Source organism: Lynx canadensis, chromosome B1, assembly GCF_007474595.2.
Source record: "Lynx canadensis isolate LIC74 chromosome B1, mLynCan4.pri.v2, whole genome shotgun sequence".
Taxonomy (NCBI): Eukaryota; Metazoa; Chordata; class Mammalia; order Carnivora; family Felidae; genus Lynx; species Lynx canadensis.
Window position 1 is genome coordinate 73,139,812 of NC_044306.2, and position 71,899 is coordinate 73,211,710.

Genomic DNA, 71,899 nt, shown 5'->3' on the forward strand with positions numbered 1-71,899 from the left:
TACACAATTTATTTTCCTAAATTTTTCTCAAAGTAGCATAGGATATTGAGATAAACGGTGACTGGAGAGCAGTGGTCCAGAAGGGATCTATCTTCTGTTTGTCATCAGAGGCCATTGCTATTATTTTTGTGGTTATTACTAACATTGTAATTTGCATTATGATTGCCCATCATTGAAGTTAAAGGAGACTACTGTGCAGAAATTTTCTAAGGTGCATGAGGGAAAAAAGTGGTCAAATAGTTTGTCTATCCTTCTTTATTTCAAAGAAAGATACAATAGTCTGTGTATTATAGATGGTTTTCTATAATTTCTGAATATGTATAAGCAACCCTGTGAGAAACCACAAAAACAGCTTTTTTACTTCCCTCAGACTCTTTCCAAAACTATGTAAACAGAAACATGAAGAAGAAAGAGAAAGTGTCTGTTATTTTATGTAAGATAATGCTCCAGATACTTTTCCTATGTAAGTTATAGACTGAAGTCCACAAATAGATCCTCAGTAGATCTACAGTGAAAAGGAATAGCTTCCACCTGTGTGAATTGCTAGGCAGAACCTTTCCTTCCCTAGGAATATTCTGTCCTAAAAAAACATCAGGCAGTCTTCCTATTAACCAGGCTCAACACTCACGTAGGCTGTTATCTGCTGCCCTTTATGCAGAAGGTAAAAATCAGGATGACCACTTACCATGATACAGCTTATCGATAAGCACTCTGTTATTTTCTTTTCCAAAAAGCTTAGAACTCTAATACACCTCAATTCGGTAACATAATTTTATATTTCTTCCAAGAATGAAGCCATTTATCAGGAAGTACTTCTGGAGACCACAAAGTATTTTGTAATGAAAATACAAAATTACTCCTCTGAGGGGAATATTCTGTTACCTTATTCTTCTGCTTATAGATTTTTGCAGGAAATATATAATTCAAATAACCAAAAGATCAATAACCTGAAACTGAAGGTAGCCCAGCTTGAAGCAAAGTGTCAGGAACCATGCAAAGACACAGTACAAATACATGATACAACTGGGAAAGGTATGTGAAAGGTTTATATTGGGATTATTTTTATCACAGCAAATACATAAAGCAAGGAGAATGTATAGGAATGTATACTTTGGAAAGTGTTTAGAATAATTTGCAAAGTGTTTATAGGAATGAATAGGAATAACACGGAAAGTGTTTAGCCATTAAATCTAAGGTGTCCAATTGCTTAGACCTTTCTTGAGTAGTTGAAAAGAGTTTGAAAGGAATGATGATGAGAGAAGAAAATGCTTCTTGGGACATGAATCATTTGCAGCATGTTAAAAGCTCACTATGAAGGCTGGAACAGTCTAACAGGGATTTCAAACCACAGTAAAACCTTCTTCTGCTCCTTCTCCTCCTTCAGACTGTCAAGACATTGCTAATAAGGGAGCCAAAGAGAGTGGGCTTTACTTTATCAAACCTCTGAAAGCTAAGCAGCAGTTCTTAGTCTACTGTGAAATTGATGGATCTGGAAATGGATGGACTGTGTTGCAGAAGGTATTTTTTCCCTCACCCTGTATATTTAATGAACGCCCAGATAAACATCCTCCATATGCCAGAAACTTTTGCAAGCGCTTGCTGAACATTAACTCAATTAGTCCCCACAATTTCCCTATGAGGTAGGTACAATCATTATCTCTATAGAGGAGGAAACTTAGGCACAAGAGGTTAAGTAACTTGTCCAAGGTCACATAATAAGTAACACATAATAGGTCACATAATAAGTAAAAGAGTCAGGATTTGAACCCAGGCAGTCTGGCTTCAGAGTCTGTGCTTTGACTCTACACTATGTTGGCACTGCTGTTATAGATTCACTATAGCATATAACCACTATCGAATGACAAAGAACTAGAAGAGACCTCTTTCATGAGGCAGCACAAGATGTAAGGCTGCCCATCACAAAGAGAGAAAGTCTCCCAGAGGATACGGTTGGGTTATTCCAAGACAAGCCCATCTGGTATCTCTGGCACTCATTGCCCATTCTTTTACTTTTTGCTTATCTTTGATCACTGTTACAACTAATCTGCAGGGGGCGCTCAGAGTGAGTGATGGAAGCGCTCGTTGGTAGATACAGATTGAGCAATTGGCTTGACCTTTCTACCATCAGTATAAAAATCAGCAATATCAAGTTGGGGTTCTGAAGTCCTCTAGGTGCACCAGACACTCTTTTTAAAAAGTATTTCTCTTAATCCTCTGGTGTAATCCTGCAGCAACCCTACGAAACAGGCATCATTATTCCATTATTCCACCCTACAAAACTAAGGCAGCTTGCCCAAGTTCACTTAGTAAATGGTGGAATAATACTGTCCATATTTTCAACAAGATGTTTGTAGCATTTTCTTTGTGTGCACTGATAATCCACTCTCCCCTTTTGTCCATGCAATTGTGTAATTAGAGGCTTGATGGCAGTTTGGATTTCAAGAAAAATTGGATTCAATATAAAGAAGGATTTGGACATCTGTCTCCTACTGGAACCACAGAATTTTGGCTGGGAAATGAGAAGATTCATTTGATAAGCACCCAGTCTGCCATACCATATGCATTAAGAATACAGTTGGAGGACTGGAATGGCAGAACCAGGTACTGTTTAGAAAGGACTTCTATTTCTTGGTGTAGAGACTGTCTGGAATGTGCACTTTCCAACTATCAATAGACCAACATCAAAGACAGCCTGACAAATGCAAAGAGCACATCCAACCATTTTCCTCAGAAGTCAGTTTGGTTCTTGGGCAGTTCAAAGACATAGGTCCTATCCAGGATGGGTAGTGTTTTGGTACAATCTACTTACCCTGGAACCGTACAGAATAATAGCTAATATTTGCTGAGCATTTAATATGTACTAGACATCAAGTGTGAAATTATAATTTAATCTAGTCCAAATAACTATTTCATGAGGAAGGTACTATTATTAATCTCATTTTACAGATTAACTTTCCCAAGGTCACATTGCTGGTGTATGGTAAAGATTGGATTTGAACTCAGGTAGTTTGACTCTATAGCTTATCCTCCTAATGACTATTTTGGTTGAAAACTGAATCCAGGCTTTTCAAATTTCCTGGCAGTTCAACGACAATTCAGTCAAATCCATGAGCTACCTTAAAATTAAATCTTCTAGTTCCTTTGGTAACATAAAGTCCTCTCTATGCCCAGAGCTATCAGGGACCTTTGAGCATAGTATTCCTAGTTAAAATTCACAAAAATATTTCATACTTTTGTTGCGTCTACAAAATAATGAAATATATTGTCTCCAAACTTGTATTTTTAATTTTTTTCATCAGAAACTACCACAGTCAGCAGATCTTCTCTTAGGAGAACACCTCCCATTTCCCAAGCACTGGAGATTAGGAAAGAGGCTAAATATTTTCTGAAATTTTCTATTCATGCACCAAGGCCCATTCTTTCCTGCAGTCCATAGAATTCTGGCCCTTATTCACAATTCCCTACCCCCCCCCCCACCCTGGGGAAGATTCTGATCATACAGCTTATGTTTTGTGGGCCACACAGGGACCATTTCATTCATGTGATGCTCTAGGAAGCCCTCCTTCTTGCCACTACAAGACTGCCTTGGGAAAGAAAAATCCCTTTAGGACCTCATCCTTCAGATGACATTAGTGACTAATAGAGGTGTAGTTCCTTCAAGATCATTAAATTAATGATCACTCAGTGTCATTTGCTATGGTTTATAACTCCATGTGCAATGCTAAACACTTAGATAAAGGTGGAAAACATGAAATTAGATTCATCCAAACACCTGAGTTTGATATTAGGACTCTATAGGCAAAAAGCATTAAAATGGCTGATGTTTTTAGTTTACATTGGGATGCCTTGAAGGCTTCTAGACCCATCCTGGGTGGTGTTGACGAGTTCTGAACTGATTCACACATCCATTGCCTCTTGCCAGATTTGCAGAAAATTTGACTCAATGAGCGGATTTCAGGCTTACGAAGCGAAGTTAAACATTCTAGACAATTTTCTTATGGAAAAGGGAACTTCTGAGGTCCCTTGGTCCTAATGAGGGTCAAGATATGATGTCTCTATTCCCTTCTTTATAGTACTGCAGACTATGCCATGTTCAAGGTGGGACCTGAAGCTGACAAATACCGCCTGACATATGCCTACTTTATTGGTGGAGATGCTGGAGATGCCTTTGACGGCTATGATTTTGGCGATGATCCTAGTGATAAATTTTTCACATCCCACAATGGCATGCAGTTCAGTACCTGGGACAATGACAATGATAAGTATGAAGGAAATTGTGCTGAACAGGATGGATCTGGTTGGTGGATGAACAAGTGTCATGCTGGCCACCTCAATGGAGTTTATTACCAAGGTATAGATTTCTTCCTTAGATATATGAATTAGTGTATAGTCTATATTTTTATAAAAGGTAAAAAAACAGGGGCGCCTGGGTGGCGCAGTCGGTTAAGCGTCTGACTTCAGCCAGGTCACGATCTCGCGGTCCGTGAGTTCGAGCCCCGCGTCGGGCTCTGGGCTGATGGCTCGGAGCCTGGAGCCTGTTTCTGATTCTGTGTCTCCCTCTCTCTCTGCCCCTCCCCCGTTCATGCTCTGTCTCTCTCTGTCCCAAAAATAAATAAACGTTGAAAAAAAAAATTAAAAAAAAAAAAAGGTAAAAAACAGATATAAGAAAATAAGAAATAGTTAGTAAAGATGTTGGGGGGCTTATTATATAGCTCTTTATTTTAAACCAGAATTGGATAATACTAAACTTATACCTCAAATTGGCCCCACTACAAGAAATCCACCCGGTTGATATTTCTTCTAGACTTACCATATGTATGATCTGGATGGGCTAACATTATCATATTTATGCTTGTTAACATATTAGCCTGGTGCGGCTTCCCATGAGCTGTGTGACAGATATAACCAGTGAGCAGTGAGCAGGTGTCCAAAGGAATGGAGTAAAGATCAGGGAAATAATGGTAAGGGCACAGTTCCATGAAAGCTTGAGAGGAAAGTACAGCCTGAGAAGTGCAGGCACTTATTTTAGACCGGGGGTAGCAAGCTGTAGTTTGCTCGAAGGCTGGAACACTTCTGAACAGTGGACTTACTGATAAACTATTGTTACTACTCAACAACTATGTATTGGGGAGGCCCTACTAATTCCAAAAGCTCTATTAAAATAAGCAATCTTACCTCCTCTGGGCACTGTGCTAGCCAATAGATGATTTGTAGTCCTCTTAAAAGCTATTTTATCTTTTGATTTTCACAACGTTCTCCCCCCCCCCCACTCCCCACTTTTAAACGTATCTTTGCACCTACAAACCATGCAATTAGAAGACACTCTCAGGGAAGGTGTTTGATCCACATGACTCAGACTAGCCATGTTGATAGCTTGTGGTATACTCCAGCATTGGACTCAGACAATCCTTTACAAAATCACATGGGATCTAGTGCCCAAGGACAAGGAGAAGGCAAATCAATGTAGTCTCCACTGTGTAATGGAGAAAAAAATAACTTTCCAAAACTGTTTTCTAAAGTACTTTCCAGTGAAATTGTGTTTTTAGATGACTCAAGGTCATCTCATCAGGAATTGTGACTGCTGCCATTCTAACCTGCTTGTGGAAAGATGATCAGTAATAGCTGATTCCAGGATGGCTAAGCTTGGGAAGAGAGGCAGATTGGGGAAATTTGGGATTCTTGCTCTGTTAATAAGGGAATACATTTATGTATGGATGTGATCAAGAAGTAGAATACAGATATAAGGGGTTGATTCATAATAGAGTGTATTTTAATTGTAAATCAGGATTTATGATTTTTTACGGATTTTTCTGATAGTAGATAACACTATAAATTTGATGTAAGTGACAATGTATTTTGTAATAAACCATTCTTTATAGACTTTCTGAGATAAGGATAATCAAGAGTAATTATATGTACATCTACAATTTATTTTAGGTGGCAGTTACTCAAAAACATCTACTCCTAATGGTTATGATAATGGCATTATTTGGGCCACCTGGCAATCTCGGTGGTATTCCATGAAGAAAACCACCATGAAGATAATCCCATTCAACAGATTATCTATTGGAGAAGGACAGCAGCACCATCTTGGGGGAGCCAAACAGGTTGGACCAGAACACCATGTTAAATAGAATATGACTAAATCATTTTACCCTGAGAATTAACTGTTAATTTCTATTAGTTTCAGAAACTTTTCTGAAAGTTTCATTTTTCTTACCCTATTTATTAATTTTAAGTCTTTTATTAAGAGTATTTAGCCTTAAATGGAAATTAACACTCACTTGGGATTATATTCCCAAATTACTGAGCTCAGAGTTGTTTAAAATGTGTTTAAGAAGATAACATTTTAGCTTATTTCCTAAATCTATAATAATAAAATTATTGCCAAATTTTGAATTTTAATGATAACATGTCATTTTGTCTTGATTTTTTGTTTTTATTATTTCTTAAATATTTTAGTATATATGAATAAAATCAGAGTAAATTCTAGCATTTCAAAGGCCTAAGTATCTTTTCCATGTTTATTAACCCCAAATCATCCATCTTTAATTCTTCTTTTTAAATGGACAGAATTATATCTTTTTAATATATTTTTGTTTTGGTCTTAGGCTGGAGACATTTAAAAGACCATTTCAAAAGTGATTTGCTTTCTTAAAAGGACTTTATCTGAACAGAGAAATAAAATATTTTTCCTATGGGACAATGGACTTGCAAAGCCTCACTTCATTGTAAGAGTAAGGAAGAACCCATGTTGAGAACTCCACTAACAGTTTTATGCTGATGATAATTTATCTACATGTCATTTCAATAAACATTTTGTTTCCTAAGACTAGATACATGGTATCTTTTATTGATCATGAAAAACCATCACTTTCCTTCAATTCAGTAATTCCAGTTGGGCAATCATCAGTAGTTGCTGAGTTCTTAGTTTATGCTGAACCTTATCTTGACTCTTAGGTAGTTATGAAGAAAATAGAAATCATGGCTTTTGTCCTCCAGGGGATATAAGACAATTATAGGAGAATACAGTAAGCCTAAGTGACAAAATTTGGTATAAGAACATAAACACAAGTCACCATCACATAACTAAAGTTCATGGTACCCAAAGTACAACTGGACATATAAGGCTGTTTGGGAATTATCCCAGAAAAAACGTTTACTTGCAGACCCTGCAGCTAGATGTGGGCACCCTGAGAGGACTGCATGTGACTCAGAACAGAGAGCTTTAGGGCATGCTCTGCTCTGTCCCTCCCTAGTAACTGATGAGGTGAGTGGAATGGAGCCATGACTTCATGCTGAATCCTGGGATGTTGAGGTTTTAGCAGCCAGAGATAGGAACTGGCAACTTTCTGTAAGGAATAGCAAAGTCTATATAAGTTGGCATAAAGTTGACCACGGAAAGTAACTGATTTTATGAGAGGAAGATCCAGTTGTTCTGTAGTCCTCAGCTTTGGCTTTGGATTCTCTTCCTTTCCACAATTTCTTTCCCAATTCTCTCACTTCCTTGTTTTCATGAGTTCTGATTTTTGTTTTTATTTATTTATATTTTTTTTAACATTTATTTATTATTGAGAGACAGAGAGACACTGAGTGTGAGCAGGGGAGGGGTAGAGAGAGGGGAAGACACAGAATCTGAAGTAGGCTCCAGGCTCTGAGCTGTCAGCACAGAGCCCGACACGGGGCTCGAAATCACGAACTGTGAGATCATGACCTGAGCAGAAGTCAGTTGCCTAACCAACTGAGCCACCCAGGTGCCGCATGAGTCCTGATTTTTAAATATCCTAATGAGAAGTTAAAAACAGTAAGTCAACTTCTAGGTATACAACCAAATACCTGTGAGGCTTTGGGATAAGAAAATTGATTCATTGTTTGCAACACTCATTCATTTATGTATGCCTGAAGCATTCATTCAATTAACATTTACTGAATGCCTTCTCTGTACTAGCCACGGTTCTGGATAGTGGGGATACTGCACATAGTGGTATTTTTCTTCCTCCCAAACCTGTTCTATTCCATCCAGTTCTCAAGTTCCAAAAAACCCAGCGACTCATCTTCCAGTCTTCCTTGTTCTTCCTCCCTCATACCATCAAGTCTGCCAAATCCACCTGCTAAATATTTGTTATTTTCATTTCCTTCTCTATATCCCCTGCCACCATGTTAGTTGGGACATACAACATCTCCTGTCTGCATAATGGCAATCATCTCCTTCCTCTCCTGCATCTTGCCTTCAACCTTGCCTGCTCCCACCTCGTCATGCTTCAAACTACTTTTACACTCAGAATGCATACAAGACTGCATTCCCTTTGTGAATCTATAAAATTCTCTAGGTGAGCAATTTGGTCATAGATAAGAAGAGTTGATTAATACCGTAAGTTTTGTTGTAATAATATCACTTCAGTGATTTATCCCAAAAAATTATTTTTGAAGAATAGCCATGTAGAGAAATATAGCCATATAGCTAATAAGTGAAACATTTAGAAAATATTTCACAGTGGAAGAATGAACAAGATGATTTATTAGTACAATAGGATCAAATGCAATGATTACATAATAAGTATAATATCTCTGTATAAACATGGAAACATTTACAAAGTAAGTGAAATTTTAAGATGAAAAAAATTCTAGAATAATTATGTAAAAAGTATCTATGCATACATTTTGAACAAAATGTAATCTTGACATGTATATATTCTTTGTACATATTTATTCTCCCCAACCAATCTAATGTAAAATTTAATAAACATACTAGAACACAAAATACATATAAGGAAGTCCAAAATCTTTTCTGATTTTTCAAATGATCACTTACTCAGTGCTTCTTCTAAAATATCAATTATAACATTCTTTCAAAAACATTTCAGAGCTCCCTGTTTTGGGGAGTGTCCCAAATATGTATTGGTCTGCATGTTGGATAAACTGGCAATGGTTGTTAGAGGGGGGCTGACTGATTGGTAGAGAAGGGATTCTAACTTTCTCTGTATATATCTCTGTGTTGTTTGATTTGCTATCATGAGTACATATTAAATTCAAAGTTAATTTTAAAACCCAATGAGATCGAGACAAACAGATGAACTACAAAATCCTATTTGTTTAGTTACTAATATTCGATGGTAATTATCAAAGGGCTACAGTTTCAGAAATAAAGCATTAAAAATACTTCCAGACTCAGTTGGATGATGTCTCCACAAATAAATAGAAATAGAAAGGATTATTTTGACAAACCTTAAAAAGTCTACTTTTAAGTGAAACGAAGAGTTTGAGGCTTCACAGACAAAGATTATTTTTCTTCACAGCTCAAATCATTAGGTGACTTACTCAACCCTTTCCCAGACATGCAAAAACTCGGGTCAATGCAAAATAGGCAGGCTAAGTGCAAAGCAAACATGCATGGTCCCACCATTTGAAAACCCTGCAGAGGGAAGCTTCCAAAAAGGAAGGTCTTGTACAGGTGTGCTGATACCATGACTTCGTTCCTGAAACTACAAGGCAGAGTTCTTTCATCGACAGGCTGGAATAACCATTTATGAACAAATATCAAGATTTTCAAATCTCTCTCTGAAGTGCTGTAGCTTTTTTTTTTTTTCAATTCTCTTTATGCTTAGTAGTTGTAAAGATTATGTTTCAGATTTGTAGGTGGGTTGAAAATGAATGAGAAAGGAAGAATATTAAGTATAGACAACATACTAGGGAACTTGACCAGATCTAAACTTTTTGACTCTGGACTCTAACCAGTATAAACTAGCCAAAGTATTTATGGTAGAGAGCTTTGGTTATTCAGCTGATAAGAGTGAAAAACAAAGTACACATGTAACCCTGTGGAAAATATAGGTCCTTGATGTCTTTTTATCAGTTTGATGTAGCTCCAAAAGAGTGTTTGGGGAAGGGGAAAGAATTAAAAATAGTAAGAGGAGATAAAGTAGAAGGATAATAATAAGTTGGTGATAAAGAGACCAAGAATATGGAAAAGATTGTTTCAGGTATCTTTTGGGGGGGCGTGTATATCCCTCAGAGGCAGAGACTGAGTTAATCATAATCTTGGTACACTATTCTCATTCATCTGTGCTGGGTCATTCTTTTGTTTGATTCCTTTATTCAAACTTCCTTTTCTTCCATTTGTCTCCTTAATAGACAATTATGGGGGCGCCTGGGTGGCGCAGTCGGTTAAGCGTCCGACTTCAGCCAGGTCACGATCTCGCGGTCCGTGAGTTCGAGCCCCGCGTCGGGCTCTGGGCTGATGGCTCAGAGCCTGGAGCCTGTTCCCGATTCTGTGTCTCCCTCTCTCTCTGCCCCTCCCCCGTTCATGCTCTGTCTCTCTCTGTCCCAAAAATAAATAAACGTTGAAAAAAAAATTAAAAAAAAAATAGACAATTATTTCAATACATTTGATGTGTTTATTTGCATACATTCTTATAAATCATGAATTATTCTTTTGTGTTATATATTTTTAAATTATATAAAAGGCACTGTGTTATAAATTAGTATTCTCTGGCTGGTCCCCAAATTCTTTGTGACTGGTCCATGTTAAGATAGGTAGAAAAATTAAGGATTTTCTAATGTAGAAACATTTTTTCCTATATTATCTTTGCTCTGATTGTAGTCACTGAAATGTAATTTTATATCTTTGGAATCTAATAATAGAAATTTGGGCCTATATTTTATACATCCTTTTTTAAATTTCATTTTTCTAGTAATTATTTTTATTTCATTTTATAATCTAATAGGTCTATGATTGTTTAGATATTTAATAAAATGGTCCTTTGGCTCAGTTGGCTAAGTGTCCAGCTCTTGATTTTGGCTCAGGACATGATCTCACAGTTTTTGAGTTCAAGACCCACATCAGGGTCTATGCTGACAACACAGAGCCTACTTGGGATTCTCTCTCTCTCTCTCTCTGTTCCTCCCCTGCTCGTGTTCTCTCTCTCTCTCAAAATAAATAAATGAATAATTAAAAAAAAAAAGTACAAAAAAAAGAGAGAAACATTGCTAAGGAGAAAAAGAGAAACACTGCTTCACTGTATTTATTATTTTTTTCATTCAACTCTATGTTAAGATCTACCCACAATCTGAGTATTTTGTAATTTCCCTTAATTTTCTTTTGAACCCAAGGGTTATAAGGTGAATATTACTTGGTTTTTAAAAATTATCTATTTTTAATTAATATATAAATTTATTGCATTATGGTCAGAGAACATAGTCTTGATATTAGTTCTCGGTTGTTTTTTTTTTTTTTTTTTGAGATTTTATTTTTAAGTAATCTATACACCCAATGTGGGGTTTGAACTCATAACCCCAAGATCAAGTGTTGCAAGCTCTTCAGACTGAGCCAGCCAGGTGCTCCTTGATATTGGTTCTTCAGAGAGTCACTAATTATTCTGGGACAGAGGAAATTATCAGAGAATTAATTGATCCCATAAGAGTGTACATAAATCATAGTCATTCTCCAACAATGGTCTACACACCAGAAGAGTATTAATATTTTTTCTCTTAAGGAGAAAAACAAACAAACTAAAGACATACAATCATCAGCCTCATAAACATAAGCCTTGATCCCAATGGCCCGATAGCCATGGCCAACTATGAGTACTCATACTAGGTTTGACCATTGACTTGTAGAACACTCCTTTGTGTCAGGTTTGAAAGACTTTGGAAAGGCTGTCTGGCACAATTTCAAGCTCTTGCTTATTTCAGTTTAATTGGGAAATATCTGAAGGTACAAACTGAGATAAATTCTGGATCATGATATTTAATCAGGTTTACAACTAGGTCAAAAATGAGTTTCCCAAATCCAAAATCCAGTACTCTTGGCCCTCACTCTCACTTCCCAGGTCCTCTCACGGGTTTTCTTTTACTGGTAACTTTGAAAGCACAAAATGACCTGCGGTGGATGGGAAACCTCCCTAAATAAATCTAAGTGTTGACTTCCCCTCAATAAACACAGCAGGGCAGATTCCACTCTGTGATGAAAGTGGCTCTTTCAAATCCTCAGGGGCAAATAGTTAAAGTGTGACTTTAAAAAAAATTTGACCTAACGTTTAAGAGACCTTGGACTGGCAATGTTTTCCTTCCTAACTTGCTCTCCTTACATCACAAAGCTATGGTAAAGGTCAAATGAGAGAACATATGAAATTGCTTCAGAAATAAAAACAAAAACAATTTTTTTATTTTGTTTTGTTTCGTTTTCTTGCTGCTAAGATTGGTATTGCTGCATGGGATTTGAATCCAACGTCATTTAAGTCTGGAAATATAATTTTAAAATTTTAATGTTTTTTGCTGTTATTTTTAGCAATGTTTTTCTTTTTTAATAACTTTTATAAATTTTATAATTTTATTTTGTATTTTTTTTTGCAGGAAAGTTACAAAGATACTACAGACAGTCCCCTGTACCTGTCACCCAGTTTCCTCTAACGCTAACATCGGACATTACCATGATTCATTTGTCAAAACTAAGAAACCAACTCTAGTAGTTCTTATTCCCTACCTGTCACACGCTATTTATTCTGTTCCACCAGTTTTTTTACAAATTTCTTTTATGTTTATTTTTATAAACATTGAGAGACAGAGACAGAGTGCAAGGCAGAGAGAGAGGGAGACACAGAATCTGCAGCAGGCTCCGGGCTCTGAGCTGTCAGCACAGAGCCTGACCAGGGGCTCAAGCTCATAGACCAGGAGATCATGACCTGAGCTGAAGTCAGACACTTAACTCACTGAGCCACCCAGGTGCCCCTCTGTTCCACCAGTTTTTACACTAACGTCTTTATTTCTGTTCCAGGATCCTAGCTAGGATACAACATTACATTTAGTTGCCACTTTTTAGTCAACTTTTGTAACCATTTCTTAGTTTGTCCTTGTTTTTCATGACATCGACTGTTTAGAGGAGTATATTCTGGTATACTGGTAGTATTTTGTAAACTGTTCTCCACCTCGAGTTTCTCTGCTGTTATTCTCAGTAATTTTTTGTTTAATTTTATCTAAGCAAAAATTTACCCAAATGCATTCTTCAAATTGCCTTGGTTTTACTGTAGAAAAGACCCATTTAAAATAGGTTCCAATAGGAATCACCAAGAATTAAATTGATCTTGATAATTAAATTTACTCATACTTTTCATATAATTTCTTGCTATGGAACATCTAAGTTCCTTACAAATGCTATTTCCCCAGATCTCAATAGATCATTATTAAATCAGTACCAACTGATACATCTTGTTTGCTAATCTCTAACAGAACCACAGTGAAATCGGCAGAGAAGTGTGCCAAATTTAATGGATTTAAGGTGTATGACATTAGGATGAAACCATGTTGGTGATATTAACACATCAATTGATTATTCATTTGTATAATGGTTTAACTTTTCAAAAATAGTATTTATATACTTTAATGCATGTTCAAGGCAAACAATTTGATACATCCAGTAAAATTTAGTAAAGCACATCATAAGTAAAATTAATTTATCTTGAAAATGAATTATTTAATTGATAAACACAGTCAAAAAATGAGAAGAAGTAAAGCAATGGGAAAAATTCAGGGGCCTCATTTTCACTCATCCTTCTCCCTTCCCCTCCCTTCCTCCCTCTTTTCTTCTCATTCTCTTTCTTCCTCCCTCTCTGCTTCACTCACACATACACACGTGTCACACATACACACACTCAGAACTACTTTAGTGGAAACTTGATTAAAAGTACTTAAGCAGAAGACGGTGAGAATAATGCATTAGAACATAACAAAGAGAGAATTATTAATCTATTATTGGAACATTATAAAATTTACTTTCAAAAATACCAAGAAACTATTCAATTACATGGCTATTAATCTGGAAACAGTTCAATTTTAACAAATAAAGTAGATTTCTTTCCTGGCTAAGTAGATTAAAGAGAAAGGCAGTGTGACAGAATCAAAGATCAAGGAAAGCTCTTTCCCTGCCCCCTCCTCCATTTTATAAATCCAGTTCAGAATCATTTCTGTGTGTTTAAGGAAATCCCCATCTTTTCTCCAGAGCTATAATTGCTAGGGAAACTATTTGGGACCATCAGGGTACTGATAAGTTCCAAAAGTAAAAGTGCCATTAGTTAGTCCTACATGTTATCATCAACTCATTCACCTTTCACAGTAAACAGCTTGGTTAAAAACAAACTTTTGCAACAGCCCTGAAATGCAGGAGACAAAGAGAGAAGATCAGATACACAAAGCTAAGCAGCCTTGCCAGTGTTTTCCAAGTGACTCCTTTATAGATTAGTCACTGCTGTAAAACCTGAGGCAGAGGACCCGAAAGAGTATTGTGAAGTACCAGAATTGCCTAAATTTTTACAATCCAAGTGTTTCAAATTTTAGAAATTAATTTTAGTACTTTCTAATTGTGCATTTAATATTGTTTTGATAAAATATGTCCTGTCAAAGCAACATTGTCTTCTGGTTATTAGGACAATAATAAATGCACACAGATTCATACAGATTTATGCTAGAAGACATAGCGAATATTTTTCAGAAGCATCTTGAATTTTTAGACCTGAATTAAACCAGATATCTTAAGGAACATTTATACAAAATGTAACAGAAAGAGATGCAGAGATGATTCTCTGCTCTGTATTTTAACAGTACTTTGAATACACATCACAGAATTTTTCCTTTCGTGTTGTATTAGGTTAAACCATGGGAAACTGCACATATTTATCATTTGGACCTACAAAAATGGCAATTTTATATGGCTTAACTTCTTAGCTACATATTGATTTCCTCACCGATTTTAGGTACAAAACTATACACGCGTCATTTGCCTTTCTATTTCAAGAACACAGCATGCAGGGCTGACAAGTAGTAGGCATGCAGTAAATGGTTATTACAGTTAAACAAATGAAGGAATAAGTGAACTGCTTTGAGAATTCAATACACGTAGAATAAATGCGTAAAGAAAGAAATGTTCTCTTACTTCCCTGGGATATAGCCCAGGGAAGGACGAATATCTCACTCAAAAGAAAGCTGAGGATTTGTCTTGTTTTGTTTGGTTTGTACTTGTTATGTTTACACAATGGCTATATATGTTACTCTTCATGCGTAAGTTTTGATAGCTCAGAGCCTGAAGCCTTCTTCGAATTCTGTGTCTCCCTCTCTCTCTGCCCCTTCCCACTCATGCTCTCTTTCTCTCTCTCAAAAATAAATTTTACCAAAAAACGTTAAAAAATAAAAGCCCTGAAACATAATGACAGCTGTAGAATTTCTATTCTTTTTACATACATTATATACCATTCCAGGCCTGCCAGATGTTACAGGATAGCAAATATATGAATCCCTGCAATTAAATAATTGTAATTTGTGGAATATAATATTAATTTCAAGAGGATAAATAATCCCTCTCATTGGTGTTAAAAAATTAGGATATAGTCATCTCTGGGAAAAATACAATACTATAGAAGTTATGGCTTAAGAAATGAAATTTCTCAGATTTTGCCCACAATTTATATACTTGTAAAGACATCCTTATTGTCACATGCTTTTAAAAAATGGTACTCATTGGGATGCCTGGGTGGCTCAGTCGGTTAAGTATCCGACTTCAGCTCAGGTCATGATCTCACAGTTTGTGGGTTCTAGCCCCACATCAGGCTCAGAGCCTGGAGCCTGCTTTAGATTCTGTGTCTCCCTCTCTCTCTCTGCCTTCCCGCCCCCCCATTCACATTCTGTCTGTCTGTCTCTCTCTCTCTCAAAAATAAACATTAAAAAAATTTTTAATAAAAAAAAATGGTACTCCTTGTATTATTTGTTGTCTGTTTGTCTGCATGGCTTCCTGGTGAAGCACAACCTGCTTCTCCGTAGGTTATATTACATGGGTGGAGGGCCCAGCGTGGTTGGTGCCCAGTCCTGCAGTCCTACAAAAGGGCCTGGTTATGGAATTCTGGTACTGGAGAGACAACACGGGAACTTTCAATTCTGTGGCACTAGGACATTCTAGGAACAATAAAAGCTACCATTTCTGGGTCTCCTACTGTGTACATCCAACATGTTATATATATGCCATGTTATATAATCTTCAAAACAACTCTGCAATATAAATATTGCCATCCCCATCTTACAGATAAGTAAACTGCTTAGAGAATTTAGTTTGTCCACGTCACTTAGCTAGAATCCAGATCTCACTCTCTGCAAAGGCCATTATTCTTCTGTCATACCGTGCTGTGACAGCCTTCCATTCCTCTAACAAATACTTACTAGTACTTACTCTCCACCAGACCTTGCACTAGGCAATGTGCCTTGGCCTCATGAAGCTTAGTGCGAAGGAGACATAGACAAATAGCTTCCCAAATATACATTATCCTGTAGTGATAAAATATTATGAAGTAAAACAAAACTGGGTTAATGGTACGGCTGCTCTTTGTGTTAGCTAGTTAAAGAAGGTCTCTCTGAGAAGGTGTCATCTGAGAAGAGCCCTGGATGTGCAGATACTTGAGGGAACTGTGGAACAGCAAGGCTAAAAGCTAAAGGTGGTGCCTTGGAAATGCCCTGATGTGGCCCAGAGCCGTGGCATTCAGTCAGACTGTTTTCTCTTAACTTACTTTCAATTAGGTTGTGTTCAACTAAGTCACCTGAAGCCCACCAGGGTGTTCTCTTCCATAGACTATGCGCACCTCCCAAGTGGAACACTTTCAATAAGCACACAAAATCATCTAAAGAGGTCAAGCCTCCAGCTTCTATCCATGCCTGGCATTTTGCCAGTTCAGTCATTGCCTATGAGTACAACATTCCATAGAATCACTGTCTTCCAAAACCTGGATGGGACTCTAGGGTCCCCTCTAAGTATTGCACTATGGAAGAACAAGAGATTGCTTTTTTTTTTTTTTTTTTAATGTTCTCATGAGTAGATTTCTTTTTTTTTAAGTTTATAAAAAATAAATAAATAAATAAATTTTTTAAAAAAACTACAAAAAAAAAAAAGAGAGAAACACTGCTAAGGTCTTCATTGTATTTATTATTTTTTTCATTCAACTCTATGTTAAGATCTACCCACAATCTGAGTAGTTTATAATTTCCCTTAATTTTCTTTTGAACCCAAGGGGCTCAATCCCATGAACTGTGAGATCATGACCTGAGCTGAAACCAAGAGTCGGATATTCAACTGACTGAGCCACCCAGGCACCTCAAGAAATTGCTTTCAATTGGAGAGATGAAATCAGGTACACTGTAAAGTGTTTTCTAGCACAGTGCCTGGCACTTAGCAAACACTCAATAAATATTAACTATTACTATTATCAGAATTGACTTCACATAGGAAGCACAATTTGAGGCAAGGTAGGCTTATCGGACAAATGACAGGATGCTCAGTTAAATATGTATTTCTGATAAACAACAAACTTATTTTTGTATAAATACATCCTAAATATTGCACAGGACACACTTACCTTAAAATGCATTTGTTGTTTATCTGAAATTCAAATTTAACTGGGTATCCTGTTTTTTTTGCTTGCTAAAACTGGCCACGGAAAACTTTCACATGAAGAAGAAGAGCAGGGAAAGTAAACTGACAGGTCCAAAGGAACAGACACAGAAAGGAAATGATATTTTTCATGCACTTTATGTTCTTCAATAATTGTTAACATTTACCCAGTACTTACTGTGTGGCAATCACTGCTCTGAGGGCTTTACAAGGATTAACTCATTTATTCTTCATAAAAACATGTAATTTGCCCAAAAGCACAGAGCTGGGAAATGGTGTAACTGAGATTATGGACCTAAGACGTTTGGTTCCAGGGGCTACTGTCTTAACCATTTTCGATGAAGGAAACTAATCTGTTCAAGGTAACTTACAGAAGGACTTCAGGGACAGCCTGTCACCAAAGTAATTTTTTAAAAGTCAGATCATCCAACCATATTTCCTACATAAAGCGAAATATCATTTGCCAACTCTGTTCACAACAGGCTACTGCTAGTCTGCCTCAGCCACTCTCCATACTTTTTCAAGTCTCAAGTATAGAGGTACGGCTTCCTATGTTTCCTTTTGCATTTCTGAAGTCATCCTGTTCCTGGAATGTGAGATCATCCTGGAATTGCTTCTACCTTGGCAACAACTTATCAAAAGCAAACAAGCTTGGGAGAATTGAGCAAGAACTTCTAGGACACCAACCTTAGAGAAGGAGCAAGGGATGTAGGAGTGTATATCGACTGTCTAAACAGGACAAAGATAATGATTAATCAGACCTCCTTGCAGATTTAAATACGATGGGAACTAGGAGTGGAAGCTGTCCTCCTTTCTTTCAGCGGGAGTGCTCCTCAAGACTCAGCCCCACCCTTAGAAAAGATGTTTTCCCTGAAGATCTTTTGCCTGGCCCTGAGTGTGGTGGGCACAGTCTGGGTATGGTCACCTTTATTTTCTCTTCTTGTTTTCTCTCTGGTGTTTATTCCACAAAGAACTTGCAGGTCTAAGTCAGCCTTATGTATGTCCTCACACACTGTGTGTCCTAGCACGCTTATGTATGCTAACACACTGTTAGCTTTATCAGTTTTAGGCCATGGAGGCAAGTTCCTAGATGAGCCGACCTCAAGAGTAAGAGGGAGGCTTAGCTGGACCAAAGTACAGAAATTCATAGGGGAAACTCTAGCATCTGTAAAACACAGTCTTACAACATTGTTTGTTTGAAGGGAAGAAATCTTTGCCATCTTTGTTCCAATAAAGACTTAGGATAGTTAATGCTAGTTAACAGAACAAAACATTCCTCTGATAAGAGTTTTTAAAACCTAATTGTTAATTTATTGCTATTTGTCCATAATAAGCGGAACAGTGGTTTAATATAGTTTTTCTGAAAGGTGGTTTTTATGTTTCTTGAGAAAAAAAGAAAAGCAAATTAGTTGTCTTTGAAAACATATGACATAGCAAAATCAGAAGAGAGTAACTGAGAAGGCAAGATGCTTTTTGGGAAGCAATCTTTTAAAATAGTTATTAAATATTGCAATAATTTCTAAAGTTTGACTCCAGAGATCTATAGAACAGAAGACTTCAATTTACAAGCTTTTGAAACACTTTGGTCTCATAAAAATGTGACAAATGTGTTTAAGACACTTTGTTACTTTCAGGCTATGAATTATTCCAATTTATTTCTTTCTCTTCACCACTCATATCCTGTTACCAGAGTAGAAAAAACTAAAGAGGGATTCTAACTTAATTCTCTTCCTTATAGTAAACTAATAAGTAAAAAATTTTATGGAAAATAAGACTAACCTCATTTGCGAACATGGTTATTTTGGATAATGCATACGTTTTTGGTTATTTTTACCTATTGGCATAAATACTTAGTTTTTGCCTGTTTTTATTGTTGTACCATTTTATTTTGAAGTATGTTTGAATTTATAATTTTATTTCTTAAACAAAGAGATTATACTTGTTCCTTAATATAAACTGTCCTTGATTGCTTGAATTATTATCATTATTATTAGAGTATTTTTTAAATGAGACAGCAAATATTAACTAATTATAAGAATAAACTATCTCTGGGCCACCTGGTTGGCTCAGTAGGCAGAGCATGTGTCTCTTGATATCAGGGTTGGGTGTAGAGATTAATTAAAAAAAAAAAGAATAAACTATCTGAGATTAAAATAGTTATAGCAAAATCCTTGTAAGTTGGTGATACAAAATAAAAATAGTTAAAACTTAAAACCCATGTCAACTGATACAAAGTCCTGTTGGAAGAATATTTTTTTTTAAATATTTATTTATTATTGACAGACAGAGAGACTCAGAGCATGAACAGGAGAGGGGCAGAGACAGGGGGAGACACAGAATCCGAAACAGGCTCCAGGCTCTGAGCTGTCAGCACAGAGCCCGACGCGGGGCTCGAACTCACAAACTGCAAGATCATGACCTGAGCCGAAGTCGGTCACTTAACCAACTGAACCACCCAGGCGCCCCTGGAAGAATATTTTTATGTCCTATTTTATCTCATAGATCACAATAGAAAATTTTTAGAAATCTCTATTTCTAATTAGAAGGTATTCAAAAAGTCAGCTATGGACCATTATTTTTGTTTTCAGTCTACTCTTTTTCTTTACAAATAAAAAGGAAATTTTATTACATGAGTGGATAACCTAAAAAATATTTCCCAGTCTGAATTGGCCGTCTTTGTATCTTTGGTATGTACTTGCTCAAATAATAGACCCATAGGGTCAAAGTAGAAACTTGAAGGAGACACTAAGCTAAGATAGTTTGTTTTTTTCCTACTGAAACAGAAATTACAGGATAAAGAACTCTGAATTTTTCAATTACCTTTCTATCTGTAGACATTACTCATAATGAAAATGTAAATTTTAACTAATTTTGTAGATTCAAATAATTTTCCTTACATAATAAATCCTTTAAAACTCCTGCCATTTATTAAATGCTTGTTTTGTCTCAAACACAGTTAAAAAATGTCTTCACCTTATCTCCTTTAATTCCCGCAACTCCATGAAATGGGTATTAGGGTTTTCGGTCAAAATCGAAGAAAGCTTGATTTCTGAAGCTTGCAGATGCCCCAAACTGGTGTTCTTAATCTCTGTAAGAACCTTCCCCCTAATTGGGATTTACAGGCATGTTGGTGTCTTCTCCTATCTGCCTAATGTTGTTCTCTTTTGTGTGTATGAATAAATCCTTAAAGACTGGAGATGTCCAGGAAGGTGAATTTATAGCTGGAGGAGGAGGTGTGCGTGGCCCAAGAATTGTGGAAGGACATCACTCTGTGTGCAAAGAGACAGACTGGCCCTTCTGCTCTGATGAAGACTGGGTGAGCAGTTGGCATAGGGAGTGGGAGAATATTTCCCTGTGGTGCTAGAATTGTGCACAGGCTGGCCCAGTAGGTCCCACAAAACTTTTCCAGTGGGAAATAATCTAATAGCTCATTACATGCCAAATTAAAGAAGACAAATGGAAAGCAACTTCACTCTGAAAGCACTATTTAAATTACCTCTCAAACTCTGGGTCATTAGTGGGATTAACAGATTGGATTTTAGTTGCATGTTCAGGCCTCAAGATTTTCTGGTGGCTATTTTATGGTTAAGTGAACCCTCATTCCAGTATTTCTCTACAACCTATGACTAGTCCTCTTAAACTACTTTTAAGTCAATAGATGATCTAAAGATATTGGGGTGGGGGGCGGGGGGAGCAACGGGGGCTGCATGGAAACCTTCAAAATTATACTGGATCCAAGATACACACCCTTAATGTAATTTTTTTCTCTTCACTTCCAGAACTACAAATGCCCTTCTGGCTGCAGGATGAAAGGGTTAATCGATGAAGTCAATCAAGATTTTACAAACAGAATTAATAAGCTCCAAAATTCACTATTTGATTATCAGAAGAACAATAAGGACTCTAGTTTACTGACAGGGAATGTAATGGAACTTGTGAGAGGGGATTTTGCCACCGGTAACAGTAAGCATTACAGATTTGGTGCTTTCACTTTATAGCACACAACAAAACAACAATAGCCCTAAATAAATGTTCTGTCTCCTTATAGCAACTTCAATTTTATCCCAAAGTACTTAAGATAGAAACACGTGTCTTTATGATATTCCTAAATTTTAAGGAGGGGCTTCTTTTTGTTATTTTTATAACATAAAAAGGTTAGCTTAGAATCGTTTAAAGTCACAAAGTCAGAATTTGGTAGTGAAGAGTAGACCTTAAGTGTGCTCTTTTTTAAGAGTATATACTGAAAATAAGATGAGCACAACCTTTTGAGTAGATATTTTTGTTTCTATCTTACCGAGGAGGAAACAGAGATCACGAGACTCAACCAAAGACACAAAGCTATCATGTGATGGAGTTAGGAGTTCAATCCACAGACTCCACCAAGCTCTTTATGTTTTGTTTGGTTTGGTTAATTCAAAATATAGAGCCATGTTCTTTCTCATAGGACTATGACTAAGCCTTAGGACTAGGAAACACTCGATTTCCTCTGGGCGTGGGAAGCAAGTTTACTGAGGCTCCAGTTACTGAAGCCTTGCTGTAATTCTCTATATCTTTAGAGACACTTAACTAATTTAATGCCAATGGTGCAACCACAATAATGGCAAGTGAATGATCATGTTGACCTAAAAAAAATAATTAATAAATAAGTAAATAAAAAAGCTTAGGAACAATTTCAAATGGATAGGTTGGAAGAAAAACTTCTCAGTAAGAAAATCCATGAATATGTTTAAGTCTCTTGGCTAAGGATATGATGAAATAATTGAAATGTGATCAAACTATTTAATCTCCTAATGACTTCTTTAAAATTCCAAATTTTTTCTTCTGCATCTATTTGAATTACTAACTGCTAGTAGGGCATCTTAACTGACAGCCATGGATGACTAGAGGACATAACATTGTCCAAAAATGCCTAACAGATTTGGAACTCGCAAATAAAATGTCCAGAGAACAAATTATTGTTAAAAGGGGAGGATATTTATAAGCAAGTTTCCTTCTTTACTGGCTATTATAAGCAAAGCACTTGGCAGATACTTCAACATCCATATTTTCTTTTTTCAGACAATGATAATACATTTAGCCAAGTGTCAGAAGATCTGAGAAGCAGAATTGCGATCCTGAAGCGCAAAGTCTTGGAACAAGTACAGCATATCCAACTTCTGCAGAAAAATGTCAGGGATCAACTGATAGATATGAAACGACTGGAGGTGAGTAACTTTGTGGCTCTGCCACTAGAATTTCCTTGTTTTTGAATAGCAGGAAGCAAATTCATTGAATGTCTACTGTATGTAGAGCAAGGTGTTATATCCATTATCCGACTATGAAGTAGGTATTATTTCCCCACTCTACAGATGAAAAAAAAAAAAGGCTCAGTGATATTAAGTACATTTTCCAAGGATACATAGACAGTAAATTTCAAAAGCAAATATTAAATCCCTGCTTGTCTTGTTGCAAAGCTCTGACACCACTGTGCCTCTGAATCTTCAATCTGAGTCTCACTGAGGCTCAATTCATTAGTGTTTCCTTTCAGAGGGAATAGTACCTTACTCTTTATCTATTTTAAGACTAAGATGAATCCAAATAGCTCCTGTTGCTTATCCAGGCAAACCTTATAATACCCACATCTCTTCCACTGAGGGTATGACATAAATGAAAAACAGAATTGATTGGTAGGTCTCCAAGTAAAGAAATGAAACCAGTTTTCAAAAAATAAATTAAATGCGAAGAACTCAATAGACATAATTTTCCTTATTTATATCTGCTTCTTTTCTTTATCTTTCTTCCCCTCTCTCTAGGTGGACATTGATATTAAGATCCGATCTTGCCAAGGGTCGTGCAGTAGGGCTTTAGAACGTAGGACAGATCTAAAGTACTACGAAGATCAGCAGAAGCAACTTGAACAAGTCATTGCCAAAGACTTACTTCCCTCTAGAGATACGCAATATTTACCACTGCTGAAAATGCGCACAGCTCCAGATATGATTCCTGGGGAGTACAAGCACCAGCTTCAGAAGGCCCCTGCAGAGTGGAAGGCACTCATGGAAACGCAGCAGATGAAAATAACGTTAGAGAGGTCTGGTACAGATGGGAATGCCCCAGGAGACTCTGTACCGCATGGAACGGGATCAGTGCCTGAAAGCCCTAGAAATCCTGGGAGCTCCACACCTGGAAGTTCTGGCACTTGGAACCCTGGGAGCTCCGGACCTGGAAGCTCAGGTGCTTGGAACCCTGGGAGCTCTGGACCTGGAAGCTCCGGACCTGGAAGCTCGGGCGCTTGGAACCCTGGGAGCTCTGGACCTGGAAGCTCGGGCGCTTGGAACCCCGGGAGCTCCGGACCTGGAAGCTCCGGACCTGGAAGCTCGGGCGCTTGGAACCCCGGGAGCTCCGGACCTGGCAGTGGCAGCACCTGGGACGCCGGCAGCTCTGGAGTTAGCAGTGTGGGTACTTGGAACACGGAGAGTGCCAGCTCTTGGAGCTCTGGGAGCACTGGAACTGGCAGTGGCGGCTCTTGGAGCTCTGGAACTCCTCAGCCTGGAAGTTTTAGGCCAGATAGCTTAGGGCATGGGGACACCAGGCCTACCAAGCAAGAGTGGGGCACGTTTGAAGAGGTGTCAGGAAGTGTATCTCCAGGGACAAAGAAAGAGTACCACACGGGCAAACTGGTCACTTCTAAAGGAGATAAAGAGCTTCTTATTGGTAATGAGAAGGTCACCTCTGGTAGCACGACCACCACTCGTCGTTCATGCTCTAAAACTGTCACTAAGACAGTTATAGGTCCTGATGGTCGCAAAGAAGTGATCAAAGAAGTGGTAAACTCCGAAGATGGTTCTGATTGTGACTTGTCCCATGCTTTTTCTGGTAGCCTAGGGGATCTCCATTCTAGACACCCTGACTTGGCGAGTTTCTTTGAATCTGCCTCAACTGGAAGCAAATTTTCGAGTGTACTCACACCTACCTTAAGAGAGTTTGAAAGTATGGGCTCGGAATCTGACATATTCACGCGCTTAGGGGAACACGAGCTCCCTTCCAGTGGTAAAACTTCAACTCACAGCAAACAGTTGGTAACCACTAGTAAGACTTACAACAGAGGAGACTCCACATTTGAAAGCAAGGGCTTTAAAGTGGCAGGTGAGGCCGGAAGTGAAGAGGAACACGAAGTCCTCAGAGGAGCATATACCACCAAAAGAGGCCATGCTAGAGCTCGCCCTGCCAGAGGTATCCACACTTCTCCTTTGGGGAAGCCTTCCCTGACCCCCTAGACTAAATTCGCCCGCAGTGCCTCCCATAGCACCTTGAACTTCTTCCCTAGCCCTCTATTACACCTTATAGAAATGACACCTTTTGGTTTTTTGTTTTTATTTTTTATTTTTTTTGGCACTAGACTGTAAGTTCCAGGAGGGCGGGGACTTTATCTATCTTATTCATCTCTGTATTCCCAAATGCCTAACAGTGCTGAGAGTCATCACTCAATAAATAACATGTTAAATGAATGAATGAATCCCTCTGAAACTCGATTTTAAATTTGTTTAGCCGAATTCTTTCACCATTCAAAATGTGTGCTGTTGGAATTGTCACCCAATTTATTAATCATATTTTAAGTGTGTGTCTCAGTTGACATTAAGGTCAGGTTAAAAACAAGTTATATTAGCACTAAATGATGCTTAGATATCGTTGCTGGTTACTTGCTATTATCAGTACGGGCAAGTAAAATTTCAAATCCATTGAGGAACATCTCCCTTGCAATTTGTAGGTATAAATGTCGCTTACTTGCTTAATCTCCATCTCAGTGTAGGTGCATCCTTTCCCCCTGGAGGGAATGAAGGAGGGAGGGAGGGAAGGAAGGAAGGAAGGAAGGAAGGAAGGAAGGAAAAGGAAGCCAGTATCTGCCTTCATTTAATCTGGGCCATGCCTATCTTTGTAAAGTTAAATGAGAGTAACTTCTTCCAACCAGCTTAATTTTTTTTTTAGACTGTGATGATGTCCTCCAAACACATCCTGCAGGTGCCCAAAGTGGTATTTTCAATATCAAGCTACCCGGATCCAGTAAGATTTTTTCTGTTTATTGTGATCAAGAGACCAGTTTGGGAGGATGGCTTTTGATCCAGCAAAGAATGGATGGATCACTGAATTTTAACCGGACCTGGCAAGACTACAAGAGAGGTTTCGGCAGTCTGGATGACAAGGGGGAAGGAGAATTCTGGCTAGGCAATGAATACCTCCACTTACTGACCCTAAGGGGCTCTGTCCTTCGGGTTGAATTAGAGGACTGGGCTGGGAATCTGGCTTATGCAGAATATCACTTGAGGGTAGGCTCTGAGGCAGAAGGCTATCCCCTGCAGGTCTCCTCCTATGAGGGCACAGCAGGCGATGCTCTGATTGAGGGTTCCGTAGAGGAAGGAACAGAGTATACTTCTCATGCTGGCATGCAGTTCAGCACCTATGACAGGGATGCAGACCTGTGGGAAGAGAACTGCGCAGAAGTCTACGGAGGAGGTTGGTGGTACAACAGCTGCCAAGCAGCCAATCTCAATGGCATCTACTACCCTGGGGGCTCCTATGACCCAAGGAACAACAGTCCTTATGAGATTGAGAATGGAGTGGTCTGGGTTCCCTTCAGAGGTGCAGATTATTCCCTCAGGGCTGTTCGCATGAAAATCAGGCCCCTGGTGACCCACTCGGAGCAGAAGTGAGAGTAATCTGTTTTCTTTGTTTAGTGAAGTGGAGAAAGAGTAAGGAAGATAAAGGAGTCAAGATTCTTTACAATCTATTAAAAAATTCACAGGTGCTATTTTATTACTCTTTGTACTGTATCCAAATGTAACTGAGACATTTTACTACTTAAAAAAATAAAGTTATATGAGTTTTTTTATCCTTAAAGTAGCTCTGTGGGTTTTAACATTTCTGTCAGGATACACCAAGGAACATTCAATACATCATGAAGAAGGGGTCAGATGGATGCTCCTCTCTGCAATGCTTAAGGGTGTTGTTTTGAGAACTCCTCTCCCACACCATTCAAGGGCCATTGTAAAGTAAAAAAGTTATTTCATCCATTTGGTATGAATAGGTTGAAACCGATACTTTAAGTTACAAATCACTGAATTAAACAATGGCTGCACTTTGTAGAGGAACTTACAAATTATGAAGTATGTTCATCATCTCTGTTAGCAAGCAAATCCAGGAAGAGAGGAGAAGCATTTTTTCCTAACAGAAATAGAAATCTGTTGTTTTAGCCTTTCAATGAAGACCATAATGCATACTTAATTTTTTCCCCAGAGTCTAACAGATTTCTTTCAAAAACACATGGCATGAAAAAAATGCATTTAAAATCCTTTCAATACTTACAAAGTATTCAAAAAATACTATTACTATATGTTGAATTCATAAACTCAATATATGTACATTGGCCAGTATTTTATTTGATGTCAGTTTTATCATTGTTCTTCGTGGACTTGGCTCCTGTCCCCCGTTTTTGTTTTTGTTTTTTTTAAATGTTTATTTATTTTAAGAAAGAGAAAGAAATCACGCAAACACGAGCAGGGGAAGGGCAGAGAGAGAGAGGGAGAGACAATCCCAAGTAGGCAGTGCAGAGCCCAATGCAGGGCTCCATCTCCCAAACCTCACAACCCGTGAGATCATGATCTAAGCTGAGATCAAGAGTCAGTTGTTTAACCTTGCTTAACCGACTGAGCCACCCAGGTAACCCTCCAGCCCCCAATCTTTAACTCAAATTTCTTTCTAGTGAGAAGTAGTTTTCATTTACACTTGAAAAGGTATTAAAATATTCCTAACACCCTGGGCCCCTGGCACGTTGCTTTCATTTGCACAGTTTCTACCCCAGTGTAACAGCTTCCTTTATCCTAGAAAAAAAGGAGAAGAAGAAGAAGAAGAAGAAAAGAAAGAAGGAAGCAAGCAGGCAGACAGTCTAGGAACAGGGGCCAGAGCCTGGAGGGCAGACAGAAGATGAACACAGTGGCTTACAAATGAGTCACATGTGAAGCCCCAGAATTCTTGCATTTTCTTACATGCAATTAAAAATCCCTGGGGCGCCTGGGTGTCTCAGTTGGTTAAGGAGCCAACTTCAGCTCAGGTGATGATCTCGCAGTTTGTGGGTTTGAGCCCCATGTCGGATTTATGCTGACAGCTCAGAGCCTGGAGCCTGCTTCAGATTCTGTCTCCCTCTCTTCCCGCCTTTCTCTCTCTCTCTCTCTCTCTCTCTCACTTTCTCTGCCTCTCTCAAAAGAAACAAACATTTAAAAAATCCTTGATACAAATACACCTCCAAATATTAGAATAATCAGAGAAGAATTTTTTCAGAAATAAAAGAAGTTTCAGGGCACCTGAGTGGTTCAGTCAGTTGAGCATCCAACTTTGGTTCAAGTTATGATCTCAGGGTTCAAAAGTTCGAGCCCCACATGGGCTTGCTGCTGTCAGCCTGTCAGAACAAAGCCTGCTTCAGATCCTCTGTCCCCCTCTCTGTGCCCCACCCCCCGCTTGCTCTCTCCCAAAAGTAAATAAAAATTTTAAAAAAGAATTAAAAGAAGTTTCATTTATTTCAGATGTGGGCGTTCCATGTCACCTCTATACCTGCCCCATTTACACTCACACATATGCATGCCTAGAATTTGAGTTGAGAGTAGGAAGTATTTTATTTTCCAGAATGTCCTACTATTATGGACAGAGGTCCCCAAATGAAAGTGACTCTGAATGCAAAAGGCCATTCATTTCTCTTTTATTTTGAAGGCTTTGAGTTTATCGGCAAAGAATGGGTGACCTCTTTTAATGTAATAAACAATGGCCAATATTAACAGAATCATGGATCATTGGAGAGATAGTTTAGTTGTAAGAAAAGACACCAAGCATCTCTTTTCCATTTTGCCTTTAACTTATTGTTCTATTTCCCTTATTCCCAAAATTAAATATTAATTTTGCTCCTCTGACTCTCATTCATGATGGAAGCCCAACTAGGTTTTCACTGTTATTGCTTTCATGAGATTTCTCTCTTTAAAGTCAACAAGGGCTTTGTAGTTCTAAATTTAACATCCTACATTCAAACCTCCTCCTGCTTGACATGTTTTAAACATTTGCTGTTATTGTCCCCACCCTACCTCTTCAATCTGCATTTTTCTCTTGATTTTTGGTTTTTATTCTTTATTTAAAAAAATTTTTTTTAATGTTTATTCATTTTTGACAGAGACAGAGACCAAGAGGGGAGGGGCAGAGAGAGAGAAGGAGACACAGAATCCAAAGCAGGCTCCAGGCTCTGAGTTGTCAGCACAGAGCTGGACGAGGGGCTCGAACCCATGAATGGTGAGGTCATGACCTGAGCTGAAGTCAAAAGCTCAACTGACTGAGCCACCCAGTAACCCCTCTCAGTCTTTTTAACTGGCAGTTCCTTCTTTAACCACTCCTTAAATGTAGGAGTTTCTTGTTACAGTAACATTAATACTAATTTTTATCAGTTGGGATTGGGTTTGATGCATGTGGCTTATATAAGACAGAAACTTATTTCTTATTCCCAAAAAAGTATATAGTAATATGTCTCCTAAGTATCTTCAGGAAGCCATCATCCTAACAAATGGCTTTCATCTTCAAATTTACCTCATGTCCTGTCAAACCATGTCCTGTGGCAATCTGGAAGACAGAGGAAAGACAGAAAGGAAATGGAGTACCTTCTCTCTTTTAAGGAACTTTCCTGGATGTTCCATACAGCACTTTTACTTATATCTCACCAGCCACAGCTCTGTCACATGGACATACCTAGGTGCAGGAGAGGCTGAGACACCTTGACTGTTAGCTTCGTATAAGGCTACCCTAATTAAAATTAGGATTCTGTTAATAAGGAGGAGCAGAAGAATAGATGTTGAGGTAGGCAGAAGTCTTAACCAGCCCATCTTTTCTCACTCTCTACGTGAGTATATGTTCTCCTTGGTTGACCTGACAATCACTGTAGCTTCGATTACCATCAATAGGTTGATGATATAGCCTAGTCTAAAACTTTGGCCCTTTAATATCATATCTTCAACTCATACCAAACACCTCCAGTTAGATATTTCTCATTAGTCGAAGATTGAACTAATTACCTTCTCATCAAAACCTGTTGCATCTTCTGTATTTCTTGTCCCAGCAGAGGCATCATTAACCCCCAGCTTCCTAATCTAGAAAACTTGAGCTCCTCCTCAGCTTCACTTTTTAATTCTTGTGTCCAATCTACTTCCAAACCCTTTTCTACTCTAAAAATGACCACTCTTAGAGCACTTTTATGCTCTTATGGTATCTTGAGTTAATCTTTTTTTTTTTTTTCCCGAGAGAGAGAGAGAGAGAAGAATCTTAAGCAGGCTGTATGTAGGGCTCAATCTCACAACCAATAGATCATAAGTCAAAATCAAAAGTCTGATGCTTAACTGACTGAGCCACCATGTGCCCCTTGAGTTAATCTTTTCTAATTTGGGCTGTTTAACCATCTCTTAACCTCTCCCTTTACCACCATTGCTTTGCTCATTCATTCTCCACAAAGTTACCTTTTAAAAAATAAAGCACTCCTGCTTACAGCCTACCTTGAGGTTGAGTTGAAACTTCTTTGCTTTGCATATAAGCTCTTTCACAAATTGGTCCCTTTTCAGCATCTACATTCACTGCATTTGGATTGCATTGAATTTCTCACTAGTATCAGAAATACCAGATCCTTTAATGAGTCTGCACCTTTGCATACACTGCCTAGAAGCCTCCCCTTGATCCTTAAAGATCCAGCTTACAGTGTTCCTTCTGCGAACTCTTCCCTAATGCCCACCCTAGAACATAGAGCCAGGAATTTTACTCTGGGCCCTCAGAGCTCTTGTTTCTACCTCAAAAATAACACAGTGGACCCCTAACTCTAACATATTTGTTTGCGTTATTGTGACACCAGATTGTGAACTCCTTGAGGCCAGAGCTCCTGTATGTAGTGTTTCCTGCCCTACTCCAGGATGTCTCACCTATTCCAAGATTATACAGTTAAGTTTTAAAAGTTTCTTCAAATATTTTTACTGTTTTTCTCTTTACGTTTAAATATTTAATTACCTAGAATTTATTTTAATATGTTATGAAGAAGGTCTACTTTTGTTTTCTTATGGATGGATAGTCAGTTATGCTGGGATCAGTTATTAAAAGCATTCTTTGCCAGTGGAATTGAAATGCCAATTTTGTTGAATAAAACAGATTGATGTGTATATATATATATATATATACACACACACACACACACACACATATAGGTATATATATATATATATATATATATATACACTCTCCTGTGTTTTTGTCACTTTGCTCATCTTTAAAGTATAGCTTTTTGGTGAAGTATTATCCTTCTTACCCTCCACTTATTTTTTTTTTAAGCCAAAAAAGTTTTGCTTTCAGATTTTTACTTCTTTTGTTTGTTCTAGGGCTTTACAACGGTCTTTCTTAATTTCTTAATTTCTAAATAGTTACTCTTAATTTCTCAATTAATTTCTTAATTAGTCTTTCTTAATTTCTAAATAGTTACTCTTTTAGGGAGTTAGGGTGAGTCATCTTTCTTTTTTTTCTATAACCCTGACCTCATGTGGAATTAGTGAATCATCTTTTAAATATTAATTTCCATGTATCTCATAAACTATTTAGCTTAAACAATTACTTAATTCCAAGTCTTTTAGAATTTTTAAGACATTCTTCCTGGACAAGTACATATTCATTCTTGTGAATGTTTCATAGGCAAAAAGAAGAATGTATACTTTTACATTTGTAGGTTATGAAATCTAATATTATCAAAAGCTTATTGCTGGTATTATTTAAATATTCTATAGATTTTCCTATTTTATGTAATTTCTATATCATATTTTGAAATACATACATCTACATGTACATATGCTTATATAAACGTACATTTTTGTATGTGGTTGTCTGTGTGTGCATAATAAGATCTTAGTCTGTGGTTTCGTATATGTGTGTGATCTCTTTGTATTCTAGGAATTTTGCTTTGTATGATTGGTTCTTTTATTGTCTAGTACATGAAAGATTATGACTGTTAGATCTTCTGCATGGATTGTACTTTTTATCATTAAAGTATTGTTTTTACTTATTTCATCCTTTTAGAAAAGAATTCTACCTTGTCAAATATTAATATCGTCATCACTCCCAATCCTTTTTCTGTACATTTACCTAGGTATCTTTACACGTCACTTTCTTTAGAAAACTTTCCTAAAATAAAAGATGAATTTTAAAGCACAATTTTATTTTAATTCATTTATTTTTGAGAAGAGAGAGCACATACACTCACGTACACGGGGAGAGGGGGAGAGAGAGGTTCAAGCAGGCTCCATGCTCAGTGCAAACCCGGCATAGGGCTTGATCTCATGACTGTGAGATCACAAACTGAGCCAATATCAAGAATTGGATACTTAACTGACTGAGTCACCTGGGTGCATTTTATTTTATTTTATTTATTTTATTTTATTTTATTTTATTTTTATTTTATTTTTATTTTTATTTTTATTTTTTATTTTATTTTATTTATTTTTATTTTTTATTTTTATTTTTTTCTACTAAAATTTTTTAAGTTTATTTATTTTGAGAGACAGAGAGAGTAGAGGAGGGGCAGAGAGTGAGGGATAGAGAAAATCTCATGATAGAGAGAATCTGATGCAGGGTTCGAACTCACAAACTGAGATCATGACCTGAGCTGAAACTGAGTCGGATACTTAACCAACTGAGCCACCCAGGCGCCCCTGGAATACTTTTGGTCAATAATTACTAGAGTTTCTCTAATTAAGGTGAGAACATTTTATAAGTTGATTTTTCTAGTGAGAAATAGTCATTTAGGAAGATTAAATAATGTGATGATAAGGAGCACATCTGGGAATGAACTCACAAGAATATTCTTACAGGCTTAAACCACCTAAGTTCCACACAACATTTATTATCAGTTCTAGGATGATGATATTGTAATTTAACATGATAAACATGGGAGGACAGTTGATCCTTGAACAACACAGGTTTGGACTGAGCAGGTCCACTTACATGTGGATCTTTTATGGTACGGTACTGTAAATATTTTTTTATGATTTTTTTAGTAATATTTTATTCAGTTTACTTTATTGTAATAGTATAGTATATAACACATATAACATACCAAATATGTGCTAATTGACTGTTTATGTTATCAGTAAGGTTTTTGGTTAGAAATAGGCTATTAGTGGGGTGCCTGGGTGGCTCAGTTGGTTGAGCATCCAACTTCGGCTCAGGTCATGATCTCACGGCTGGTGAGTTCGAGCCCCACACTGGGCTCTGTGCTGACAGCCCAGAGCCTGGAGCCTGCTTCCGATTCTGTGTGTGTCTCTCTCTCTAGCCCTAACCTACTCGCATTCTGTCTCTGTCTCTCTCAAAAATAATAAGTAAACATTTAACAAAATTTAAAAAAAAGAAATAGGCTATTAGGAATTAAGTTTTTGGAGAGTTGAAAGTTAAACTTGGGTTTTCTATTGTGTGGTGGTCTGAGCTCCTAGCCCCTGCATTGTTCAAGGGTCAACTTGATTATATATACCATGTAATTTTAATTATTTCCCCAGTGTTATTTTTGACATAATTATACTCTGTCATGGGCTCCCCTTACATTTCCAGTTTAGTTAGTAGACACTAGCGATGCAGCTGGTGAATCAGAACAAGATCGATCTAGGGAAGTTCACTAACCTCAAATAGAAAGGTCTAAAAGAAAAGGACAGCATATTAATATAAGTTCAAGCAGAATGCAAAAATCATAAACTAAAGATTTTTTTTATACTTGAGTAACATAATACAACATCTACTATTTGCTGAAACAGCTTAAGAAGTAGCACCATTTAGAATTTGGTAGCCATGAATATTGTACAAGTTGCTTGTAGGTAATGAAATTTGCACAGAAGCCATTTTGGGGATATCATATTTTATCTATTTATTCATGCATTTATTAATTCATTTATATACTCTTTTTAATTGAATTTCAAGTACTTTGTAAATCTCATTTATGGAGAAAAACCCTTAGTGAATTGGGGCTGGGGATGGCAAGGGCCTGAAACATCATAGAGGGGAGTAGTATGGTGAGGAATTTGCACCTGGGGAAGAGATTCAAATGAACGATATACGAGAGCTGGAAAATATGTCTTCCATTTCCACATCGTGAAAGCAACACTCGAAAACCACGTTGGCAAAAAAATTTAAGATAACCTTCCAGGTTTAAGCTAAGAAATGTTCAGTTACTGAACACTGGTGCCCCTCTTCTTCAGCTCATTGCTGAAGGTGGTTGCAACATAGCACTCTGGAAAATATTTGCTAAATCTACCTTTGATTCTGTCTACAATAGGTCTATGACCTCAAGATCACAGGCCTACATAAGCTATTACAAAACTGCTTAAAAGTATCTCCTTTTGAGAGATAAAGCAAATGTAGCAAACAATTGGTGAATCTAGGTGAAGGACATAGAGGTATTCATTAAACTATCCTTGCAATTTTTTTGTAAGAATGAAACTTCTCAAAATAAACAGTTTTTAGAGAAATGAATATAAGTCAGTCAAAAAACAAAACAGAAAACATATCGCCTGTTGGTCACAGCTTGGTTGGGAGAAGGAGAGAAAGTGGTTAATATTAGTTCCAGTAAGACTATTTGCATACGACTCTCTCAGTCTAATCACTTAGGAAATAAAATATTTGAATAAATAGAGGGTAATATCATGTTCCTGATTGCTATCCTACACACATAAAGAATCATTAAGAATTCATATAAAGGGTGATTTATGCTAAAAGAAAATTAGCATTAGGGAAAAGACATGAAAAGTAACTCTCAAAAGAAGATGGACAAATGATCATTAAACATTTAAAAAATCTCTTACTTGCTCTAGGAATTAAGATATGAAAATTAAAGCAATTATCAAAGTTTTAATTACAACATTCAGCGTTAGTAAGGGAGAAGAAAAATAAAAACAAACACCTGTAATTCTGTCTGCCAAAGGTAAATTGATACGATTTTTCTGGAGAGTTACTTGGCAATATATATATATATATATATTAAAAACCTTTACAATGTCAACCCCTTTATTTCCTCCAGATAATCTGCTTCGAAAAATTTATTCTATAAGTATTATATAGAATACAGATTATATATATGCAAAATAAGGTTATGTAGAAGGATGTTAATTTCAGAATTATCTTTATTAGAAAAAGGTCAGAAGAATCTAAATTTTAAGTGACAGGGACTTGCTTAAAACATTAGAGTCCATTCAGATGATGGAATATTATATAGTCTATTATATAGAATATTATAGAAAAATAACATTATAGAAGAATATTAAGTAACATGGAACATCTTCCATGACACAAGGTAAAAAATTCAAGGCTAGCACATTTACAGGATAACAAGAAAAACATAAACTAAGATAATAGCTGTTTTCCTATTAGTGTTGAGATTATAAGTGGTTCTACTTTTCCTATATTTCCCCAAATTTCTTCAAATAATGCGTACTATTTTAATTACATAAAACCACAGTCAATGTTGTTAAAATAAACAGAAATTATTCCATTTGCTGGTTTAGTCATAATTATGCACCAACACATTGTGCTTTTGTGCTGAGTTGAGCAACAGTGGAAGCTCAAGCAGGGAGCACCAAGCCACATGCCCCAGTAGGGGGAGGGGTAGAATTCAGAAATCAATTTCAGCTCTGTGTACAAAAGGTAGGTAGCATTTTTAAGCTGTTTCTGCACTGAAAAAAACCAAAAGTCCAATGCTGAGAATCACTAGAGCTGAGAGACAACAGAGTAGAAATAATGCTTCCAGCTTTTAGAGACTGTGTTGTTTAAACCCAAGTCAAGTTTTAAACACAGGCGTTGGCCACCTATAAAATCACAATAATTTCAAAGATGGCTACTCGTCCTAAACATCGCCTCATGGTCATCATTTGGGTGAAAGAAAGGCTCCATGAAAATGATGGGAGTCTCAGGTAAATGCAAATGCAGACTGTATCAGTCATTCTAAAACTCCAGCCAGGGATCAGAATCTCTTGGGGACATTTATTTAAAAATACAAACTCCGAGGCTTTTCCCATGTAGAGACTCTGATGTAATAACTCTGAACTGACCCCAGGATATCTGTATTTTAAATAAGTGTACGTAATGTTTGGTGAGTAAAAGTGAAACAACAACATCAACTAAGCTGCTGCAGCTGGTGGTGTGTCACATTAACCTTCATTTTTGGCAATAAACTTCATATTAAAAAATATAACTAACTAAATACATAAATACCTTCATTTTTGGCCCACGCGGAAAAATCTGTGCTCAGCGTAATAGACAATTTGTCAGTTACATTGATTAGCTTTTTTTCTTGGTTCCTAAAATGCAGAGGAGCTGGAAGTTGACGTCCCAAGTACATATATCCTTCCTAGTTTTTTTTACATAATTTCAGTCTTAAATGTATAAGAAAATATATTATAGTTCTCATGCCACAGCATGGGATTAATAATTTCCAACCAGTTTTTTTTTTTAATTATCTTCATAAAAGTCATTAGTTAGTCTTTTTTGAAACTGTTTTGTATATTTTAACTTTGGACACTTCCTTTGTATTATATTCAAAATTGTGATGTTTGAATGGGCAAGATCAGATATGTAGCATATCTTATCAAATGATAACTTAAGAAAGCTTACTTCTTTCTAAATAGATATTACACATCACCCAGGAATGGTCTCCGTGTTTCTGCTATTTGCACATTAGCTAAGAATTGACTATCAGATTGTCTACTTTAATGGTTTTCTTTTAATCTGTGGCTTTACTTTAAGCTCTAAGGATTCATTAGATCTTCTGTGAGTTTGTAAGGGGTTGAGCAAAGGTCTGAGGGATACTGCCCTTGGATTGGGCTCTTGCCATCTTCCCATCCTTGATTCGATGGACTTTTGCTATACTCAGCCTTGCTGCACAAGTTCTACTTCTGGGCACTTGAGTGGCTCAGTCAGTTAAACATCTGACTCAATTTCGGCTCAGGTCATGGTCTCAGGGTTTGTGAGTTCGAGTCCTGCATCGGGCTCTAAGCTGACAGCAGGGAGCCTGCTTGGTATTCAGTCTCCCTTTTTCTCAGCTCCTCCTCAGCTTGCTCTATCTCTTTCAAAATAAAAATAAACGTTAAAAATTTATTTTTAAATTCTACTTTCAAATATTTCCCATGTGAAGTTTCTGCATGTGACTTTATTAGAAAATGGGTTCTATACAAAAAAGTGGGGGGAGTGTTATCCAAGATCTTGATAATCAGTGGATTTAGTCATCCACGATTTATGAATTTATGAAAATCGTGCTTTCTGACAGGCTGGTGATTCTGGAATCAAAGGTGAATAAGAGCTCATGATTAGTAAAACAGAAAGGTATATAAAACAGAAATTGCAGTTAAAGTGAGGCTTAAAAAATGAACAGTAAATTGTCAGATGGCGTTGGGAGAAAAATTCTATTAATAATGGCAGCATCATATAAAAGGGCCTGACCTTCTCTGGAATGGTGGAAAATTCACTGTGACAAGAATGCAGATGTGTAGTGAAGGGGGCAGGAGAAGGTGCTGGGACCAAGTAGCAAACCATTTTCACCCCAAATCAAGGAATTTGGATTTTAACATTTAGATTACACAAAGCTGACATTAAGCAGGGAGGTAACTTGGTCAGAATTTCCTATTTTTAGGACACTCTATGTGATGGCAGAGTAACAGAGTACAGGTAGGGGTGAGACAGAACCTATGGCAGGGAAACCAGGTAAAAGTTGAAACTGGATTTGATGAGGAATCAAAAGAAGGACAGCATTTCTGTGATAAAAAATTAATAACCTCTGCTTAGATGCAAAGGTTAAGAGGCTGAGCTATGGAACAATAAGTTTCTGTGAAAATCAGTGGCAATGATGCTACGTTAGGGAAGGAGAGTCTAGGGGCATAGGGTTGCCCAGGGCAGTGAAATGATGGGAGAACAGAGGATAAAGGCAGTATTGAGTTGATATATACTCATTTCTTGGGAAGAAGTAGAAAGAACACAAAACCCACTTCTACTTTAGTTCCAGTATTATCATGGAAAAAAACAAAGATCCAATTGATGTCAGTAGGCATAATTTCCAGGGACAGTAGGTAACTGCTGCTTCCTACCCCACTCTTCCTCCCAAAAACCAATTGATGAATATCAGACCCTCATCGTCCTCTTGGGATCTCTGATCCCAAAGTCTAGCTAAGGGGCAGCGTAGTGGTTTTCCCATGGTGCAGAGTGAGATTTTGAATCTTCATGTGTTCAGTGCCAGTTTGCTAGCTGCTCAAAGTTGTGATTGCTTCTCTTTTCTTCCAGGTTCAAAGCCTAACTCATTGATCATGTGGATTACAAAGTAAGAATAATTTATTTGCAACAATGACTAGTTTAACTAATAAGTCTTTTTGAAAGTTTTTTTTTTTGTGACCGATCTTATATAAACAAATAGTATTAAAGTGGGCTTTTGAACATAACTTTTTAGTTTGCCTAATACCTTTTCTACAGCAAGGATAGAATATTCCTCTTCCTAATTTGAAACTTTCCGCAACTGAAATTGAAATAATGAACAGTGTTCACAATTACTGTTTTAGTTACTCCTCGGTGAGAAATACAAAGGAAGAATACAAAAATAACTCGTGTGCTATTTTTAATATCATTTAGCCTAAATACTTTTTCCCAAAAAGTCACACTCACGACCTTTTGATAGTTTTAGAGGGATATAATGTGTGAAAGCATATTCCAATGACATAATATACAAAAATGTTATTACATATAGAAGAATAAAAATCTATGTTTTGGGGGTTATTGCCGTGGGAAGAAGGGTCTGATCTTCATAGACATCTTCTTCATTGAATACCAGGACCCCTTCCAGTTCATCCATACAACTCCATCATCTGTGCCGTGTTTCGCCATGTCCCAGCTGTAATGTCCACCCCAGTAGTATCTGCCATTTGGATTGGCTGCGTGGCATCTATTATACCACCATCCGCCACCATCCTCTTTAGAACACTGCTTTTTGGGATCTGCAGTTATCCTGAAAGAAAATGTTTGGGGTTATTAGAACTGCAGGGCCGTCAAGTAAATTCTTTGCAAAGTGCCCTCAGAAGAGTACTGTGTACAGGGATCCTTGAAGTTATACGCTGGTTCTGTAAGTAAAGTCACACTAGTACGCAAAATGTCTTCCCTGCCCTACAACAAGAAAGGGAGAGAACTGGGCCTATGTGACAAGTCCATCTGTATTTGTTTCTTTAAACTGACATGACAGCTTTCAGTCGCCTCAGTGTTAGAGAACCCTGGAAAACAAAATGGAGGTTTCAATATACACTTGAGAATATATAGATACAGAAATTTATCTAAACGCTCACTATGTAAAGGGAATGTGCTCTCGTTCCAGTTCCATATTTTATAGTTGTATAACTTTCAGTCAATTAATTAATCTCTTTGCACTTCATCTGTAAAGTGAGAATAATAATAGCAACCTGATAGTGGAAATGTCTTAGAGTGATATATAAAGAGCTTCGTACAGTGGCTAACACACGGTAGGGGCTCAAGAAATGATAGCTATTAATAACATGAGCTATCATTAATGATTCTAATAACAACATCCATAGTGGCTTTTAAAGCAGGAGGGAAAAACACAATACATACCAGCCATCATTGTCCCTGTCGTACGTGCTGAAGTACATGCTGTTGTGAATGGTCATGGTCTGGTTCTCTCCCACCAGTTGAGAAGCTCCTTCTATGAGGGCATTGCCAGCTGTTCCCTTATATTTGTTCACTGAGAGCTGGTATTTGTTGGCCTCATTCTGTACGGTGAATCCTCCATAGAGTGCCTTCACCTTATCTCCTTTCCAGTCCTCCATTTCAATCAAAAGTTCTGTGGGACCCATGTTGGTAAGCTGGCTAATTTTATCATTTCCAAGCCAATACTCACCTAAAGGAAAAATAAAGTAAAGCCTCAATAGAAATAAAACGTTTGGAAATGAAAAACTGCCTTTCGGGGTGCCTGGGTGACTCAGTTGGTTAAGCGTCTGACTCTTGAATTAGGCTCAGGTCGTGAGATTGAGCCCCGGGTCAGGCAGGCTCTGGGCTCACAGTGGGGAGCCTGCTTGGAATTCTCTCTGCCTCTCTCTCTGCCCCTCCCTGACATGTGTGTGTGCGAGTGTGTGTGTATGGGTGCTTGTGCAGTCACACACACTCTCTCTCTTTGAAAATAAATAGACATTAAAAAAAATAAAATAAAAACTTTTTCTTCCCTTATCTTTAACTTTCACGTTCTTTTTGTAAACTCTTCTTAACCTCCTAAAACTCCTAAAAACTCCCAAAGACTCCCAAACTCCCAAAACTCCTAAAGACTCCCAAAGCCATGTTTTTTTTGTAATGAAAAAAAATTTTTTTTTACCCAAGGATGATTTTATTTTGTACTCCCAGTTTTACCTGGTACACCACAGTACTTTTTCCCATCTGCATTAGTTGCAATATTTCCAAATCCTTGTTTATATGGATCCCATTTCCTGCCAAAGTCCACACTACCATCTTGACGATTCTGAATTACTGTCCATCCTTTGGTTGAAAGAAACAAAAATAGCATCTGTTAACCGACAACAATCTCACTTTGAGGAGAATGTCTAAATTCCTCATCTATTTAATTTATTTTATGCCCAGCTATGTTTAGTGCTTCAAAATGTGTACAATAAGGAAATAAATATGAATGGAAAACTTAAAGTCTTTGGAGACTGCAAGTGCTTTGTCTCACTCCAAATTGTGAATCATAGATAGTTTATAACCTTTAAAATATCAGGATGAATTCCAAATCAAATGGATCATTGTTAGTTATGTCAAGCTAGGTTTTATTTCTTGGCATTCTATGGCATCAAAATCATTACAGCATGATAGGTCAACCATCATCAAACACTTACCTCCATTCTCTGTGGTCATGTCACAGTATACTCTGTATGGTGTGATAGAACTGTGAGGCTGAATGAGATACATTTCAGATGTTTCACCTCCGTTCCTGATGATTTCCTCACATTCTGCAAACATAAGATAACATACTATATTCAGGGAACTACAACATAATCTCTTGGTCTTTAGTCATCAATTGTGTAAGATAACTGATTACATAAGTTACTGAGGAATGCTTTATTTCAGACATTTGAGAAGAAGTTGTAGAAATTGAATCATCCTTGAAACATCAGTTTTGAGTTCTAGGGAATGAGAAAAGCCCTTCTCCACCTTCTTTGTCCTAGGATATTCAGAACCTTCCAGAACACATTGGTAAGGAGAAACACCCACATCCACCTACATTCTTCCATCTATCCAAGCAAGCACATGCATTAGTCAAGTGGAGCTACCACCATCATTGCACTACAACCTGTTCATCAAAAATTGGCGAATACATTAGGCTATGTCTGAACACAGCATGGTAGGGATGTCCTCATGATGTGCTCTAACGTCATTAGGATTTGTTGGGGAAAAGCCACTAAGCTTTTTAAAGTTACCTCATATTTTTAGAGTGTTTGTTCTTCTGGAACTTTCTAGAAATATGCTTATTAATTAGTTACCTTTGCCAGACACCACAGGAATATTGCAACTGACTGTGCATGGGGTGCGGCAGTATTCCATCTGAGCTGAGACATCCGATTCTAATTTTTGTATTTTGCTTCTCAAGTTTTCCAGGATTGAACGGAGCACACGAAGGTTGATTGGGATATTGCTGTTCACAGTCTCATCTATATACAGTCGGTGCTTTTCCAGCTCTGAGGAGTACTCATTTATTGCATTTTCATTTTCTGGAAAAATGAAATTATGTAGGAATGATGAGCATTTTCTTCTGATAAAAAAGCTAGGTGTATTCATCCATACAGTTGTAATTTCAGTTTTCTGAGAATAAACTAATAGCTGCAGAGAAATCATGATATGCAGTTGTACTTAGGGGAAATTATTTGGCCCATGACATACAAATTAGCGTAAACTCTAGTTGCTATATTAGTAATTTACCTTAGGTATAAGCTAAAGATTCTGCCTAATAATGAATCCAATAGGTTCTTTATTTCTCTGGTGAGGAAAAAAGGAGAAAGCAGTATTTAGACCTTCCATCTCAGAAGTTCAACATCCTATGGATTGGATACCCTTGATTTACTTATCCATCTCACAAAAGTACACTAGAGCCTTGAAATTTACAAGAGGAATGTCATGATACCTTTGAGAAATGCCCAAATTTAGATAAGCTACTCATTGAAATGCCTACGCCAGTCTTACTCACTAGCTTATTCCTACCACCCAGCCAAGAGCACTCAAGATTCAGATCTCAAGCACTCAAGAGCATTCAGATCTCAAGATTCAAAGATCAGGTAGCATTACCTGCAACACAATTGAGTATGCCATAGATTACCCTTTTGTATTCAAAACCTGAAGTATTAAATCTATAAGTGCTAAATTTTGCTCTGAATATTGCCTTCTGATTCACAGGTTTCTTCTAGAATAAAAATAAGGACTCACAGAGATTTTTTTTTTTTTCTACACAAAATGATTCTAGCTGAGAATAAGTGCTGAATCATGCTTATATGACAAGTGGGAGGTAAAGGGGCCTAAGTGAGAACCGGAGGGTATTCAGGCTCATACTGAAAGCAGTAGACTGCTACTTAAGCTCATCTAGAAAGGTTCATCTTCTCAGAATCATGCATTCCTATGCAGTCAAACAAGTTCCAATTTTAGAGCAGAATCAAACATAAAACACAGGATACCTACCTTTTATTTGTTTCTGCCTGTTTTTCCACATGTCTTTTAGCAGTGTTATATACTGAAAGGTGCTAGAAGAGGACTGGGACACAGACTCCACATTATTATTTAACTCCTCTATACTTTTTCTGATTGGTCTTTCCTGTTTTACCAAAGTATCTTGCAACTGACATCCTGTAGGACACAACACTCCCTGCAAACAAAGAAAATGGCAGGCATTAGAGGATTCAGATTACAGGTATTTGTGAAAATACCACACAGTGAAAACGCAGTAATATCACGAGCCAGTATAAAAACTTGCAATTTCATTTTCTGTTATGTAAGTCCAGAAATTCTAGAGTCATCATCATAGTCCTCTGAAGATTAAAATTAGTACTTACCACAGAAAAAATAAGTAGGGCTGTGAAAATGTTACCACCTGAACAAATGAGGTGGGCAAAACACAAAGCTAAAAACAACATCCATGTACCTCATTCACAATCTCAGGCTCAAACTAAAGAAGACTAGAAAGGAGCCCTTATCCCAAGGCCCAGTAAGTTTTGTAGTTATTTCCAAAATAAAGAAACAAAATAATGATAATAATGGGGGTCAAGGCAACATTAGGAAACCATAATGAACATAGGCTTTCTCTGCATGGGAGACCCATTCCGACAAGAAACACTGATGCACTCACCAGGTCTGGGTCAGCATGAAGACAGCCCCCAGCATCAGGGGCTTTTCTTTCTACTTTCTTTTGGCTGGCCACTGTTTTGGCTGGTCGAGCCCGATAGCCACCTCCACTAACGGGTGGTGGGACAGGTCTCAGGCTGGGAGCCTCTTCCCTCTTCTTGTCGAGGGGCCGATGACCACGGGCATCCACAACACCCTTGGGGAACCAGGCAGAAATAAATGTAAAGTGTTATCAAAGATTTGAGATGTAACGATTCCAATACTCTCATTTCATAAATTAGGTTATCACATAATTAATGGTTTCTTTAAGGCCCATCAACTGGTTAGTCGTTGGTCCCTTCAGTAACAATAGAAAAACTGCGTGAAAAGTATTATACCTGAGGGAGTATAATATAAAATACCTGAGGGAGTATATAAAAAGAGGTCTTAAAATAAAGCTGCATCAGATTATGAAGAGCGATGACATCAGATTCCTGAAACCTATACACTGGAATACATAAAATAGTAAGAAATCTACACTGTCAGGAGGAATTTTCTCAAGCTATTTGGATTACTAAATTCCTGTAATTATTGTTAATTATTTTCCCACTTTCAATTTTTATGAATTAGACGATCAATTTACCTAAATCTTATATAACAATATTTAAGAAGTAATACAGATTTTTTAAAAAAGTGAAATTTATTTTGGATTTATTTGTAATCAGACAATCTTTGAGGCTAACGTGTTTGAAGAGGACTAAGGTCTTCTGGAGCCAGACTGCTGGGGTTCAAATCTTGACCCTACCACTCACTAGCTATCCAATCTTGGGCAAGTTATTTTTTCTGTGCTCTAGTTTCCTTATCTGTAACATAGGGATAATAAGAGTATCTGCTGCCTAAGATGATTGTAAAGATTAAATGACATTGCATCTCACACCCTCCAAAGAGTTCCTGACACATAGTAAGTACTCATTATTTCTACTGCAAACACACAGTAGATACTATAGTTTAAATGGCTTTTCCTATACTAATTCCAATCCTAACCTTATCTTATATCAACAAAATTATTTCTTATACCATTCTCATGAAATTCCTACATGATTTCTTTATCAAACACCATAATTTTCTCATATTTAAAATAATTCTCAAGGCATGCGACCAAAATTATTTGCTAACTTAAAGAATATTACCTTAAAACACAATGAGGTGGAAAATATGCAATGCAGTATAAAAGTGTTTGCTTGGATTAACTAAATTGTCATGTGGTCTTTGTCAGCAATTATACTTGGGGGGCTTAATTACAAATTAACAAATGACTATATTTGATGAAAAGACTAAGCTCTCCAGCTATTCAGTGAGCCTAGAAGTCATGCAATGACTCTATTTTGAATTTTGCTGTCATGTATTCATTAAGTTACAATAGCACTTAACATTTAATGAGAGTGTGCTAGGCTTTAAACCCAGGTAAGTTGGCTCCGAATCCCCCTGCATAATCATCATAGGTATCTGAGTATGTGTAATTGCAATAAAAATAATAACATGTGAGGATTTGGGGAAAATATACATATTTCATGAAGTCCCAGAGCTGGTCTGTTCTACCAGGAATATTATGAAATGTGATTCACCTGTTTATTACAAATCAAATTATAACAGAAGAAAAATATTTTCTTTCTATTTCAGGGTGCCATTGGAGAGACAACATTGACCATCTAGCTTTACTAGAGAAAACGAATTAAAAATATTTAAAGAAATTATATGGATATTGGGGTTCATGAAGATCACTCAGTGAAATAACTGAAACTAGAAAATCCACTTTGGAGCTTAAACTAGTAAACTATCTCTGTAAGGATTAGCTGATGAGTAGAAATGTAAAAGTGCTTAGCTAGGTATTACAAAAGTTTACTCTTATACTTTCTTTCCATGCTTCTTAGCTAATGCAATTAACCAGACAAGTATCTCTTTATCTGTATACTTTGATAATTAAAACAACTGAGGTTCCCCTCAAATTCAACAAATGTTGCAAACAAATCCCTTCCTTGAAGTTTACTCTTATTTTTAGTGTGACATACTATGTTGTGCGCAAGAAATTTGATCATAATTCATTTGAGAATACAATTAAAATTCTTTAAATAGTTATCTCCCTAAATGCATTTCTGTATATCTGTTATCTTCAAACCAAGAGAAAGAAAACAGCAGAGATAGTAGTTAAAGAAAAACTGTTCTACGAATGAATAAATTATACTGAGCTACGTGTTTCATAACTATTAGTAATAACAATAAATACTACTTATGACTTAGATTTGCACACTTGAAAAAAACAATCATTTCATTTTCTATCACTGTATTTGGTCTATTCTGCGTTTAGATTCATTTATAATTTTCATTCAGAAGTTGCCAGTAATTTCAGGAGCTATATATTACTTTCCTTCACCAAAGAGTAAGCTACCACAGCTTTTTTCTTTTAAAATACTGCTTTTTCATTTTTTTATAGTCTTCAAAATTCTTAGATTTGTCCTCATAATTGTAATAATGTGTTGCTAGAACTAAATGAAAATCACAGTACTCAGGATAACAAGGAGAAAAACAATCTTACCACAGCTCTGTCTTCTTCTCCCTGGGAAAATATAGATAAACAAGAAAACAAGAAATCATTATTTTGTTTTTATGTAAGAAATACTATGTAACATTCTTTAAATAAAATGGGTCCCACTTCAATTTCATAACTAAAATCAATGTTAATTTCATTAAGATAAATATTCACATACGATTATGTTGTTATATTTTATATTAATAACATTAGTAATTATATAATAATTTTTAAATAGTCACCTCATCATAGTAATCAATAGCTTGTGACTTAATAATAAAAGCACACAGTAGTAGCAGTATTAGATTCTTCATGGTTTTAAACTTTTAGAAGCTCCAAGAAATTGTCCCTTACTTATGGACTTAACTGGGAGATCTTCAATCCTATATATAGCTGAAGCCTTTGTTAGGTAGGACTTTAGAAATGGTTACCCTCCTTAGTTAATATTTAATTTGTTGGTTCACCTGTTGGCTGAACCATTTTATCACTTAAGCAACATCTTCCCAGCAAGACTTATTTACTTGTCATAAAACTATTCTCTGTCGGCTGAATTTAGAAACACCAGGGTATTTCAATTCATTTAATTGGACAATACGAGGGAAAATTAGGGCATTCCTGAAAGAGATGTGTATCACCTTTCCTGTAAATTAATGTGCATACTGCAGAGGCTCACAAAGAATGTGTGAAGAAATAAGTATTTTTAATCCAACCAAAAAATTTGGGCCTACCCGCAAGGAATCCACTAAAACTGTGACTTCTCTAAAAGTATACAAATGTTTATGCTTTGAAGCAATCACGTAATTGAGTTTTAAAAGAGGCCAATAAATTAAGAATAATAGTATATCACCATGTGTTTATCCTTTCTTTGAGACATTAATCAGATTAGGAATATTAGAACTCATGCCTTATGCTCTGATAAACAAATATCAAAAAGAAAATACCATCTTCTCTTTTTGCTCTCCCCTCTTTCCATATTTTTTCCTTTATTAATATAAATTAAAAGGTTCACAAAATTCAAAACACTGTTAAAATAATTAACAAAGATTCCTAAACCAAAGCATTATTATTGTGATTGGATACATAATTAACACTTTATTTTTTATATTACATTATATATATTTTATAGTATATTATATTGTTTATAAAAACAATGTTATTTTACCATTAGTGAAGGCTTCATACATCTATTTCAAATAGCGGCCCAAATAATAAATGTGGTCCATTTGCTTTCATTATTTTCTGTAAGCCACCAAATCCATGTCTCTTATCTTTCTATTTATTTGTTGCAATCAGGATTAGCAATTCTTACAAGAATCAGTGGGGAACTCAAAGTCAAGAACACAAATCCCAGAAAATGTGTTGCTTTTTGGCATTTTCTGTGTGTGTGTGTGTGTGGGGAGGGGGTATGGAAAGTGAGACATTCTCAAGATATTTGAAAAATAATTTTATTTGAAAGATAGCAGGTTATCCAGGTTTGGATCAGGAGAGTATATTTTTGGCGAAGTATAGTTGACATAAAATATATTAGTTTCAGGTGTACGACATAGTGATTCTACAATTCCGTACCTTAGGAAATACCACGGTAATCACCTGTCACCATAGGCATTATTACAATATTACTGACTCTATTCCCTACGCTGTACTTTTCATCCTCATGACTTATTTAGTTTATAATGCAAGTTTAGGGAATCCTGGGTGGCTCAGTTGGTTAAGTGTCCAACTTCGGCTCAGGTCATGATCTCATGATTCATGAGTTCAAGCCCTGTGTTGGGGTCTGTGCTGACAGCTCAGAGACTGGAGCTTGCCTCAGATTCTGTGTCTCCCTCTCTGTCTGCCCCTCCCCCACTCATTCTGTCTGTCTCTCTCTGAAAAATAAATAAACATGAAAAAAATTATAATGCAAGTTTGTACCTCTTAATTCCTTACCTATAAACCATGCTTGGAAGCAGATTCTTGATAATGGCACGAGACTCACTAAATTATTTTCTTCTCTTGGTTACATTCCCATAGATTACATTCCCAAATTTCTTTTAACTCAAATTTATGAAGCTCGGTATTGAGTTTAAATTAAGTAAACTACTTCACTGGATTTTTTCAAATTTGTGTCCCACGTACTAGTACTGAGTAAGTACTGTATTTTAAGACTAGCTTAGTTTTAATTTTTCTTAGAAGAATACACATCTAACCATAAAAGCAAATATATGCATGTATTCATTAAAATAAGATGCAAGAACATTTGTCTTCAAAATGTAACTGAGAAAACTCTCATTTTAATAATCTGGACAGGGTCTTATGTTCATGATGTCAGATCCTTACTGATTTGAAACGACTATCTGATAGGAAGACTAAAACAATTTTTTTCTTTTGACGTAACATTATCATATTATTACTTCATTTTCAAGCACCGAAACTAGTGACAGAACCATTATTTAATTTTCAGAAGCTTATTAATTTTTAAGTTTCTTCTGGCATATAATAGAATCGTGTACAACATTAAAATGAAAATTCCTTTAAATTCCCACTTGTTTCTCCTCTGGTATTCTTGCCCTCAGCAACAGGAGGTGGAGGATGAAAACTACTAGAACATATGTTCTATAATAGTAGAGACTTAACATTCATTCCACAAATAGATCTTGGGAGCTTCCTATGCAACAGGTAGTATGCTAGAGACACATTTGTGAGCAAGATAAACAAATTCAATAAAAATTTGCAGAATGAATGACTGAACTAGCATTCACTGAAACATGCCTCAGAAGCCAAGTCCTGATAATCATTTATCTTACTTAATTCTTTAAGCCACTAAGTTCTATAGATGATGAAACTGAGGTTCAGAGAGATTAAGTAAACACCCAAGGCATACAGGTAGTAAATACTGTACCAGGACTTGACCCAAGTTCGTCTGATGCTATAGACCATGCTCTGGCCCATTATACTACATGGCCCAACAAACTATAAACATTACAAAGAATTTACCAGTAGCTTTTTGGTTGGTTTGTTCTTGTTTTGGCCAGCTCATTGTCTCGGGACTATAAGGTCTCAGACTAGCACACTCACTCTTAGTCTTTATTTTCACCCTCAAGTATGGGTGTGGATGTGGAAATTCGTGTTGGTATGAGAGGTATGACCAATGCAGTGATAATAACTATGAGACTTTTAAAAATTCTAGTTCTTGTTAGATATTTTTCCTATTGAGTTATGTACAGTTACTCTAACACTCTAAAGTGCCTGATATTACAAAGTAAATTACCATATTTTCAAAGAGAAGAAATAGTTTTGCAGACATTCTGCTTATAAAAATACTTAAAGTTTTAAGAATGCTGATGCCATTGGTGGAAGAGGAAGGGAGTACAATTTGTTCAGTTATATTTTCAGGTCAATAGTACTGTGTTCTTCCTATTAGCTGATACCATTACATAAGTCAAGGACAGTAAATCAGTGACAGAGAATACAGATAATCTGTCCTGCCCAGCAAGCAACTCTCTGGCATGACGGGGTGACTTGGGGACACTGATTGTCAAAATACTTGTCGTTGATACCTTTCCAATTCATGTCAGGCCCCATCTACAGAACACAAGGCAATTTGTGTTTATCAAATATTTATAGAGCACCTACTGTGCGGCAAGTAGTTTTCTGGGGGGCAAGGATATTTTGGTGGATGAGATAGACAAATGCCCTCTAATCATGAAGCTTTATGTCTACAGTCGAAGACAGAAAATGAGAACTACTTGTAATAACATGTACTGAACCTAAGTCAGGGTAAGATGAGGTTTGGGGAATTGTAACTTAGGGACCTAACCTCCTTCAGAGGGAAAAGGGATTCGAAAGGAAAAGTCTTCTTGGTTTGAAACCTGCTGTTTGAATGACTGTATGGTTTATATCACACAGCTCGCACATGGTAGGTATTTTATAAATAACTGTGGAACAAATTTATGAATGAACAAACGATTAAATGAATGAAAGGAGATACTGATTGTCTTTGTCTAAATAGGCATGGCATTTGAGAAACTATACCAAATCGCTGTTAGTCTCTGTATTTTTCTTTTCTTATCCTGAACTACAGTTTGAGAACCACTATTCAAGAAGAAATTAATAAACAAGAGCTGGAGGTTAACTTAGACCAGAGCTTTGATGGGCAAGCTTGAGACCAGTATGCCAATGACAGTTGTAATTGGTCAGCCATTTGCAATGGGAAAGCACATTGCAGGGAAGAAGCGTAGGGGCTAGCTCTGTGTCTTATGGAGAGTCTTTCTATTGACTTGGAAGAAATCAGTTTGCTTTTCTGAAGGAAGCTGATCAAGAGCATGGCAAGAGGGGAAAACAGGACATTTTCTTCTTTAACACAGTGCCAATAAGAAAAGCTAGAGAAAAGCTGCTCCTGTCACATTTAGACTCAAAACCACAAGGCTGTAACGGACACCTGTTAGACTGATGCTTCCTTCTCCTGGAATGACCCTTAAAACATAGGGCTCCAGTGGTCCTGATAGTATAGTGATGCTCTGATCCCCCAGCCACAGATGGTTGAGCTGGTGGTGGACTCCTTCCCTGAGCTAGCCCTATCAGCTTCTCTCCTCCAATGTAATATTTTCAGAGGAAATAAGCAAAGAATCAGGTTGATTGACCTGGTGTCACATTCATAGCAGCATTCTGGAGAGAGAAAGCCTGCCAACGTTGGCAGCAGACGTGACCAAAACCTCTAAACTTGCTCATTTGATTATTCTGTCAAATGTGTGAGACACCTGATGTCCTTCTAACAGTACCCACTCCCCTGTTACCTTTTGGTAACTTAGGCTGAGATGGCTCCTGGAGTTTGCTGAGCTAATCCAAAGGGAAACTTAAGAGCAAATTTTTAGAAATCAGACTATTTTTTAAGCATAAATTTCACATTAGAAGGAAAAGCTGTGTTTTCAAACAATGCAATAAATCACTAAAGGTTTTTATACTTTAAGTGTATAGTACCAGGGGCGCCTGGGTGGCGCAGTCGGTTAAGCGTCCGACTTCAGCCAGGTCACGATCTCACGGTCCGTGAGTTCGAGCCCCGCGTCGGGCTCTGTGCTGACTGCTCAGAGCCTGGAGCCTGTTTCTGATTCTGTGTCTCCCTCTCTCTCTGCCCCTCCCCCGTTCATGCTCTGTCTCTCTCTGTCCCAAAAATAAATAAACGTTGAAAAAAAAAATTTTAAGTGTATAGTACCAGCAATAAAATCTGCAGAAAATAAAAGTTTTTATTTTATTTCAGAGTATTTTAGGAAAATTCATTTAAAAATATTTCACTATTTAATAACTATTTCTTGAATTAAAAATATTTTCAATAAAATGTGCTCAGGATTAGATTAATGGCATAACAGACATTTGCGATTTTGACTTTTCCAATCCAAGAATAACTGTGCATTTTCATCGATTCAAGTCTTTTTGGAGGGATGTGTCCCTTAAATATTTTCCTAGGTCTTAAATATTTTGCATTTATTGCTGTCATAAATAAGATCATTTCCCCCATTATATTTTTTAACTGCATATATGAAAGATACTGATTTTTTCCATTAAGATTTTTTTTTTTTTTAATTTTTTTTTTCAACGTTTATTTATTTTTGGGACAGAGAGAGACAGAGCATGAACGGGGGAGGGGCAGAGAGAGAGGGAGACACAGAATCGGAAACAGGCTCCAGGCTCTGAGCCATCAGCCCAGAGCCTGACGCGGGGCTCGAACTCACGGACCGCGAGATCGTGACCTGGCTGAAATCGGACGCTTAACCGACTGCGCCACCCAGGCGCCCCAAGATTTTTTTTTTTTTTTTAAGTAATTTCCACACTCAACGTGGCACTCAAACTTACCCCGAGATCATGAGTCACATGCTCTACCGACTGAGCCAGCCAGGCGCCCTGGAAGCTATTGTTTTAAATATTGTTTTGTACTCAGCTCTCTTACTGAATTCTCTTATTTTTCTAATAGTTTTTCCAATTGAGGGAGAGAGGAAGAGCAGGGGAGGGGTAGTGAGAGAGAGGGAGACAGAGAATCCCAAGCAGGCTCCATACTGTCACTGCAGAACCTGACACAGTGCTGGAACTCACAAACCATGAAATCATGACCTGAGTTGAAACCAAGAACTGGGTGCTTAACTGACCGAGCCACCCAGGCGGCCCTCAAAGAGCATCTTGTAATTTAATGTCAGAAATAACTTTTATATAACCTGGATAAAATGTGGCATTAACTTACCTAAATATATTGGAGAATAATTCACTTTCATAAAATTTACAATGAACAGAAATACAGACTGTCCTGACACAAGCAATTCTCTGCCTTACACACAGAAGAGGGCTAAGATTAAATTAATTGTTGTTGTGATAGTAGCATTTTTTTCAGGAGTGAGCACATAATATACACATCCAGAGACACACAATTTCCTACTCTACAGACTCAATACCTGCAACTCACATCAAAATTAAGGTCTCAGTGCCTTCCATCCCCACATGTAAGTGTCTAAATCTTAACACCTCACTTATTCAATCTTTCAACAAATTTTGAAGGCCTACCAATTGCAAGTTATCCAGATACTGGGTGTGTGATGTGGATATCACACTGTACTCACCCCATACGTCTATTGGGGAACACAGATAATGAAACAAATATTACCATCAAACATGGTAGTATATGAACTCAGCTAAGAAAACTGGAAATGTCACATTGCTGTTTTTTCTGTGTCAGCATAAACACTGACACATTTTTGCAAAATAGAAACACACAAAAAAGTAAATTATGAGTCATTATCATATTCAATTTGACACTTGTTTTTGTGACATGGGCTGGGACTTCACAAAGTAGAAGGAGAAATTGTGGTAAGTAACACTTCCCTTCTCTCTCTCTCTCTCTCTCTCTCTGTCTGTCTCTCTGTCACATGCACACATCCCTCACTAAGATATTTCTGACAGTGCAGCTTCATTATGTCCCAGGCCTTTCCAGGCATTAACTGAAAGAATAGCTCCCTCACTGTCTCCTGTGGTCCCAGAAGCTTTCCTCTTAACTCTGTTACCAGAAATCACTTGCTAACACTACCTTGGCATTTGGACTCATTCTTAGCATTGCAATAAACAAAGATCAAACTCCTGAAGAAATGTCCAAGTATTCTTTTTAATTGGTTCTGATGTTAGAAATTCAAAAACACATGATAATTTCCACCATTCCTCCCTTTTGAATTAGTGAAGAATTACACATCTGAAATTCATGGGGCAAAGGACATTTTGAGTCAAACAAGGCTAAAGAATATTGCATGGAAAGAAAGTAGTGTCTGAAAGAGAGATTACATATTTAACCTTCTAAACTGAGAGAAGCAAGAAGAAATACTATCCATCTTTTTAGGAGTATAAAAACCAGAAAACACTTCCAGTGAAAAATATGATGAAAATGACACTGAAATCCATATTCATGTGACCTCCTATCATTTACTCAAGGGCAAAGGACACAGTATTTGAAAGAGAATAAAGGTATCTTGTATATTGGTGAGTTTAAGAAAAAAAAAAAAGATCAGTTAGTAAAGAGAGGCCTTCCGTAAAATCTGTACTATTGGTTTTACAAAGACTTCATATTTACATTAATAAATCACTCACAATAATTTAGGTGGTAAACCCTTCTATCCTTATAAAGATAAGGGAAAATTCTTATTCGAGAAAGATGCTCCTATCATTATGAAGAGCAGCAGTGACCCCTACTGCTCAAATAAGGCATCTCTGGGTGTCCACCAGGACAGATTCTTAACCTTTCATGGGTTTTAAATCCTTTTATGAATCCAAAGAAATCTATAGATCTTTCACCAGAAAAAAAAAATCAGGTTTTATATAAATATAAAATTTATATACAACATACGTAATTCATAGATCCATGAGCTACATAAGGGGGTCACTGGGCTCTATTTACCTACCTAAAACTTTTAAGTGGATAATATAATTCTATAGATTCAAGAGAGCCTTTTAAAAGGAGAATAATCTAGTGCAATTTACCGCAATTATTACAATATTTTTAAGACCTTGGGCTTATAAAAATTTTCTAGGATGATTAACATGTTAATAGACCCAACTAGACAGTTATTATATTGCCATAGTTATATTAGAATCTTGTTTGTATCTCTATAATTTTACTGCCTTTTAAAATCATACTCTTTTGTATATCTATTGCCATCTATAGGGAAGTTATAATCTGATATAGCTTCCCAAGTACATATATATTTCTTTGCAAGGCCTACCACTAGTGGACACTGTTACAGAAAATCAGTTCATAGGCCAAACTGCTACTCAAATTCAAAGATGACTTTATTTTCAAGCAGGAACATGATCTTAATGTTTTTAATGAATAAAAAAATCAGTTTCTTTTTTTAATCAGTGAATTTCTAGTGAGATTATCATTTCACATCGCTATACTTTTTATAAGATTATTTTTTCCCCTCTCAAAAGCATATTCGGGGTGCTTTGGGGACAAGATCAGTGGAACTGGGTAGGTTAAGGAGCAAGCAGGATCAGTGAAAGACTGGTCTATTTAAGTTTACAAATGTCTACCTCCATCAAGGTTTCTTTTTACGCAGAAAAGTAATTGGGCAGGATTAATCGAAAATTGCATTTTACCTGGGTGAAAAAACAAAATCTCAATACTTGGGCACCAGGCTGTGTATAAATAAAAATGGCTCAAGTCTTCCATTGCATCCTTTTTTCCACCAGCTTTGAAAGCTTTACCCCGGCATTGTTGATGCCACATTAATTAGCAGACAAGAATTATGCAGTTTTGAGAGATTAAACAACATCTATGCAGCGTAAAGTAAGTTTGGGGTTTTGCCATATGTTAAAAATCTTTTGCAAAATTTCTCAAATTGAAACAATTCCGCAATATTGACTCAACAAGTGCTCACTGGACACTGGTAAGTGGGATTGCTTTTCGGAGTTAAGGCTACAAAGGCGTCTAAATGCTTCCAGACAAAATTAGCCAAGTAGCGGAAGCAGGCGACATAAATTGCGGGGGCGACACCCAAAGAGTTTTAGCGCTGACCGGGGTTTGCTCTCTCCAGATCCTCCCCAGAGCGGATTACTTAGATTCGCTGATAAAAAGGATTAAGCTTCCGGGAAATACAACGCAAACAGCCACACCCTAAACCAAAATATTTAAGTCACAGAATAAGGCAGAGAACGTTATTTCAAGCTTTCTCCAAGAAGGTGAACGAGACCCTTAGGTACGCTGTACCAAGAACCTGCCAACTCAGGCCCGACACTACGTCCCCGAAGAAAAAGACCCGCCCCCTCGGTCCCACAAGGCCGGCGGGCCACCAGCACGCGTGCGCGGACTGCGTCAGATCCGGCGCCAGGGCGCCCGATTCCGGAAGGGACTGCACAGTTGTGGCGGCGGTTTCTGTGTTGCAGGCTAGCGTTTCTTGTCTGCTGGAGCGGCGGGTCACCCAGCGGCATCATGGTCGAGGTAAAGTGGCACTTGGGCGCTGAGGGGTCGTTCGCTTCTGGAATGTTTTTCTTCGGCGGCAGGCGTGGGAGACCAAAGGTGTTCGGAGTTTGGAGAGGGTAGAGGCTGTGAAAGGAGGCTCTCTGGCTGAGGCCGGGTAGTCTCTTCTTAAGGTGTTCAGGGATAGAGGGAAGCCGGATGGGAGCATTAGTTGCAGGTTACCCTCAGGCATGAAGCCGGAGAGAATTCTTACTGCCGTTTTACTCTTGAGCCTTTGAGCTTGGCAGTGTCCCCGGAGGCGGTGCTTCTGGACCGCTGATATTCCCCATCTGCAGAATAGAGTTCGTGGTTGTGTGTCCCAAAAGATTGGCAGTATTCTCTGGTGTTCACTTAGTGCTTTCCATCAGCTCTTCCCCAGGAAAACCTGCCATTTTGAAGTTTTGCATCTTTCCCTGTCTTGAACAACCATTCTGTTAGACAGCCTTGTCCGTCTTATCTCAGAAATATTTCTTGACCCTTGTCCGTGTCCAATGCGTTCACTTTAATTCAAACCAACACCATCTTTCATCCGGACAAGAGCATTAGATCTTTGCTGGTGTCCTTGCTTCCATTTTTGTTACACCCTCCTCCCTCCGTAAATTGATCTGTTTAAAACGCAAGTTGATCATGCTTTTTCTGCTTAAAATCCTTTACTGGCCCGATGTTACTAGAGCAAAAATGCAGACTGTTGGAATGATCTTCAAAAAACCCTTATCCTGATCTGGACCTTGCCTACCCTTGGAACCTCATCTTGGTATCACAGCCCACCTTCCTACTGAACATATACAACTCTTGCGGCTCCTGGCATCATTGCAGATACTGAACTGCTGTGTACATGGCATTTTCTCTTTACTGAATTGTTCTTAACTCTTCTGCACAGAGCTAACTCTCTACTTAACTGACATCTCAGAGAGGATTTTTTAAAAATATAATTTATTGACAGATTGGTTTCCATACAACACCCACCGCTCATCCCAACAAGTGCCCTCCTCAATGCCCTCTTTGCCCTCTCCCCCACTCTCCATCAACTCTCAGTTTGTTCTCAATATCCAAGAGTCTCTTATGGTTTGCCTCCCTCCCTCTCTGTAACTTTTCAGAGAGATTTTTCATAACTATCCTAAGTTCTTTCTGTGTCTCATGCCCTTGCTTGTTTCCTTCATAGCACTTATCAAAATGTGTTGCTTATTTTTATCTGTTTTCTCTTGAGCACCTGGACCATGACTATCTTTTCATCATTCTTTTGTTAGCGTCTAACACAGAACCTGCCAGACACATAGTAGGCAGTAGATATTTACTGAATAAATGACCAAGCTCAGGCATCACTAGTTGGTATGGGTGGGTCTCTGGCCAATGAAGAGCTTCCTCTTCTTCTCAACTTGACTCCTATAGCTTGCTACAAATAGCCATGGTGAGTGGTAGAAAGCAGTTTACATATTTAAACTTGTAAAGTGTATAACTAATTTGAATTTAATTTAGGTTATGATATGTGTAATTTGCAGATGGATATGTGATTATAATCTTTCTTTCTAGGAGGTGCAGAAACATTCTGTGCACACACTTGTGTTCAGGTCACTGAAGAGAACCCATGACATGTTTGTAGCTGATAATGGAAAACCTGTGCCTTTGGATGAAGAGAGGTAGGTATTGTTCCTTTTCAGTTGCTAGAATATTTTAACTACTTAATAACTGGGGGAAGAGAGCAGGGAGAGGGGGACCTTTAAAGATTAGTGAGTGATACTAACACTCATAGGATATCTATTCAATAATGATTGGTGTTTGGGCATGATTTAAGCTGATTTAACTTTTTTTTGGCCTTGTCTTTTACAGTAAAAATCCCATTAATTAATTGCATTTATAAATACCCAGTAATTAGGAGAGTCCCTTTTAGGTGTTATATCTTATAATCAATCACTTTGTATGTGCTTTCAGCTTCCCGCTGCTCTCAGAGCCTTGCTGAGCTGAAATTGTACCTGGCCAGTACCTCTACTCCCATCTTTTCTCGTTAGTATGATGAAGATTTTTGAGTGGTGGCATATTTTTGGTTCTACATCTCCAGCTCCAGTCTGGGATTGCATTAATGTGCAGTGTTCCTTCTTTGTCCTTTACCCTTCTTTTAAAATCTACTTAATTCCTAAAACAAGCATTTATATTTAATTTGTAAAGTGAGCTATTCTTAAAATTTATATAAGTGCATTTCTTTAAAAAATACTGAACTAATTACGTACTTCGATTAGTTCTAATTACTCTTTTTAGATACGTCCAGTAAAGGTTATGATAGAAGCTTTTGCTACATTTTTATATTTACACATTTGAAGGAAAATATATTGACTTTGAGGTTTTTAAAAGGATATATTAGTTTCTATGTATTTTTAAACCAGACCCTTGATAACTTATCATGAAAGGTTTTGTATTTATTGGTTAACAACCTAAAATGTTACTTAGACTTAATGGATGCTATGTGGTGGATTATGAACAAAAGTGTGGAAATGCACTTGGAAGTTTTGAGCTTTTTAAAATACTACTTTAAAAACCTCATAGAAATTTTTTCTACATGATTAGGCAAACCTAAGCTATTTAAGTACTTGTGTTTCTCGGCTGTCTATGAATATATTTACTTTGGTTCATATTTTTAAAGTACTCAAGATACATTATTATGTTCATAATTTTTAAATAGTCACAAACGGAAAATGGCAATCAAGCTGCGTAATGAGTATGGTCCTGTGTTGCATATGCCTACTTCAAAAGAAAATTTTAAAGAGAAATGTCCTCAGAATGCATCGGATTCATATGGTCATAAACAATATCCTGCCAATCAAGGTAAGTGTGGCATTATCAGAAATGTGATTCTTTTTAAAAGTAGAAATGTAATTTTTAAAAATAGAAAAATGAAATGTTCTAGTGCCTGTTCTGGAAGGACTGACTAGAGTCAAACCCTATTGAACTAGTGTACCAGTATTATAATGGAAGTCTTGATTTCCTCATTGGAGTAGTGAGTGAGTTGAGATTATTGGTTGGTAGGTTTTTTCTTAATAGGAAATAAAAAAGTGGTAGAATCATAATCGCAGAAATTATTAGGATATAGAGAAGGTCACAGTGGAGACTACAGGAAATATTTCTAACCCATGGGGAGACCATCTATGTATCTTGGCTGTAATTCAGAAAGATGATACTAAGCACTGGCATTCTAATGCATAAAAATAATCTAACATTCCACTGAGAAATCATTTGCTTGGAAGAAAAACCACAGTTGATTTTTACTTGACCGAACAATCTCTCTACATACCATTAGAATTGTACAAGCTTTCTTTTTTTTTTTTTTTTTTGATCTTACTAATCATTTCATTTATTATTTTTTTTTTTTATGAAATTTATTGACAAATTGGTTTCCATACAACACCCAGTGCTCATCCCAAAAGGTGCCCTCCTCAATACCCATCACCCACCCTCCCCTCCCTCCCACCCCCCATCAACCCTCAGTTTGTTCTCAGTTTTTAACAGTCTCTTATGCTTTGGCTCTCTCCCACTCTAACCTCTTTTTTTTTTTTTTCCTTCCCCGGCCCATGGGTTCCTGTTAAGTTTCTCAGGATCCACATAAGAGTGAAGCCATATGGTATCTGTCTTTCTCTGTATGGCTTATTTCATTTAGCATCACACTCTCCAGTTCCATCCACGTTGCTACAAAGGGCCATATTTCATTTTTTCTCATTGCCACATAGTACTCCATTGTGTATATAAACCACAATTTCTTTATCCATTCATCAGTTGATGGACATTTAGGCTCTTTCCATAATTTGGCTATTGTTGAGAGTGCTGCTATGAACATTGGGGTACAAGTGCCCCTATGCATCAGTACTCCTGTATCCCTTGGATAAATTCCTAGCAGTGCTATTGCTGGGTCATAGGGTAGGTCTATTTTTAATTTTCTGAGGAACCTCCACACTGCTTTCCAGAGCGGCTGCACCAATTTGCATTCCCACCAACAGTGCAAGAGGGTTCCCGTTTCTCCACATCCTCTCCAGCATCTATAGTCTCCTGATTTGTTCATTTTAGCCACTCTGACTGGCGTGAGGTGATACCTGAGTGTGGTTTTGATTTGTATTTCCCTGATAAGGAGCGACGCTGAACATCTTTTCATGTGCCTGTTGGCCATCTGGATGTCTTCTTTAGAGAAGTGTCTATTCATGTTTTCTGCCCTTTTCTTCACTGGGTTATTTGTTTTTCGGGTGTGGACTTTGGTGAGCTCTTTATAGATTTTAGATACTAGCCCTTTGTCCGATATGTCATTTGCAAATATCTTTTCCCATTCCGTTGGTTGCCTTTTAGTTTTGTTGGTTGTTTCCTTTGCTGTGCAGAAGCTTTTTATCTTCATAAGGTCCCAGTAATTCACTTTTGCTTTTAATTCCCTTGCCTTTGGGGATGTGTCGAGTAAGAGATTGCTACGGCTGAGGTCAGAGAGATCTTTTCCTGCTTTCTCCTCTAAGGTTTTGATGGTTTCCTGTCTCACATTTAGGTCCTTTATCCATTTTGAGTTTATTTTTGTAAATGGTGTGAGAAAGTGGTCTAGTTTCAACCTTCTGCATGTTGCTGTCCAGTTCTCCCAGCACCATTTGTTAAAGAGGCTGTCTTTTTTCCATTGGATGTTCTTTCCTGCTTTGTCAAAGATGAGTTGGCCATACGTTTGTGGGTCTAGTTCTGGGGTTTCTATTCTATTCCATTGGTCTGTGTGTCTGTTTTTGTGCCAATACCATGCTGTCTTGATGATTACAGCTTTGTAGTAGAGGCTGAAGTCTGGGATTGTGATGCCTCCTGCTTTGGTCTTCTTCTTCAAAATTCCTTTGGCTATTCGGGGCCTTTTGTGGTTCCATATGAATTTTAGGATTGCTTGTTCTAATTTCGAGAAGAATGCTGGTGCAATTTTGATTGGGATTGCATTGAATGTGTAGATAGCTTTGGGTAGTATTGACATTTTGACAATATTTATTTTTCCAATCCATGAGCAGGGAATGTCTTTCCATTTCTTTAAGTCTTCTTCAATTACCTTCATAAGCTTTCTATAGTTTTCAGCATACAGATCCTTTACATCTTTGGTTAGATTTATTCCTAGGTATTTTATGCTTCTTGGTGCAATTGTGAATGGGATCATTTTCTTTATTTGTCTTTCTGTGGCTTCATTGTTAGTGTATAAGAATGCAACTGATTTCTGGACATTGATTTTGTATCCTGCAACTTTGCTGAATTCCTGTATCAGTTCTAGCAGACTTTTGGTGGAGTCTATCGGATTTTCCATGTATAATATCATGTCATCTGCAAAAAGCGAAAGCTTGACTTCATCTTTGCCAATTTTGATGCCTTTGATTTCCTTTTGTTGTCTGATTGCTGATGCTAGAACTTCCAGCACTATGTTAAACAACAGCGGTGAGAGTGGGCATCCCTGTCGTGTTCCTGATCTCAGGGAAAAAGCTCTCAGTTTTTCCCCGTTGAGGATGATGTTAGCTGTGGGCTTTTCATAAATGGCTTTTATGATCTTTAAGTATGTTCCTTCTATCCCGACTTTCGCAAGGGTTTTTATTAAGAAAGGGTGCTGGATTTTGTCAAAGGCCTTTTCTGCATCGATTGACAGGATCATATGGTTCTTCTCTTTTTTTTTTGTTAATGTGATGTATCACGTTGATTGATTTGCGAATGTTGAACCAGCCCTGCATCCCAGGAATGAATCCCACTTGATCATGGTGAATAATTCTTTTTATATGCTGTTGAATTCGATTTGCTAGTATCTTATTGAGAATTTTTGCATCCATATTCATCAGGGATATTGGCCTGTAGTTCTCTTTTTTTACTGGGTCTCTGTCTGGTTTAGGAATCAAAGTAATACTGGCTTCATAGAATGAGTCTGGAAGTTTTCCTTCCCTTTCTATTTCTTGGAATAGCTTGAGAAGGATAGGTATTATCTCTGCTTTAAATGTCTGGTAGAACTCCCCTGGGAAGCCATCTGGTCCTGGACTCTTATTTGTTGGGAGATTTTTGATAACCGATTCAATTTCTTCGCTGGTTATGGGTCTGTTCAAGCTTTCTCTTTCCTCCTGATTGAGTTTTGGAAGAGTGTGGGTGTTCAGGAATTTGTCCATTTCTTCCAGGTTGTCCAATTTGTTGGCATATAATTTTTCATAGTATTCCCTGATAATTGTTTGTATCTCTGAGGGATTGGTTGTAATAATTCCATTTTCATTCATGATTTTATCTATTTGGGTCATCTCCCTTTTCTTTTTGAGAAGCCTGGCTAGAGGTTTGTCAATTTTGTTTATTTTTTCAAAAAACCAACTCTTGGTTTCGTTGATCTGCTCTACAGTTTTTTTAGATTCTATATTGTTTATTTCTGCTCTGATCTTTATTATTTCTCTTCTTCTGCTGGGTTTAGGCTGCCTTTGCTGTTCTGCTTCTAGTTCCTTTAGGTGTGCTGTTAGATTTTGTATTTGGGATTTTTCTTGTTTCTTGAGATAGGCCTGGATTGCAATGTATTTTCCTCTCAGGACTGCCTTCGCTGCGTCCCAAAGCGTTTGGATTGTTGTATTTTCATTTTCGTTTGTTTCCATATATTTTTTGATTTCTTCTCTAATTGCCTGGTTGACCCACTCATTCGTTAGTAGGGTGTTCTTTAACCTCCACGCTTTTGGAGGTTTTCCAGACTTTTTCCTGTGGTTGATTTCAAGCTTCATAGCATTGTGGTCTGAAAGTATGCATGGTATAATTTCAATTCTTGTAAACTTATGAAGGGCTGTTTTGTGACCCAGTATATGATCTATCTTGGAGAATGTTCCATGTGCACTCGAGAAGAAAGTATATTCTGTTGCTTTGGGATGCAGAGTTCTAAATATATCTGTCAAGTCCATCTGATCCAATGTCTCATTCAGGGCCCTTGTTTCTTTATTGACTGTGTGTCTAGATGATCTATCCATTTCTGTAAGTGGGGTGTTAAAGTCCCCAGCAATTACCACATTCTTATCAATAAGGTTGCTTCTGTTTATGAGTAATTGTTTTATATACTTGGGGGCTCCGGTATTCGGCGCATAGACATTTATAATTGTTAGCTCTTCCTGATGGATAGACCCTGTAACTATTATATAATGTCCTTCTTCATCTCTTGTTACAGCCTTTAATTTAAAGTCTAGTTTGTCTGATATAAGTATGGCTACTCCAGCTTTCTTCTGGCTTCCAGTAGCATGATAAATAGTTCTCCATCCCCTCACTCTGAATCTAAAGGTGTCCTCAGGTCTAAAATGAGTCTCTTGTAGACAGCAAATAGATGGGTCTTGTTTTTTTATCCATTCTGATACCCTATGTCTTTTGGTTGACGCATTTAATCCATTTACATTCAGTGTTATTATAGAAAGATACGGGTTTAGAGTCATTGTGATGTCTGTATGTTTTATGCTTGTAGTGATGTCTCTGGTACTTTGTCTCACAGGGTCCCCCTTAGGATCTCTTGTAGGGCTGGTTTAGTGGTGACAAATTCCTTCAGTTTTTGTTTGTTTGGGAAGACCTTTATCTCTCCTTCTATTCTAAATGACAGACTTGCTGGATAAAGGATTCTCGGCTGCATATTTTTGCTGTCTAGCACCCTGAAAATCTCGTGCCAATTCTTTCTGGCCTGCCAAGTTTCAAAAGAGAGATCAGTCACGAGTCTTATAGGTCTCCCTTTATATGTGAGGGCACGTTTACCCCTTGCTGCTTTCAGAATTTTCTCTTTATCCTTGTATTTTGCCAGTTTCACTATGATATGTCGTGCAGAAGATCGATTCAAGTTACGTCTGAAGGGAGTTCTCTGTGCCTCTTGGATTTCAATGCCTTTTTCCTTCCCCAGTTCAGGGAAGTTCTCAGCTATGATTTCTTCAAGTACCCCTTCAGCACCTTTCCCTCTCTCTCCCTCCTCTGGAATACCAATTATGCGTATATTATTTCTTTTTAGTGTATCACTTAGTTCTCTAATTTTCCCCTCATACTCCTGGATTTTTTTATCTCTCTTTTTCTCAGCTTCCTCTTTTTCCATAACTTTATCTTCTAGTTCACCTATTCTCTCCTCTGCCTCTTCCATCCGAGCCGTGGTGGTTTGCATTTTGTTTTGCATTTCCTTTAAAGCGTTTTTCAGCTCCTCGTGACTGTTCCTTAGTCCCTTGATCTCTGTAGCAAGAGATTCTCTGCTGTCCTGTATACTGTTTTCCAGCCCAGCGATTAATTTTATGACTATTATTCTAAATTCACTTTCTGTTATATTACTTAAATCCTTTTTGATCAGCTCATTAGCTGTTGTTATTTCCTGGAGATTCTTCTGAGGGGAATTCTTCCGCTTGGTCATTTTGGATAGTCCCTGGTGTGGTGAGGACCTGCAGGGCACTTCCCCTGTGCTGTGGTGTATAACTGGAGTTGGTGGGCGGGGCCGCAGTCAGTCCTGACGTCTGCCCCCAGCCCACCGCTGGGGCCACAGTCAGACTGGTGTGTGCCTTCTCTTCCCCTCTCCTAGGGGTGGGATTCACTGTGGGGTGGCGTGGCCCGTCTGGGCTACTTGCACACTGCCAGGCTTGTGATGCTGGGGATCTGGCGTATTAGCTGGGGTGGGAAGGCAAGGTGCACGGCGGGAGGGGGGGCAGGCTTAGCTCGCTTCTCCTTAGGTGATCCACTTCAGGAGGGGCCCTGTGGCAGCCGGAGGGAGTCAGATCCGCTGCCGGAGGTTTGGCTCCGCAGAAGCACAGAGTTGGGTGTTTGCGCGGAGCAAGCAATTTCCCTGGCCGGAACCGGTTCCCTTTGGGATTTTGGCTGGGGGATGGGCGGGGGAGATGGCGCTGGCGAGCGCCTTTGTTCCCCGCCAAACTGAGCTCTGTCGTCCGGGGGCTCCGCAGCTCACCCTCCCTTTGTCCTCCAGCTTTCCCGCTTTCCGAGCAGAGCTGTTAACTTATGACCTCCCAGACGCTAAGTAGCGCTTGCTGTCGGAACACAGTCCGTCAGGCCCCTCCGCTTTTGCAAGCCGGACTCGAGGGCTCTGCTTGGCTGGCGAGCCGCCCCTCCGCCCCGGCTCCCTCCCGCCAGTCCGTGGAGCGCGCACCGCCTCGCCGCCCTTCCTACCCTCTTCCGTGGGCCTCTCGTCTGCACTTGGGTCCGGTGACTCCGTTCTGCTAATCCTCTGGCGGTTTTCTGGGTTATTTAGGCAGGTGTAGGTGGAATCTAAGTGATCAGCAGGACGCGTGGTGAGCCCAGCATCCTCCTACGCCGCCATCTTCCTGCGCCTGTACAAGCTTTCTTGACATCATATTAACAAAAGGTCAGAAGAAATAGCTGTGTCCATGGTCTTCAGAAGCCAAAACAAAAATGATCAATTTATCTTATATCTGACATTTGGGTTTAGTTGGGAAAATTTGAGAAATTCAGTTGATAATTTAACACTTATTAAAAGAGATGATACTTGTACATATGATAAATTTGCCAATGATCATAATGATTTTTCTCCTTTTTTTAAGGACAAGAAGTTGAATATTTGGTGACAGGTACACATCCATATCCACCAGGACCTGGTAAGTGAGCTATTTTATATTGAAAGTATCTTGTAGGTATTTCCTTGAATGAATCAATAATATGATTCCTATTGCCTATAAAATACAAGATAAACTTAGCAGACAGGCATCCAAGCATAGTATGTATGTATGTATTTATTTATTTATTATTTTTAGGCATAGCTTTTAGATGATAATAAACTAATAGTCAGTATCAGATATATTCATTGAGCAAACATTTCTAAGCACCTAAATTTATTTCAGGCACTGTGCTAGGAATTCAAAGACAGTAACACTGCTCCAAGCTAAAACATGCTTATATGGAGGTTTAAACAGACATGTTATTATCATTAAACTTATAAAAGTGATTGAAGTGTTAGTGTAGAATCAGGTGTGATAAAAGTGTCTACTAGATGTCTGTGTGTGTAGAAAATTGGTACACAGATGGAGTGGCTAGTATATTGGGGTGGAGGACAGAAAGCTTAGTATATCTAGTTTTAGTAATTTTATTAAAAAAAAATTTTTTTCTTTTAACGTTTATTTATTTTTGAGACAGAGAGAGACAGAGCATGAACAGGGGAGGGGCAGAGAGAGAGGGAGACACAGAATCTGAAACGGGCTCCAGGCTCTGAGCTGTCAGCACAGAGCCCGACGTGGGGCTCGAACTCACGGTCCGTGAGATCATGACCCGAGCCGAAGTCGGACGCTTAACTGACTGAGCCACCCAGGTGCCCCTAGTTTTAGTAATTTTAGAAGACAGGATTTACCGTAATGAAACCCCTGACAGATTAGTACTTCTTGTTTAGTAATTTACATTTACTCTTGGAAATATTCGGTTAGTATTTGGGGGCTGCTTAATTTTTTTATCTGAAGGTAATACCCCAAAATAATAGAAATTGTCTTTACTGTCTTGGGTATGTTAATACCAAGCTGCCTGTGATTAAATCAAATTTGAGTTATGTGATTTCAAGTTACATTTATTATTAAAAAGTTAGAAATAAAAGACTCACAAAACATAATAGAAATTTTTATAGTATCACCACCTGGAGATATCACATGTTTGCTTCCAGTATTTTATTTTAAACCTATGTAAATGAAATCAAAGATAGCTACTGAAAGCAATTGATGTTTTTCTTTAAACAGGGGTTGCTTTGACTGCAGATACTAAGATCCAAAGAATGCCAAGTGAATCAGCCGCTCAGTCCTTAGCTGTGGCATTACCTTCTTCTCAGACCAGGTATGAAGTATTATGCTTGTAATTATAGAGATGTTGAAAACATAATTCATTGTTTCTGTTTTTCTCATTTTAAGATTTCTTCATAATTATGTATTATGTGACGTTTTCCTTTATCATTGCTTACAAAAATTTAAAGAGTTGGTTCTGCAGAGCACATGACATGACAATTAATTGCTTAGAATGTGTTATTTCTTTTGCTTCAGGGTTGACGCAAATCGTAATGCACCTGCTGGAGGTGAATACCGACATCCGGCGGCTGCTGACCGTTCACAGCCTGCAGGGATGACTTCAGTAAGTTTCTCTGTGTCAAATCATGCTGCAGGTTTCTAATTTTTGGAACTTGTTGCCTTATTTTCCTTTATTGCAAGAGTCTTCAGTTAAATACTAAATAAATGAAAATTTGCCTTGGAATTATTAAAGTAAATAGTGGCTGGAGCTAGTTGTTAGTATTTCATGGCCCTAAAATTTAAGTTGCTAGTGAATTGGTATATTTTTTAGAATTTAACATTTTGTTATTCTGTGTCTTTTACACATTGTACGTAATGCTTATTTTGATGTATGTAATGTGATGTTGCCCTTTATTATCCACTATTAAAAGTGCAAGGAATACTATTCTAAAACTTGTGTTAATATGGTTTAAATATGAAAATCTCTTTTTTGTTAAACCCTTAGTTGGCTGACACAGTTTAGTGCTGTTAGTAATGTAATATTCATAGGCTGTAGAACTTGTATGTTATAAATGAGCATTTAGAAATACGTAAGTTTATGTGTAAGTAAATGGTAGCTAAATTGGTGAAAGTAGTTATAAAAAGAATAACTGAAAATACCTAGTTTGTTTTATTATGCTGTCACTTGAATAACTGCAGGCTTTGATTCCTTAATTTATTATGCAGTTATTTGGCTTTATGAAATGAATTAATCTGTGGTCTTCCCACCACATTTCTTCTTTTGCCTCCATTCACAGATCTCTGCCCAGGCTTTCTGCCTCCTTAGGAGGAGGTAATGTAAGCTTCTTGAGGGCAGGAACTTTATGGCTTAAGTATGTTTTGGATGCATGGATGGATGCTAGTAGTAGATGGTACATCAGCTAGAATACCTTATATTTATTTATTTAGTTAGTTTTTAGTGTTTATTTCTGAGAGAGAGAGACAGACAGAGCACGAGCAGGAGAGGGGCAGAAAGAGAGGGAGACACAGAATCTGAAGCAGGCTCCAGGCTCTGAGCTGTCAGCATGGCACAGAGCCCGACGTGGGGCTCAAACCCACAAACCATGAGATCATGACCTGAGCCGAAGTCGGACGCTTAACCAGCTGAGCCACCCAGGCGCGCCTAGAGTACCTTTTAAAATGGTAATTAAGTATTTTTGGAAGGTAGTTTCTCCTTTGCAATATTAAATCAATAATGTTAAAATACAACAATGACAGGCGGAGACATTAATCCACTTGCAATCACTCAAATAATGGTAGGAGCTTATATAGAGCATTTACAGAGTAGTAATAATGTCTTTGTAGTAACTGTATGAAATAGGCACTGTTATTTCCACTTTACAAAGCAGGCATAGAGGTTATGTAATTTTTACCCAAAGTCAGTCAGCTAGTAATTGGCAGAGCTGGGTTCATGAACCCATGCTTAGTGATAAGTGCTCTTAACTCTAATGTTCTGCCTCTGAGATTTTTTAATTGATTTTTAAAATTAACATACAGAAAATATAATTCTGATTAGAAGTCTTAGGTGTGCAGACATTTTCTAGTTATGCAAACATTTTAGCTGTCTTTTCATCAAAGGGGGTAAAAGCCTCATAAATCCCCTTTTAAAATTTTTCATTTTTGATTTAACATGAAATGTTAGGTATGTCTTTAACAATAATGTAATCTGTTCTATGTCTAGGCTGTTATGGAGGCTGGCAATGCCAAAAACTCTGCACTGATGGCTAAAAAAGCCCCTACAATGCCCAAACCCCAGTGGCACCCACCATGGAAACTGTACAGGGTGAGAGAATCTGTATATCATGCCATTACAGAAACGATGATTGCTTTCCAGTTACAAGAGCTGAAGGAGTACAATAAGGAGGAAAAGGAGTAAATATGAGCACTGGTAAAGTGATCTGAGACTAGATGAGGGAAGGGCTAGGCCCCAATCTTGAAAGATAGATCTTAGGAAGACTTCTTTAAGTAAAAGCCATGTATGTATTTCCTATAAAATACAGTATAAAATGTTGACAGAAAGCTATTAGGTGTAGAGAACAGATGAAATAAATTTTCTAAGTGTTTGAAGTGTTTAGTATGAAGGCTAGGAGGAAGAACAGCATATGACATTGTTTCTTTGGCTCTATTGATGATCTTTTTTCAATTATAGTAAATTAAATGATTCAAAATGTACCAGATCTAAAATGAAGTATATATAGCAGAAAAACTGTAACTGCACTTAATTTACTATATGTGCTAAATTTGGTTTTTTAATTGTACACTAACATAGCCTTTCTTTTCGTGTACAGACCTAATAAATTTTATTAGATACATAAATTTGGGTAATCACTGCCCTAGTCTGTATATAGAAGTTCCAGCAACTCAAAAAACACTCCTATGCTGTTATTTTACAGTCATATCCTTTCCTACCCATGGTGACTGTTCGTCTGTTTTCTATATTATAGTTGTGCCTTTTCAATTTTGTTATATAATGGAATTACATGGTATGCACCTTTTGAGACCGACTTCCTTCACTCAGCTTAATGTCTTTGAGAGTCATCCAAGTTGTTGTATCTATTAATAGATTCCTCTTTGCTGAGTAGCATTTCATTGTATAGATATATCAATTTGTGTATTCATTTACTGAAGATAAATTGTAAAATCTGTCAAATAATTTTACAAACTTATTTGAAGATGTGAGGACGGGCTATTCAAACTTGACTTATGTGCAGTGAGTTGAAATTGAATAAACTTTTATGTGTAACGAGTCTGCCCATTCTACCTTTTGTTTTATGCAGGTGATCAGTGGACATCTTGGCTGGGTTCGCTGTATTGCTGTAGAACCTGGAAACCAGTGGTTTGTAACTGGATCTGCTGACAGAACTATAAAGGTAATAAAGAAGGAAGAAAAAAAAATAGGACTTTGTATTTGCTATATAAATTTTATCTTTTATTTTCCTGGGTGGAGATTTCTGTTGTACTTTCTGTGATTTCTTAGACGTGAGTTTGGGGTAAAAGTTACTATATTTATCAGTTCACTGTTCTGAATAAATATGTTTGAGAAATGATTTTTAAGTTACAAGTTTTCCAAACAGTACATACTGACTACCTACCACTAATTCCTTGATTTTTACCTTTTTTCTCTTCTGGTTACAAAATTAAAGTATGCTTATTTATTAAAAAATGTGGAAAATATAGAAAAATATAAAAGAATACAGACCCATACATAATCCTAACACTGTCAAATAATTTGAACATGAATTTGTTTAGTATTTATTTCTGTGCATATGTGTCATTATATTTACTTCTGAGCTCTTTTCCTGTGTGTGTAAGTGCGTATTTTGTTTATTTTGAGGTCGAGAGAGAGAGTGTGTGCACATGGGCATGAGAGCAGGGGAAGGGCAGAGGGAGAGAGAGAAACCCAAGCAAACTCTGTGCTACCTGTGCAGAGCCCAACACGGGGCTTGATCTCAATGACCTGAGCTAAAATCGAGAGCCGGGTGCTTAACTGAGCTATCCAGATGCCCTTTTATTTTATTTATTTTATTTATTTATTTTTTATTATTTTTTTTAAACGTTTATTTATTTTTGAGACAGAGAGAGACAGAGCATGAACGGGGGAGGGTCAGAGAGAGAAAGCGAGACACAGTATCGGAAACAGGCTCCAGGCTCTGAGCTGTCATCACAGAGCCCGACGCGGGGCTCGAACTCACGAACCGCGAGATCATGACCTGAGCCGAAGTCGGACGCTTAACCGACTGAGCCACCCAGGCGCCCCCCCAGATGCCCTTTTAAATGTGTATCTTTAAAAAGTCATGCTTGATGTATAATTTATACTCTGGTTTTTTTCCCACTTAATATTATATCAGAAGCATGTTTCTGTGAAAAAGGATATATCACTTAGGTATTCTATACTGTTTTCCTGTTGTTAGACATTAAACTTTTTAGTTTTTTGATTTTCACCATCACAAGTAATGCCGTAATTAATCTTTGAGCCTAAAGCTTTTTGCTATATTTTAAATTACTTTGTTACTATAGATTCCCAGAAATGGAATTAATGGGTTAAACGTTTTTGAGGTTGACACTCAGAGTACAGGTTATTTTCCAAAATGGACTAATTGATACTTGCAGTGTATGAGAGAATCCTTTTCAGCACACTGATAGTGTATTTTTAAAAATACCTACTAGGGGCGCCTGGGTGGCTTGGTCGGTTGGGCGTCCGACTTCGGCTCAGGTCATGATCTCGCGGTTCGTGAGTTCGAGCCCCGCGTCGGGCTCTGTGATGACAGCTCAGAGCCTGGAGCCTGTTTCCGATACTGTGTCTCGCTTTCTCTCTCTGACCCTCCCCCGTTCATGCTCTGTCTCTCTCTGTCTCAAAAATAAATAAAAGTTAAAAAAAAAATTTTTTTTTAAATACCTACTAAATGTTAAGCAGAAATGGGTATCTAATCTTTTGAAAAATGTACATGAAAAATTTCTAGTGGGTTTGAACTTTTTGATACCTAATAAAGCTGCTTTTAGGTTTTTTCAACATATATATGTATTTATTTATTGAGGTATAGTTGACATACAACATTATATTAGTTTTAGGTACACAACGTAATGATTCAGTATTTATATACATTGTGAAGTGAATACTACAATAAATCTAGTTAACATTTGTCACCATACATAGTTACAGATTGTTTTTTCCTTTTAGAGAGAATTTTTGAGATCTACTGTCTTTTAACAACTTTTAAATATGTGGTGCAGTATTAATAAATAACAGTCACCATGCTGAACATTATATCCCCATGACTTATCTACTTTATAACTGGAAGTTTGCACCTTGACTCTATCCATTTTGCCTACTCCCCACCCCACCTCTGGCAACTACTGATCTATTCTCTTTATCTCTGAGCTTTGTTTGTTTGTTAATGTTTGTTTGTTTTTAGAGTGTATATGCCAGTAAAATCACACAGTATCTTTGTCTGACTTATTTCACATAGCATAATGCACTCAAGGTTCATCCATGTTGTCATAAATGGCAAGATCTCATTCTTTTTCATGGCTGAATGATAGTTCATTGTGTGTGTTTTTGTGTGTACATACAGATACACAACACATTTTTTTTTTTATCCACTCATCCATTGATGGACATTTAGTTTGTTTCCATAGGGTTTTTTTGTTTTTTTTTTTAAGTTGTTGCCATCCTTGGCTAATTTAATGTTGTTCATACTTTCATTATCTATGATATCCTTTTATATATACTAAGATTTTGTCACTTATTGCAAATACTTTCCTAGTTTGAACCTGCTTTTTTTATTCTATTTTTGCCCTGCTTAACAAGGAAGATTGGTGGGAGATTGTTTTTGAAGACTTATTTTTAATATCAAGATTCTAAAAATTTGCTTTGGAATAATCCAAAAGAAAAAAATTAAATATTCTTTGATTGCAGATCTGGGACTTGGCTAGTGGCAAATTAAAACTGTCATTAACTGGGCACATTAGTACAGTGCGTGGTGTGATAGTAAGCACACGGAGCCCTTACCTGTTCTCCTGTGGAGAAGACAAACAAGTCAAATGCTGGGATCTTGAATATAATAAGGTAAGCTTGTAGTTGAGGATTTAAAACATTATGAACCACTGTTTTTCTTTCTAATTATAGAGATTTTCACTTTCCTGCTTTATTTTCAGGTTATAAGGCACTATCATGGACATCTGAGTGCAGTGTATGGTTTGGATTTGCACCCAACAATTGATGTGCTGGTAACCTGTAGTCGAGATTCAACTGCACGGGTAAATGGAGTAGACCTTTGTGTTTATTTGTAAATATATTGCATCTTACAGTATGCATGTTTGGTAATGGAGTCACATGTGATTTGTTAAGAGATTTGAAGATAGTTGCCTTGACCTGTCAGTAGCCTAGCCCCTGAGTTTCTTGACTTCTGTGTTTTTTCACCTTCGTTTTCAGTTCTGTGGCCTCATCGTGTTTATTATTGGGAGTGCCCTGCCTCTGAAATGTGACACTTGCACGTTCCCTTCCCATCACTACAACTATTTTCCATGAGCTGTTTCCTTCA

General features: G+C 37.5%; 4 protein-coding genes across 5 annotated transcripts in view; 3 read left to right on the forward strand and 1 right to left on the reverse strand.

Moving 5' to 3' along the window:
- Positions 1–6,837, forward strand: part of FGG (fibrinogen gamma chain) — an 8,559-nt gene extending 1,722 nt beyond the window's left edge. The window contains exons 5-10 of the mRNA XM_030312877.1: positions 902–1,032; positions 1,385–1,518; positions 2,417–2,601; positions 4,074–4,351; positions 5,938–6,107; positions 6,612–6,837. Of these exons, the coding sequence (XP_030168737.1) occupies positions 902–1,032; positions 1,385–1,518; positions 2,417–2,601; positions 4,074–4,351; positions 5,938–6,107; positions 6,612–6,626 (913 nt within the window). The 3' untranslated portion in view covers positions 6,627–6,837. The remainder of the gene's footprint in view (positions 1–901; positions 1,033–1,384; positions 1,519–2,416; positions 2,602–4,073; positions 4,352–5,937; positions 6,108–6,611) is intronic.
- Positions 6,838–18,211: 11,374 nt separating this feature from the next.
- Positions 18,212–26,293, forward strand: FGA (fibrinogen alpha chain). The gene is made up of 6 exons (XM_030312878.1): positions 18,212–18,334; positions 20,610–20,735; positions 21,199–21,382; positions 22,478–22,623; positions 23,212–24,631; positions 25,385–26,293. Exons 1-6 carry the CDS (start codon positions 18,281–18,283, stop codon positions 26,104–26,106), a joined length of 2,652 nt encoding a protein of 883 aa, XP_030168738.1. The 5' UTR covers positions 18,212–18,280; the 3' UTR covers positions 26,107–26,293.
- Positions 26,294–38,067: 11,774 nt separating this feature from the next.
- FGB (fibrinogen beta chain) lies at positions 38,068–45,781 on the reverse strand. The gene is made up of 9 exons (XM_030312879.1): positions 45,656–45,781; positions 45,420–45,440; positions 42,852–43,043; positions 42,188–42,371; positions 41,002–41,229; positions 40,357–40,470; positions 39,875–40,000; positions 39,086–39,371; positions 38,068–38,471 (listed from the first exon to the last, which is right to left on the reverse strand). Exons 1-9 carry the CDS (start codon positions 45,725–45,727, stop codon positions 38,240–38,242), a joined length of 1,455 nt encoding a protein of 484 aa, XP_030168739.1. The 5' UTR covers positions 45,728–45,781; the 3' UTR covers positions 38,068–38,239.
- An 8,964-nt stretch (positions 45,782–54,745) lies between these two features.
- PLRG1 (pleiotropic regulator 1) overlaps positions 54,746–71,899 on the forward strand; it is a 23,186-nt gene continuing 6,032 nt past the window's right edge. Inside the window, exons 1-11 of one of the 2 annotated variants that reach the window (XM_032592885.1) lie at positions 54,746–54,858; positions 56,407–56,513; positions 56,806–56,877; positions 57,551–57,693; positions 64,383–64,436; positions 65,559–65,652; positions 65,856–65,943; positions 67,540–67,641; positions 68,636–68,728; positions 71,275–71,424; positions 71,514–71,615. In XM_032592885.1, coding sequence (XP_032448776.1) covers positions 57,564–57,693; positions 64,383–64,436; positions 65,559–65,652; positions 65,856–65,943; positions 67,540–67,641; positions 68,636–68,728; positions 71,275–71,424; positions 71,514–71,615 — 813 coding nt within the window. In that variant the 5' untranslated portion in view covers positions 54,746–54,858; positions 56,407–56,513; positions 56,806–56,877; positions 57,551–57,563. The remainder of the gene's footprint in view (positions 54,859–56,406; positions 56,514–56,805; positions 56,878–57,550; positions 57,694–64,382; positions 64,437–65,558; positions 65,653–65,855; positions 65,944–67,539; positions 67,642–68,635; positions 68,729–71,274; positions 71,425–71,513; positions 71,616–71,899) is intronic. The other variant, XM_030312880.1, reaches the window with a different exon arrangement.

Coding starts and splice junctions, on each gene's coding strand:
- FGA (XM_030312878.1), top strand. CDS start 18,281: ATGTTTTCCCTGAAGATCTTTTGCCTGGCCCTGAGTGTGGTGGGCACA. Junction 18,335..20,609: donor GTGTGGTGGGCACAGTCTGG/GTATGGTCACCT, acceptor AAATCCTTAAAG/ACTGGAGATGTCCAGGAAGG. Junction 24,632..25,384: donor TAGAGCTCGCCCTGCCAGAG/GTATCCACACTT, acceptor TTTTTTTTTTAG/ACTGTGATGATGTCCTCCAA.
- FGB (XM_030312879.1), bottom strand. CDS start 45,727: ATGAAGAATCTAATACTGCTACTACTGTGTGCTTTTATTATTAAGTCA. Junction 42,372..42,851: donor TTCATGCTGACCCAGACCTG/GTGAGTGCATCA, acceptor CTTTGTTTGCAG/GGAGTGTTGTGTCCTACAGG. Junction 41,230..42,187: donor CAGGCAGAAACAAATAAAAG/GTAGGTATCCTG, acceptor TCATTTTTCCAG/AAAATGAAAATGCAATAAAT.